Source organism: Python bivittatus, unplaced genomic scaffold (assembly GCF_059951505.1).
Source record: "Python bivittatus isolate LINGU-HERP-01145 unplaced genomic scaffold, Pbiv_v1 ctg000700_np1212, whole genome shotgun sequence".
NCBI lineage: Eukaryota > Metazoa > Chordata > Lepidosauria > Squamata > Pythonidae > Python > Python bivittatus.
Genome location: NW_028277098.1, coordinates 83,894,649 through 83,966,737, shown reverse-complemented (window position 1 = coordinate 83,966,737; position 72,089 = coordinate 83,894,649). Strand labels below are relative to the sequence as shown.

At 39.8% G+C, this 72,089-nt stretch overlaps 1 protein-coding gene across 1 annotated transcript; it reads right to left on the bottom strand.

The window, feature by feature from the left end:
- Positions 1-54,501: 54,501 nt before the first annotated feature.
- SLC2A10 (solute carrier family 2 member 10) lies at positions 54,502-71,880 on the bottom strand. Its single transcript, XM_007439893.3, has 5 exons — positions 70,272-71,880; positions 59,595-60,983; positions 56,693-56,815; positions 55,002-55,137; positions 54,502-54,865 (listed from the first exon to the last, which is right to left on the bottom strand). The coding sequence occupies exons 1-5, from the start codon at positions 70,273-70,275 to the stop codon at positions 54,766-54,768; spliced, it is 1,752 nt and encodes a 583-aa protein (XP_007439955.1). The 5' UTR covers positions 70,276-71,880; the 3' UTR covers positions 54,502-54,765.
- Between the last annotated feature and the right edge of the window lie 209 nt (positions 71,881-72,089).

The following is a 72,089-nucleotide window of genomic DNA, read 5'->3' as shown; positions in this document are numbered from 1 at the left end:
AATAGAAAAGAAAACAAAAGACCAGAACATCTCCTCACCAGCAGTCATCACCCAGATAAGCAGAGGTTACCACCAGGCACACAATCAAGCAGTGAACAATACCCTAATCAAGGAACTACCAGAGGAACAAAACCAAACCCCCACCCCCACCAGCACTGGCAGGGCATGCCACAGTATATAAACAGAGAGCAAACCCCATCCCATTCTAGCACTGAAGATGTTACCTGGCTGGGTAATGAAACGTTTGCAAGAAAAGAACCAAGCTCAGAGAACCCGAAGGACTCCACACATGAGAGTTTCTTCACCTCGACAAGTTTAATATGTGTGGACTTCAACTCCCAGAATTCCCTACCCAGCATGAATTCTGGGAGTTGAAGTCCACACATCTTAAACTTGTCAAGGTGAAGAAACACTGAGAAGAGCTCAAGATGACATGCATATACTGCTTATTCTTATATTGTGTACATCCTGTGTGGTGTTTTCAGTTACACTGACCTCCAGGAAGCAGTATGTGACCTGTGGTTTGCCTGTACTACACCACTGCTGTGCAAGCTGACCTGGCTTCCAGCTTCTTTATGGGTACAATTTAGGGTACAATTCTTTATCGATACAGCTTCTTTATGGGTAGAAATCAGGGTGCTGGTTATCACCTTTGAAGCCCTGTATGGCATGGGGCCAGGTTGCCTGAGGGGCTGCCTCTCTCTGAGGACATCTACTGCTCATAATTCAGCAGAAACCTGAATGAGAAACCACAGCTACTGCTTAGCCTAGGTTTTTGTCTCTATTTTTGGTGGCTAATTGGAGCCACAATTACAGAAACTTGGCACTTGGCAACTGGTTCTTACGATTCGTGCACCTCCGTGCACCCTCCCCAACCCACACCACACCCCTGCGCACCCTCTCTGACCTCCACTGCACCCTTGTGCGCCCCCTTGCACCCTCACATACCCTCACCAACCCATGCAGCACTTCTTGCGTACCTCCTCACCCCCTCACAACCCGTGCCACACCTCTGTGCACCCTCCCCAACCCTCGCGCACCCTCCCCAACCTTTGCCACATCATCACACCCCCTCCCCAAACCTTATTGTGCCTCCCCCACATTCCTGCACACCCCCTCGCTCCCTCCCCCACCGGGCAGCAGCCACTTACCTGTCTACTGGCCTCGGATTTGCAACTTCCTGCTGACTTCCCCACTGACTGGTTATGGGAAGCCGGCAGGAAATTGCCTTACTTAACAACCGCAGGGTTCAGTTAATGATGTCAGCTGGAACTGCAGGGATTGCCATCTCTGTGATGTGATCATGCTTTATGACCGCATTGCTTAGTGAGGGAAATTCCAGTCCCAATTGCCGTCATAAGTCGAGGACTACCTGCATTGACTTCATGTAAGTAAAACTGATTTGTTGTGTACTGTTAAAACAGCACTTTGATCATTATATGCTTTGGGAATCATCTGTGACTATTCCTGGGGGGAAAAACAGCACTTAAAATGGCAGATAAGAAGGAATAACTAAAGGGGTGTGAGCAGAGCTGGACTCCTGGTGACTTCAAGCACATACCGTGTGCAGTTTTCTCACATGTGTGCAGGAGAGATTTGCCATAGTCTTCTACTTCCCAGTCTAGCCTACAGCCCTGGTAGTCCCTGGGGGGACTTCTCATCCAAGTGCCAACCAGCACTTACCTAGCAGATTTTCTGAACCTAAACAAACTCAGCCAGTAGCTGCCACCTGCTGAGGGGGCTCAGGAAAACAATCGTACCTAAAAGGGTTTCTTTAAAAAAAGAATATTCGTTCCTACCTTCCTTTCTCTCAAAATAAGCAAAACCAAACCAAAAAAATCCTCCCACTCTTAATTATGCTAATTTCTAAGACTTGTTAGAATTCATTATGTTTCTGCATTTCCCAAAAGGGAAATGATACTATATGGAGACATAACTGCTAATTATATTGGGTTTTTAATTTTTAATTGCTTTGAGTGCGCTGGTATGAAGTGATATCTGTATCCTAGAAGTCAATAAATGATTATAAGCTCTAAGATTCTATTCATATTGAACAAACACTAACTGAACAAACACTAATTCTGTACATTGTACATATGAGACCATCACTAACACACAATGAAATCCCACTGGTACTTTGTTATTGTGCCGGTTCTTCTGTTTGCTTTAAGCAATATACAGTATCTCTGAATGTAAAGGAAAGACTTTTCCACCATTTGCTAAATTTAGAAGAGAAAAGAAGGCTGCATTGGCCAGTAGGGAATGTTGACTTTGACTAGTAACTGATATCCTTGAAGCACAGGTCAATAACCTGACCTTTTTGCCTACCATTAAAACAGCTGAGCTTTTTGTTATTCTTGAAGACAATCGAACCAACAGATGGTTGTTAAGAAGCTGTGCAATGGTCAACTGTTTTCAAAATCTTTATAACAGGCACCATGATGTTGGTAGATCAATCAGTTCTTCAGAAAAACTCAAGGCATCTTTTAAATGATTCTGAAAGGGCATGGTGTTAGTTCAAGGTACTGCCATTTATTGGGCAAATGGGCATATCTGTCCTACTTGTATATGCCTGCGAGTGGTTTGAAGATCCCTTAAGCAACCAGCTATGAAGCATTGCTACTGCTACCTCCACCCTCTTTCCTTACACACACACAGACACAAAGATAGAAGTGCAGACGATATTTACATTGCACAGTTGAGCAATTCTGCCCCATTAAGCATGAACTGCATACTGTGTAGACATCTATGAATGAGATTTTATTTTTGTTCTTATTAAATGTGGCAATGATTGACAATAAGAGACACACAGTCACACTATTATAACTATAATTAAAATTAAAGTTATAATTAAAACATGAAATTCATCAATTAAAATGTTATCAGACAATAACATTTCTATAAGAAAATAATAATGCCACTCATCAGATTAAAAACTACTGTAGTTGTATGCCAACAAAAGCTTATATGGATAAAATATTTTCACTAGACAACAACAACAACAACAACAACAACAACATAACAGAGGTAGAATTATTGTGCCTGGGAGTTCTACAGTCTATCACTGAGAAAGCCCTGAGAGGCTTTACGCAAAGAGATTCTATAATTAAAACACATAATCCCTGGCTGACTGAATCAGTCCTAAAAAGCACATCTTCAAGCCTTGCCAACTGTGGCATGAATATACCTTGCTAATCATTTTTAAAGGATATATCTCATGATGTCATCTATGTGAACTTACCATCTTTGGTTTTGGACGGGCTTGCACTGCCCCAAACAGACCCATTGTGTAATCTGGGGGTCCTCCTGGACTCACGACTACTGCTCAAAGAGCAGGTGGCAGTTGTGGCCAGGAGGGCCTTTGCCCACCTTTGGGTGGTGTACCAGTTATGCCCCTTCTTGGATCAGGAGGCTCTCCAGTCAGTCACTCATACCCTGGTCATCTCTCGCTTAGACTATTGCAATGCACTCTACATGGGGCTACCCTTGAAGAGTATCTGGAAGCTACAGCTGGTACAAAATGCAACTGGGTGGATGATATTAGGTGCCCCTAGGATGGCACATGTAACACCTTTGCTGTGGGAGCCGCATTGGGTGCCAGTTTGCTTCTGGGTCCAATTCAAGGTGTTGGTTATTACCTTTAAAGCCCTGCATGGCATGGGGCCAGGTTACCTGAGGGAACATCTTACCCCCATCACATCAACCCATCCCACCCGGTCAGGCAGAGAGGGCGTGTTGCGGATCCTATCAGCAAGGGAATGTCGGCTGGTGGGGTCGAGGAAGAGAGCCTTCTCTGCCATGGCCCCTGCCCTATGGAATACCCTCCCCCCAGAAGTGTGATGGGCCCCTACCCTCCCAGCTTTCTGAAAAGGTTTAAAGACCTCTGTCAGTGTGCATGGGGTGATATGGGCTCTACCTGTTCCTGGGAGTGGTTAGCCCCCAATGATGCTCCCTGGAATTACTTGCCAATTTTCCATCTTCTTGGAACTTATTTATTTTTAGAATGGTTTTTATGTTGTATTTTAATGAATTTTTATCTTGTAAACTGCCCAGAGCCATTTCACGAGATAGGCGGTGACAAATTTGATAAATAAATAAATAAAATGTTTCATCTTCAGCCCAAGTTTTTCAGCTGTTCCAGTTTTAAAGTAGCATTTTCCCCTTTTCCAGATTAAAGCCCTGTTGTGTGAATGGTGTACAATGAACACTGCTTCATTGACAATATTGGTGATGGTGCAGTCAGGGACTGGGATCTGCCTAGCTTCAGTTGGCCATTGGAGGCTGCTGTGGGCACGCACTCTGCCTATGCAGTGACTAACTGGCACTTCAGAACGCGCCATTCAGGTATATGTGGGCACCTTATATACACAGGTTAAGCACTCTTCTGGAAAAGCACTAGACCTGTTTTAAAACATGTGCTTTAACATTATACCTCTCTGGGGAAAAATGGACTGATACTTCTGTTGATTTATATCAGGAAAGGGAGTAAGGTCCTGTCAGCTGTCTGTTGTTGCTTCTGTTCCAGTTTAAGTGTGTTACAGTTTTCTACTGCTTCTTCCAAGAAGAGATTTTAAGTGGCCATACTTTCTAGAGGTTTTATTACTTTGGGAGGGAGTAGTACCAGTTTATCCTCTTCTGAGTGCTACTTTTGAGTGCTGCCAGTTGTAGCTATTCCCTTGCAACACTTAGCATATATAGGAGCTGGGGAGAAATGGACAATTGTTCTGTTCCTCCTCCTTTTTTTTTCTTTTTTAGATTTTTTTTATCTCGCCTTTATTATTTTTATAAATAACTCAAGGTGGTGAACATACCTAATACTCCTTCCTCCTCCTATTTTCCCCACCACAACAACCCTGTGAGGTGAGTTGGGCTGAGAGAGAGTGACTGGCCCAAAGTCACCCAGCCAGTTCCATGCCAGCTTTTTTAACCTTTCAACCCAAGTGACAGATCGCAGGTGCAGCTGAGGGGCATGGACTGAACTGATTGCTGCCAGCTGGCTTCCAACATTGATGTACCCTGGCATTACTTATCTATTGCTTCCTCTGCTTTATCCCACACCTGACTGATAAGTTATACACATGGCAGAGGGGCACTGCATACAGCAGAAGAAATCTCTTGGTATCTTTCTATTGTGAGTACAACTTGTCAGCTGGGCTCTTCCGTGCACGCGGGTTTTCGTGCACTGCTAGATCTTTCAGAAGAGAGCTAGATCTGTCTTAAGAAACTGCCTAACTGACATTTCACTGTTTCTGCACTGGTTATCACTCTTCAGGCAACTTAAAAACTTTGCTAAAGTTTCATCCAAGACTCCACCCAGTCACTCAAGCTGATGCCACGATAAAGACATCTGTAGGTGATAGTTTTTCTCACCAGCAGATGATGCTAGGTGGAGAGGGGAAGTTCAGATGGGGAATTTTGCAATTGCTGCCCTTAAATTATCCTCATTAAATTGCAAGGGCAATAGGAGTTGTTGGCCTCATCATTGAGGCAGAATAGAACTCAGCTGTTGCGACAGGACAAATTATGCTGACATCTGGGAATGCTGCATATTAACATAGCTGTGAGGAATAGTCCTAAGTCTGCTTACCTCTCATTTTTAAACGTTGGAGGTACACCAAGAATAGCTGCAGCCATCTGCCATTTCTAAGCTTGCCAGAGAGAGCTAACTGGTGAAGAGTTCCGGGTTGACCTAAATAGACACTGGGTCTATCACAGAATGACAATTCTTATCATTTTTAATGGTGCAGTTATAATGCTATGCCAGTCCAGATCAGTGGGGTATCGGCGGGCCATTAGATACTAAGGTCTGCATTGGCTGGCTTCCCAGCCTGTCATCCTGATGTATTGCAAGGTAACTAAACTAAGAGAATACCTGCCATTAGCCTCAGGGATCAGAAACACTGTTAAGTAAAAAAGAAGCTCAGAATGGTACAGGGAGACAGACTAGATATAGCTATTGTAGGGTTTTGTTTTTTGTTTTCCCTAACTAGAGAATATCCATATCCTCCATGGAACTTCACCAAAAGCCCTTTAAACTTATATGGACTAAGCCTTTGAATATTAGTTATCACCTTTAGCATTCACTGGAATTAAAAGTTGCTGCTCCACTGATGGCAGAGAATGAGAGACACAAAGCAGATACAGTGAATTGCCAACTATCATTTATATCAGCTTCTGTTAGCAGTTAAGAATACGCAACCTTTTTGGCTATATCCCCAGATTTTGCTAATGCAAGACAGGCCATCATTCTATTGAATTACTTATTTATAAAACATTTCTATTAATTAAAAAATTCAAAGTGACTTAACTAAAAAAAACGAGTTTTTTTTTTTAATGCACCCAACCTCAAAGTAGAAGCTGGTCTACCAAATCAAGGTTCAGCCTTTCCCAGCCTGGGTACTCTCCATACATATGAATTTCAAGTCACAGAATTTCCCAGCCAGCATGGCCATTGTTTCGTTTTCTGGGAGTTAAGTCCACACATTTGAAAAACTTCAGATTAGGGAAAGTTGAACTTGAAAATCCTGTAGCCTAGGTTCATTTTTAGATCCTTCTTAAGGCCAAGGCCCAATGCTGAATAATATGACATAGTTCAAGAGAGAGAAGAATGCCTTTGAACAAATATAAAACATACTCTTGTTTTTGTAAAGGCCATCTCAATACATATGCTGTAACATGGTGTCAGCCTTGTGAGGTTGTCTAGACAAGAAGCACACCCAGGAGTATTAGTTCTATCTTTATTATAAGGTTACATTAACAGAACCTTGCAAGTCTGAGAGTACATCTCTCGCCCCTCACCTTTACACTCCAAGAAACTAGGGAGGGTCCCTTCTGAGACATTTGCCATGTCCCGATTCCTGCTGAGGGCTCAGCTGCCTCTTATCTGACAATTGTCTAATTTGTGGCTCTTCCTCCTGTCTCCCAAGGTCATTCCCACATACCATTACACATGGCTAGGCTTTTAAATCAATAGTCACCAGTTGCCAGTAGCTGTATGAACATACCCTCCACTAGTGTGGGTAGAACTTAAGAGGTGGTTCCTGGCCTGATACAGTAAAGGAACAATTTCCATTCAATAGAAAGATAGTCTGCACTTGATGGATCACATCGCTGCCATAATTGTGTAGGATTCTCCCTCTTTCTCACTGCTGCGTGCCATCACCATCATTAAAATACACTTGGAAGAGCTGGGCTCTGATGGTTGTTCTGAGATGATGCTACTATAAATCATAGGACGCTTAAGAAGACTAAACTTCTCTTGCAGAAAATCAACGGCCAGTCAAAGCTTGCCTTTCTTGGTCAATTGGACACTGAGAAGTGTCTCATACCATTCCATCACTTCCACATCAAAACACAAATTGCTTCTTTCTCTTTAAAAAAAAGTTTCATACAGTTCATGAATGGGGCAGAAAATTCATCCTTTCTCCCAGGTCTTGGTTGTGGTATCCATAGCTGGCCAAGTTACCTTTGCAAAATAACTTAAAAAACATACAGCACATGTGTACACAGGTATCTCCCTATCCCTGATAATAACTATAATAATAGCATGGAGTTGTTAGATGAGATGTCTGGAACTGCAAGATAAAGCAGCACACAAATATTTGTATAAATAAAATTATTAAGAAAAAAACCTAAGAATTTGCTGCCCTTTCCAGACAGCCTAAATCTGCTGCAAGATGCAGCTGCTTCAGTCTGGCTAATGGGAAGGCTGGCCTTAGCTAACATCATCCTACAGTCCTGTTACGGGAACTTGATGGAATAGGAAATGGTGGTTGACACATGCCAAATGCAGTGCTGTTGCTGCTGCTGCTTCTACATGCTACCCTCTGTAGGAAACTTGGGGATGGGGGAAAGAAGGAAGAAGAAGCTATTGTGGGACTGCAGGTTGGAAAAGAAAGAAGTCTGCTTAGGGGCACCTACTGCCAAAGATCTGCCTCCGTGTTGCAGCCAGGGTGGCTACATAGTTGAACTATGTGGAGCTACTGAAGTGATGGACCAGGTTTAAATCATGAATTTTGGACCTTTCTGGTAGATGTATAGATGAGGATTGGAGTTGAACACATAAATAACTAGGGTAATGTTAAAGATGCCTTTTTCTAGTAGCCATTCAGGACAAGTTAACAATCATGGAATGACAACTCATAGATCTGAATACATCCAGTTGGGAGTAGGGCAGTCTGCTCTGTAAAGAAAGCCATACCAGTCTTTCTGCTTCTGTTACAATTTTTTCTTGCAATGTTTCTTCTCTAGTATTGTTTTCCACCTTCCCCAATCTTTGTAAGAGGAGGACAAGGAGGAAGAAAAAAGGGAGAAAAATAACATGATCTTTAGAAACAATAAATGGTAAATTGAACAAGTAAATATATGCAAATCAAAATACTTTTACTATGATTTATTCCATCACAGAATCTAGGTTTCTTAAACCTGAATTTTGAGAGCCCAGAGTACAATTTCCCTGTAAGTTCTATAAGAATTGTCAGAATTAAGTCCAGAGTAATATTTATTCATTTTTAATTAAAAATAATAGGGAGATTCTGAAAGGCTTATCTTGAAAATCTAAAGGTTCACCCCATTTAAAAAATCTGTATCTTTAAGATTCCTTTTATTAAGAATTCTTTCAAAAATATTCAATATATAAACAGCCTTGTTAATTAGATTACATGGTTAGAGCAAAATGGTGCTCCGTATTTTTATTGCAGGGTTATTGACCATGGAAATGCATATTCATCATTCCGGTCTGTAATCCCTACTAAATCCATTCCAATTCTGTCAATCAACAGAATAAAATTAGGATATTTACGAACACATCGGATGAAAGATTAAGGAAGAATTTAACAACTTTTCAGATCTGATGTGAACAAGATGGGAAGGAAGAAGAAAAATAATTCACTTGCAAAATGAGCTATTGTCAAGAAAAACATAGATATTGATTTACCCCTTACTTTCTGGTGAAGGTTCACTTATAAGTTAACTAACAATGGGCAGTCCAGCTCCAGATCTAACTATGAGAAAATAACATTGGGACTCTTTATTCTGACCATCACAGACTCATTTTGCTTGGCCCATCTATTTTTCTTAAACAGTAGTTTAAACTGCAAGTCCTTGCCACAGAAATTCAGTGACGCTCTCTGGAATGGTGCCTAAAAAGGTCAGTGGCATCATTTTTTTCCCCCATTTTCTATCACTAAATATGGCCTCCAACAGCTATTAATTGGCTAACTGAGATCTTATAGGAAGATACCTATCTCACTTTTTGGTCATTCAAACGATTTTGGTTATGCTCTGAATTTCAGTACCTGCCTAAAGAGAAATTGAGATTTTTGAAAATCACTGATAATTGTTGCTTGGACTTTACAGTGTTGTTACCACCCCTTCCTTTTTTGGGGGGAAGGGGTTTCACTATTTCTTTACATATAGCATACCAATAAAAATGTCATATCCGATATCTTAACCTTGTTTCAAAACAAGAAGCAAAAAAGTGTATTTAAATTAAGTGCAATGAAGGAAGAAATCAGGTTGAATTTTCTAACTTTCCAATGAAAAGGAGAAAATTGCCTTTCAAAAAGGTCTAATAACATACTAAGTTTACCTAATATAGCCAATTAGGAAAATATTATTCTGACTACCAGTTGTTTTAACTTGATCTTAAAGACAAATTAAATTTGATTTTGTATTCAATATTATTTCATTACATCAACTAAGTCATCCCTGATTGGTTGGTATCAGTCTTAATAGGAGAGAGATAGGAAGATGCTTCTGCCAAATTGGGCAATAGGTTTATTAAATTATAATTGTCTACAGTAGGGATGGGTGGAGAATTTGTTTAGTTAACACTTTAAAACCAGTACAGGAACCAAACCTTAGTTATTATCTAAAATTTGCAGTTCTGCAAATGTTGCAGTTTGATATACATATAATGACACAGGAGAAAAGTATGCACAAAAGTGCTATATTTATTGAAATAATGTACAAAAATGCATTACATTAAGGAAAATTGTTTGTAAAAACTGGATGCTTTAGTGCATTAGACAATAATGCAAATGAAAATGCATATGTCAGAGGAATGTGCATCAAAATAATATACATTTTATTGTGATTTTTTAAAAAAGGAATCACAAGTTCAATGCAATGAAATTGATATATTCAGAGAAGAGAGACTGAAATTGACAGATTCACGAATACCTAATATATAATGATTCATAATAACATTCCAAGATTGTATGTTTTCAGATCTACCAGAAGATGCAAAGGATTGAATTTGGAACCTTCCACTCCCAAAGTACCCACTTAGCTCCTCAGCTATGGATCTGCCCTATACACTTTTCCTTTCCTTTCCCTTTCCTTTCCTTTCCTTTCCTTTCCTTTCCTTTCCTTTCCTTTCCTTTCCTTTCCTTTCCTTTCCTTTCCTTTCCTTTCCTTTCCTTTCCTCTCCTCTCCTCTCCTCTCCTCTCCTCTCCTCTCCTCTCCTCTCCTCCCCTCCCCTCCCCTCCCCTCCCCTCCCCTCCCCTCCCCTCCCCTCCCCTGCTTTTCATTGGCATCTTTAAGAAAGCTAACATTTGTACATATGGTGTCAATTTTTATGAATTATTACTATTGACACAAAAATCATTGTGGATGAATAGTCTGTGCATCTTGAATGTAATAACACCAAATTCAGCAGCATGAATGTCATTAACCCTCATTCATAATGAATAATAGTGAGCAGACATTGTTCCAGCCTGTTGTCTGATCAGATAACAACAAAAGTCTTGGAATGAGACACTCATGGTTTCCTATTTGCAAAATAAATATTCTGGCTGTTCCTTACTGGTGAGATCTATTATCTTGCTGGCAATGTTCTGTTATCTTGTCACCAGCTCTGACCTCATGCAACTACCAGTTGACTCTGTGAAGCTTTATCAGATTCCTTAATTTTATTATGAAACATCATCTTTTCAAGTTTCAGTTACGCAGATTGTTGTGGTAATATAATTTAATCAAGGTTTGTATTGATTAATACACCCACCCACATATATTTTTCTAGTTGATGCTTAGAATTCAGAATTGTCATATTGCAATCCTTCCCCAGATAGATGGTCTCCAGAAATCCACAGTTTATTCAACCAATGATGCAACTCCTTGCATATTTGTGCTCTCCCCAAATATCTCTCCTTTATTTATTCAATACCTCTCTTGAAAACTCTGAATCATGGCATAAATGAACTGTAGTCAGAGAGCTTCATGGAAAGCAGATGTGAGTGGAAGGCGAGACTTCTTGCAAAACTTTACAAGACTTCAAAGCCTAGAAGAAGGAGCCGAACAAAATATTCATCTCTGCCAAATTTTCACTGGTCTTCATAAAAGACCATAACCAAGAAGGGGAAGGGGGAGAAAGGAGGAATCTTGGCTCCTTGTTTCAATTTTTCCTGGCCTAAGGCAAGATTTTTGAAAGGAATAAACTGGAAGCAAACATGGAAATGAAGAAGTTGAGTGACAAGGCAGAGACCAGCTGGGCTGGCAGTGAACAAAAGGAATGCTGTCCAGCTCCTGTTTAAGTGAATCTTCAGGTTGTCTGATTTTTAAAAGGCCTGTAACTTGTCTGCGTAGTTTTCATAAACAGCCCTGATGTGCTTTATTGTTTTTGGAACATTTTCACCTGCATGTCTAGATATATAGTATACTGACTCCTTTGCTTCAAAACACAAGATTAGTGCTTGTAAAGTGGCCTTGCCCAAGACTATACTTCTATTCACACAAAAACCTGTGCACTTGTTCATGTGAACAGTGTGAAACGAGAGAATGCTAATAACTTGGCCCAGCAAAACAATCATATGAATGCCAAAAAAGGCCCACATAATAGAAAATAGTATTTCAGAAATCAATCCCCAGCTTATTACCTTCCAGTCTAGAATATTATTTAATTTCTGTCATGAAAGGATTAAAATACTGTTTGCACTGATTTTTTTTTTTTTTTGTATGGAGATGGGATCTAGGTACAATGCAAAATATTGTTTTCATGCCTGCACAGACTGCTGCACAAATAATAAATCACACCAGGGAAAAACCATTCATGCACAACTCAGTGAATATTGAATGAGGATGAAATGGATACACAGGGGATTAGAATGGGATGTCATGACCAGCTGAAGAAGGCTGCACAAAGGATGTAGGATCAAGGAGAGCAATGCCTGTTTGCACCTTGCTGAAAGCAAAATGAACAGAGTTCCTCTTACCTTGATGCTGTGAATGTTATTATTACCTCTCTTTTCCTGTGCTTTTAAAGTATCCTTATTCTATCATCCATCCATCCATCCATCCATCCATCCGTCCGTCCGTCCGTCCGTCCGTCCGTCTGTCTGTCTGTCCGTCCGTCTGTCTGTCTGTCTGTCTATCTATCTATCTATCTATCTATCTCAACCCAGAGTTCTCACTCAAGGCACAAATGACCAGGCTCAAACTATAAAAAGTTGGGATATGCAATTCTGACAATTTTGGTTGCCTAAGTGGATGGTCTTGCTGGAAACAGGATAGGGAGAATATGATACTACTGGTTATTTTGGATCTTTTGATTGATTTTGATATCAGGACCACCTGGTGGATTTGGCTCTGGAAAAATACATTTTGCACCTTAGTAATTGGCCTCTGATATTCCATAGGTTTCCATTTTGTATCCTGTGCTCTTCAATGTTTCCATGAATCTGGGAAAGGGCTTCTGAAGCTTTGGTGTCCAACTATGCTGATTATGCTCAGCTCTACTGTATTGATCCTTGCTATATAATTGCTTTAGAATTGACAATCATATTATCAAAGTGGTGGATAGCTACTGCCTTTTAGGATCAACCATCAATAGTAAAGGAACAAGCAGTCAAGAAATACACTGCAGGCTAACGCTTAGTAGAGCAGCCATAAAGGCCTTGGAACAGATATTCAAATGCCATAATGTGTCATAAATTTGGAAGCAAAAGACTTTAAAGAAGCAGGATAGGAAGAGTATTGATGCCTTTGAACCTTGGTGTTGGAGAAGACTCCTGAGATTGCCATGGACAGCCAAGAAAACAAACCAACCCAAGTCAACCCAGAGTTCTCACTCAAGGCACAAATGACCAGGCTCAAACTATTGTACTGTGGACACATTATGTGAAGACCCAGCTCCCTGGAAAAGGCTCTAAGATGGGAAAGGTAGAAGGAAAGAGAAGAGCATGACCAGTAGCAAGGTAGATGGATTCAGTTACAATAGCGATAAGTGCACCATTGGGAGACTTGAAAGAACAGGTTAGGGATAGAGCGTCTAGGAGAAAATCTATCTATGTGGTTGCTAGGAGTTGAAAATGACTTGATGGAACATAATCAATCAATATGGATAGATTATGATAGTCCTGAATGGTACCTAGATTTGTTAATGGATTGGATGAGGATGAACAAGCTGAAATTAAATTCAGAAGATAGGGGTACTATTGATCCATGGAAAAACTACACTCAAGGGCTTGGGGTCCAGTCTGATTAAAGTTTTCTTCCCCCTGAAACAGTGAGTTCAACTTTGGGGAGTTCTGCTTGATCCTCAGCTGTCCCTGCATTTCCTTCTGGTAGCAGTAGACAGGGGTATGTTATACACTTATAAGTAGTGTGCTAATCATGATTATTCCTGAGAGGTTTGAATCTGGCAACAAATATTCATACTTTGATCACATTACATGCTCTACTTAGGGCTATCCTTGAAGGCTGTGCAGAAAATGGAATTAGTGCAAAATGTGGCAGCTTTGGCATCATATCATGCTGGTGTTGAAAGACCTGCACTGGTAATCAACTGGTAGTTGAAGGATATATTTCTTCTTATATTAAAATCTTCAGAATAACCTTTTAAAGTACCCACACTAGGTAGGTTCAATAGGTCCTTCTCAAATGGTAGCATGTACTCCCTCAGAATCTGCATTTAATCCTACTTTTTCCCTATATGTCATTCATTTGTATTCATGTATTCATATCTAGAATGTATTCATATCTAGAGTCAGAACCTGTCTTTCATTCATCTTTTTGTTTTTTCCTCCTTTTTCTACTCTGTTTGCTTTCACTTTCAATATTCACTAAAAAAATAAAATAACATAAAATAAAATAATAAAATATTTTTGTCCCCTCTCCTTTTTCTACTCTTTTTGGTTGGACTTTCAAATATTTATTAAAAATAGATAAATAAAATAAAATAAAGTAAAATAAAAAGAGCGACTGGCCCAAAGTCACCAAGGGAACTTCCATGGCTGAAAGTGAAGTAGAACCAGTGCCATTCCAAGACCTTAATTGCTACCACACTTTTAATTATAATTTAATTGTGCTGTTTTCAGTTGTTTTCGAGTATTTTTCGTGTATGTGCATTGTAAAGTGACTTGTTCAGTCTGCTTTGATGGAGATACAAATAACATAATAAGAATTCATGTGGAAAGGAGTCAGACTTCAGCAGGATCAGTCAATGCTTCTAAAAGGCTTCTATAAAGCTTGTTCCCTATAAAGAAATACTGGTAGGAAAATGATTTTATTTGTAAACATATATATTTTTTTTGCACAGAAAGAAATCTCTGTGGCAGAAATTAGAAGAAAGTTTGCTTACCCCTTGATTGTGTACTGTGGCGATCATTTCCACATGTGCATTTATACCTCTAAATTAGTCTATGGAATGTTTAGGCATTTATTATGTTTTTGCATTTCTTTTTATTTTATGGTAAGCAAATTTAGTTGTTTGTAGATTTATATGGTTGCTTAAGGGACTCTGGGCAGCCGACACAATAAAAATATCAATACAATAATAGGATAAATAAATGAAATAATAAAACAAAATATGCCCAGATTTGTTCCCTGTGGAATAAGGTGTGAGACTATTCAGATACATGCCTTTAAAATACATTAGATCAAAGAGAACAAGAAATACATGGTTTCAAGAGTTTTTGTGATGATAGCAAGTTGTTTGGGATGCATTATCATCCTATATACCAGTATGTGTGTATACATTCACTCAACACAAGCATGCAGAAACTGAAAGACAGTTCTGGATATGATGAAGACAGTTACATGAAAATAATGGAGTTTCTCCTCCATGCCTGATTTATCGCTCAGTCCTCATGAAGACTGAGATGGTTGGAACTTAGATGAATTATACTTCAAAAGTAAGTTCAGTTCTTCCTCTTTGATATGAAATCTGCCTAGCTCATGCTAGTACCCTAACCATAAATAGGCCTTAATGATATATTTGGCAGTCCTTTTTCTTAAATTTAGGGGTAGTTAAATTCAAGGAAAATTAAGTTGTCCCTGGCCTACTCTTTACAATCTCCCAAGACAATTAAAATCTTGTAAAATAGAGAAACCAGTCCCAGGAACATGGCATCGTTCTGTATTTTCCATTCTACTGAAGTATCAGTGTTCTGGCTCTTGGCTTATGTGATTAGGGAGGTCAAGGTGTTTTGGAGACATGTTCTCATGTCCTTGAAACAAGGCCCTCTTCACATTTTGAGAGCTACTGCCCAAAGCAATTCTAAGGGGAGGCCCATTGATAAATCATGGCCAACAGCTTCAGCCTTTGCAGAGAAATTAAGTGTCTGTTATACTAGGGGATTTTCCAGAACATGAGAGTTGCCCAGCCATATCAGTTATGTAAGATCTTCTAGAAGTCAAATGCTGGCAAGCAGATACAGTAAGCTTGGATCTACAGATGTAGAACAGTTGCTGCAGTAATTTCCTTGCAAGGAAAGGTGTCACAATTCATACACTTCCCTCTGTTTATCTGCCTGTCTTGACAAGGCCTAGCTCAAGTCATTTATGTGTCATCATCTCCCTAATCAAGGCTGAGACTATGATTCCTGAGGGATCTGTTGCTGCCCCTTGCTTCTCTGTGTTAGGTTTCAATTGCCTGCTGTACAGGATCTATTAGGGAAGTGGTGAAATGTAAATGGCTCTTGAGCTGAAGGCTGGAGGAACTGGAAATAGTTCAGAAATGGACATGTATCTGACCAGTCATTAAGTGACTTATATTTAGAGCTGCATTTCCTGGAAAGCACCCAAAAAGATATTAATTTTGAGAGCCATATATGTTTCTTCCAATTACTGTCTGTGTGACCTTCAATTTACCAAACAGGTGGGATGCAGAAATGATTCCATATATTTATGAGCTGGCTACATACCCACTCTCACCCTAGTTTTTTCTCAGAAGATTGCAAATAATTAGAAGCCCTAAATATTAGAAACAGATAAATGAAGGCTGGATGATGGTAAACAAGGTAAAACTTAATCAAGGTAACTGATTTTTGATTAGTGAAAGTCTGGTTTGCAGAAAGAAATTCAGCTTGTTCTGAAAGGGGTCCTGCTCCCCTTAAAATAGTGTTTCTCAACCTTGGCAGGTTTAAGCTGTGTGGACATGGCTGGCTGGGGAATTCTGGGAGTTGAAGTCCACACAGGTTAAACCTGCCGAGGTTTTGAAATACTGCTCTAAAAGATCAGGTTTAGATTCTAATGGTGCACCATGATAATTGGATTTTCACAAAGCAATTCAGGCAAGGGATACATTTGCATAACTACTATGTCAGCTATGCCTTTTCCAGAAAAGCTCAATCTGACAAGAATGATCCATGCCATATTTACTTCATCTTTAGGCTACCGTAATATGCTAAATGAGGGCACATTTGAAGAAAATCTTGAACGTTCAACTGGTGCAGAATTAGGAATCTAAGAATTAAAACCACATTCTATTAATATGGAAGACCTGTCCTGGTTTTCCATATAGGTAGAATGTGGTCATTTTAATCTTTAAAGATTTAAAATGCTTTGACTTCGGCTTCTGGCCTGGTATAGATAGGTGGCAATGGGAGGCATTGTTGCCCACATTTTCAGAATACTTTGCAGCACAGAGCCAAAAGTTTATTGGAAATATGTATTTGTAAAGTACGCACGTTCAGATAAGCTTGCTTGCTTATTGATTGATTGATTGATTGTCCATACTACTTCAATCATAAGACTCTTGGCAGTACACAAAGAAAGGCATAAAACATTCACATTACAAAAGAATAAGGATAAAAAATCAACTAACATATAGTTTATTTTATTTATTTATTTTATTTTATTTATTTTTCAAATTTGTATGCTGCCCATTTATAGTTAAAAAATGGAGCAGCGTACCAAAAAAAAAAAATCAGAAGATTGCATCATCATAACTAAATTTGGAAGACTAACTAAATGGAAGAGCTTCATTTTAATTTGCTTCCAGAAAGGCATCAGAATCAGGCAAGTAAAGCTTCCAGTGGAAGGCTGTTTCATAGTAGAGGGGCCAGGAAAGAGAAACATCTCCTTGCCTCGTCTCCCTTAACTTCACCCTTGTAAGGCATCCTAAACAATGTGTGTATATTAAATGGGTTGATTCTAGCTGGAGGAGGCAGTCCTGAAGGTACCTCAGTGCCTTCATAGGTCAAAGCCAGCATTTCACATTGCAGCCAGAAACCTACTGATAAGCAGTGGATGGTATAATGCACTCCTGGCACCTAGTGTCATTTAACAGGCAGGGCTCTGAATTTTGTGCCAACTACAGTTTGCCAGTGTTCTTTAAAGGTAGACACTGAGAGGTCTTTAAAGGAAGACCAAATAGCAGTAGTTCAATGGGTAGTATGAGAACACGAGTTACTGTTGTGAGATGCTCCCACTCCAAGGTGGGACCAGAACTGGTACACCATCTGTAACTGGGCAATGGCCTTCCTGGCCACACCCTTCATTAACCTATGTGGAGGACTCCCAAGTCATGGTCCTGCTCTCTCAGGAGCAGTGCTTTCAAAAGACACCACCAGAGCTGACAGAGAGCCTCAGTGGACAAACAGCAGCTTAGTCTTGCTTGCATTCCTGTCAGCTTTATCAGGCAGACCAGACAGGAAGCATGACCAGATGAATTAATTTTACTTTATTGTAAAGCTACATTAACAGAATATTGCAAGTCTGAAAGTACAATTGTCCTGCCATCTCCTTTATAGCCCGAGAAGCTAGGGAGGGTCCCTTCTGAGCCCCTTGCTCCGCCCACTATTCAGCTTCAGTCTATGGTGTCTCTTATCTGACTGTTCCCTCGGCAGCATCTCTTCACCTCACCTCCCAAGGTCTTTCCCACATACCATTACAGTTCCTATACTTTCCTATGTAGGCTTTTACAGCTTCCAGGCACTTCCAGTTTTTAAAACTGCATCTTGACATGAAGTGGGATGAAAAAGTATTATGAGTGAGATATGCAGAAGTGACAGAGATTGGAAACAGATTGTTTTGCACCTCCCTTGTAATAATTGGAGCTGGGCTCGGCTGTGTTTTTGTTTAGTAAGTATAGTAACTGCTAATTACCTGGTGTTACTTGGTTGGGTTACCTGTTAAATATACAAAGATTTCTATATAAATTTAGTTAATAAAATCAGACTATTCACAATATTTCTACCTTTCTAGATCTGTAAGTGAAAATGGTGCCAATAGAAGAAAATGGTGCATTATAAATATTTTACTTGTTTTTAATATGAATGATAGATGGATTGCCCTTTGCCAATACTTATTTCAAAATGATTTTTAAGGCTAATAAAATCATTGTAGTGCATACTTTTCAAGAGGAAATTGGTTAAATCACTTAAAGAACTAAACTAAGATCATGTTAGCTTTGCAACATGTTGTTTTTTTGTGATCTAACTAAATTACCATTTGAATGCTTTTTCTGATACTCCAATTTCTGATACTCCAATTCAATAATCGTAAATAGTTTGCGTGGTGAGCTTTTCAACAGTTAGTTTTGATTTTTCTTGCTTTTTAAAGTATCTATCACAGGATCAACAAATACAATACAAATCCCTTGTAATGAATTGTAATACTTTAGTAGCTCTGGTATCATCTTTAACATCAGTACAGGAGAATCCAAGAGAACCTCTCTACCCTCCTTTTTTCCCCTTTCTTTTTTGTTTTGTTTTGTTAAGCAAATGACAGATCTGAATCTTGTGTCATGCTGCTCACAGTTCTGTAAATGTTGCTTCATTATTCTAATATCTTAAGATTGAGATCCTGCTTGAAACACCAGACTGAAAAAAGGAAAGGGAACTTGAGCCATTGGGGATGAGGACAATTCAAAACTTCTGCATCGATTAGGATGATTTACTAGGTAGTTTCTTTTTTCCTGTCTTGGTTTTGAACCATTGCTTCAGCTGCCAGTTTTAAATACAGCTTCAGTCTCAATACGTGGCCACTGTCCCCTGCAAAGATCCAGGAAGTACTTGTGGAGGACGGAAGTGTTTGCAACTCAGGAGTGCTTTTAAGGGGCAGCTTTCTTCTAACTTAGATCTTAAATTAAAGCTAGTAGGGAGTGATTACAATTCTATCTAGTCAAAGTTTTTGTGCTTTCATTGCTTTTTAGTTCATGCCATCAACTGTCTCTGGCAAAAACTCATCTGCTATAACAGCAAGTTAACTTGGAACCTGACAAACATTTTAGTACTTTGCATTTTGAATCTATTTTTGCAGAAAATCAGTGCTTGCCTCTGGCTGTTTATCACTTAGCTGTGTTGGCAGACACTGGGCATTTCCCCAGAAGCCATCTGTCACCAAACACCACTGCTTGGCAAGGACACAATGCAGCCAAGGGTGGGAGAGAGGTGTCTTCACAAAACACAAACAGGAAGTCCAGGCCAGCTCACTGACAGATTTCTAATGCTGTCTGCAGGGCAGCCCTTCTGTTTACCCAGCTTCTGTTTAATTCTGCTACCAGGGCCTGATCACTCTATCATTATGGTGTAACTCTGTGGCCTTTCCCAGCTCTGTACTTTTTAAAGTTTAATCAAGAAATTGAGTAAACAGAAACTCAATGCTTTGCTCTGTCTCCCTCTCCTTCCCCCAGTCTCCCCTCCCCTCCCCTCCCCTCTCCACCCCACTCCCCACCGCAGCCCATCCACAACCTTGACAAGCTGAACGGACTGACTGCAGAAAGTTCTTGGCTTAGATAAATTGAGGGTTTAAAGAAACATTTAAATATTCTGCCAAAAGATGCTCTGATGTGATATTTTACGCTGCTAACCTGAGCATCATTCCACTTTCTTTTCTCAGTGACCGAGCTACTGGTATTTAGTCTCCAAAAGCAGGGTAACTGCCTTGATGCTTTCCAGAGGCAGGGACGCATGCGAAGGACTTTCATAGGGTCACGGTCCGCTTGTTCGCTAATACCCGTAGCACGGCAGCTTGCAATTGATTTCCTGCACTATGCCCTCTCCTGCAGTATCTCATATCATGCTGTCTTGGACCAGGAAAAAAAGAAGCGTGGGTGACCATAAAGAACAATATTAAATCTTGACTTTCTCTAGCCCCCTTTCAAATTCAGAGGGAACCATATCACTTTACAAAGCAAAGTGCAAATTATACACTATGAAGGTGCTTTAAAAGATCATATCCTTCTCTTTGATTAGTTCATCACTTGCTGATTGTGCAGATTAGAAGTGGGTAATTGTTTATACATAAGTGGTGAGAAGAGGAGATACATGTATAAATTGTTTATTTATTATAGCTTCTACTCAACAGATATCTTGCTGATACAGCATATTCCTCCCTGCAGAAGTCCCAATTCCATGGCATATCTAGATAGTTACAAGGATCTAAGATTGCAGGGTCTGAAAAACATTCAGTTGGAGACCTTGAGAAAGTTGTTGACAGGCAAAGCAGATAATACTGGAACAATTGGGCCTATGGCATCACTCACTATAAGGTAGCACCCTATATTCACAAGATGCCATGTTGCAAGAGCATACTCATTTTTCAAGAAGTGAAACTTCACTGCAAACAACTATGCCTTCTCTCTGCCCTTCTCAGTGAACCCTTACTTGTAATGGGTTTTAATGAGAAACCTTCTTCCATTCATTAGGTCTGCAAAGCACTTAATAACCAAATTATGCAGGATTCCCTGGTTAATGAGAAACAATGTGGGGTAATGGTTAATATGTTGGACTCAGATTGGAGAGATCCAGGTCCATCCTCAACATGGAACTTCATTGGGCGAGCCTGGGCTACTCATTTCTCTTAGCCCATCTCACCTCACAGGGTTTTTATGTGGAGATAAAATAGAGACCCCTGTGTAAGCCACCTTGGCTTTTGGAAAAAAGGTGAGATACTACTTAATTAATTAACTAAATTTAATTAAGCAAAATTAATTAATACTATATTTAAAATATGTTCTTCAGAGGATGCTTTACACTAACTAGATAAGACTTGTTCTATTGTATGTAGCCTTCTGGAAATAAGGCGGATGGACTGGATCAAGGAAATCACTGGAATATCCTTAGAAACACTATGGATAGTCACCAGAGACAAGTTGAGATGTTAGGCAGGGGGAGATGAAAAACAATGCTTCGGTTTAATGCATCTGGTAGTATTACTAATCAAATTGATTTAAACCTTATTTGTAGACATTTACATTGTGTGTGAATGCAAATATTTCAATACCTGAGCTTCCTGATGTAGTAGGAGAAAATGTTTCAATAAACTTGATATGTTTTGATATAATGTACTGTGTTCTCTAGAGTTCTGGAACCCACTGAAATTATGTTATTTTGTAGCACAGTCAAAACACAGAGAAAATCACCATATTTGCTGAAGGAATCACTGCGTAAATATTCTACTCCCCCCCCCCATCAACAGATGGGTGGAAATGGTGCATCATCAAAGCTGCTACTTTAGGGAAGAGGTATGTGTTGTACCTGGCGCTCTGGAGAGTGACCAGCAGAGACTGGTCCTTCATTGATCTAAAACGTTTGCAAGCAACTGAAGAGGGCTAGCCAATATCTTGTGGGTTTTTATGTGCAAAGAAGTCACTGTCCTCTTTTGTAACTGGGAATGCTTTGCACATGTACAGCAGATCTACTGCATGAAATGCCTGCCTGAATAAATGTTGTCACTGTAAGTGCTTTTATGCACATGCACATATGTAAGGTTTCTTAAAATAATATGGCCCTGTTCCCATCAATACAGGATGCATTCTTTTGAGGCATAATTTTAATGTGCTGCTCATCAATACCAGTGGAGGATTATTGCTCTATTCCATGGGGAACAATAAGCTGAGCTCTTGACTGGGGACTCTGAGTTAATGTATCCTAAACTTAAATATAATGATTGCATATACAGGTAGTCCTAGACCTATGACCATTTGTTCAGTGACTGTTCAAAGTTACAGCAGCACTGAGAAAATGGACTTACAACCAGTCCTTGAAGTTCCGGCTGTGGCAGTACTCCCATGGTCATGTGATCGCAATCCAACAACATCTTCAAAGGAATAAAATTCACAAGGGAAGAAGAAAACAACAACACACTACCCTTCCTGGATATCCTCATCAGCAGAGGAAATGATGGCAAATTAGAAACACAAGTCTATCAAAAAACAACCCACACTAACCAAGTGCTCCATTACCAAAGTAACAACCCAACCTCCCACAAGAGAACTGTGTTAGAACATTATTCAGATGAGCACAAACACACTGCAGCAACCCAGAACACCAGAAAAAGGAAACAGATCACCTGTACAACATTTTCCAACAAAATGGATGCCCATGCAACTTTATCAAAAAGTGCCTGACCACTCAACCCACTACAGCACAACCAACACAAGCGATGAAAAGGATCACTGCCATACATCAGAAACATCTCAGAAACAACCAACAGACTATTACAACCACATGGCATCACTGTAGCACACAAACCAACTAAAGACCTCCAAAACATTTTAAGTAAACCAAAAGACCCAGTAGCCCAAGAAGAAAAAACAGGAGTCATCTACAACATACAATGTAAGGACTGTAACAGCTATTATGTAGGACAGACAGGCAGAAGACTAGCAGAGCGCATCCATGAACACCAACTAGCAGTCAGAAGACATGATGAAAACTCCATAATCTCACAACTCATGAACAGACTCAACCATAGTTTCAGCTGGGAAACTGTGAGCATCCTAGACCAAGCTAAATTGAAAAATGCTAGGGAATTCCTGGAAGCTTGGCACTCAGACACACCAGCCATCAATAGACAAATAGAGATAAACCACATTTACACACCATTCGAAAGAGACAATAAGAAAGCTAAGAAGGAAACAAAAAGACCAGAACACATCCTCTCCAGCAGCCAACACTCAGATAAGTAGAGATGAACCCCAGACAAACAATCAAGCAGAAAACAATACCCTAATCAAGGAATTACCAAGGAGAAAACCACACCCTGACCAACACTGGCAGGGCAAGCTACTGTATATAAACAGGAAGAAAACCCCACACTCACTAGCACTGATGATGTTACCTAGTTGGGTAATAAAATGTCTGCAATCAAACAATCAAGCTTGGAGAGCACCAAGGACTCCACAGTTCAACCCTGAGCTACAGATAGTCTCTTCTATTGGTACTCCAGAGAACCTCAGGGTTCCTTTGAAAATACTTCACAGAGTATTTTGTGTTTTGGAATTACTATTAAATAGCACTGAAATTGAGGCCAAATTTTGGAAAGAGGTAGTTTGGATGTTTCCTGTATGGTCATTTAATTCTAATTGTATCAAAAGCACTTTTTTTCCTTAGAGACGCGGGGAAAATGCTGAAGCAAAAAATTTAATTTTTTTCTCTTTCAGCATATTTGCAAAAAGCCACAGATACAACATTTAAAGGCATCTCTTTTCTACTGGGTTATATCCCACAGTTTTGGTATTGAACAACAGTGCTCCCTTAAAACGTCTGATAAACTGATCCCATACTGAGATGGGATCAATAGATAGATTTCAGTTAGTTTGTTTTTTAAAAGAGCTTGACTCATGTAATCCTGTCTACACAGTACAAATGTAGAACTGATGAAAAACTGATTGTATTTTTATAATTCCATCAAGGGTCATTAGGAGGTGGGTTCAGTTTCTGATACTTTCTGATTTGCTGGCGAGAGCCAGAACATCATAGATAAAATGGCACCCTTGACTGTACAAAGCAACTTTCTTCCCAAATAGGGTGGGTTTCTCTTATCTTCAACACAGAGGCATCCACAGAATCAGAGGCTTTGTTCAAAATGAGAAAAAAGTATCATGCCATTATGAAAAAAGTGCTGCCCTTTTGTGCATGTGCATGTCATGTTATGACACATGTACAAAAGGGACAGAGTTTGTGCAAAGGCACAACACTGCCTTCATCATTTGCCCTCTCTTGACACCCCCCACCTCCCATGGTTCCTGGGACCCCCATATTCTATAAAACTGAGAGTAAAAGATTAGAAGGGGACGCGGTGGTGCGGAGGCTTAATGATGCTGAAAGTTGCCGGCCAGAAATGGTCAACACTTCAGCAGTTCGAGCCCAGCCTTCGCGTAGCAGAGTGAGCTCCTGCTTCCTCCCCCAGTTCCTGTCAACCCAACAGTTCGAAAACTCATGTGAGTAGATAAATGGGTACTCTCACACCAGTGGGAGGAAAAATGCTGGCGGCGCCTTGCAAAAGGAGCCGGGAGCAGTTGCCGGTAGCGCGGAAGCTGTGCTCGCCTGAAAAAGGCGCAAAGCAACAGAAACCCCGCCTCCTGCGCTTGCCAGCTGGGCTCTGCTCTAGGAAGGAGGCCCTGGCAAACCACTTCTGAAACACCTTGCCTTGAAAACTGCAAAGGACTCGTCCAAAAGCAGTCACTGCAGAGTCGGTAACGACTGAGTGCAGATTAAAAAAAAAAAAAAAAGTTTAGAAAGAGAGGAAGGAAAGAATAGGCCTGTCTGTGAACATCCAAACAGGAGGCCTAGATGGATTCCCATCAACTATTCTTTCTGAAACATTCTGTGAACATGTGCTAAAATCTAATTTCTCAGGCAAACAGGTAGTAAGTAACTATTTTAGCTGGCCTGTTTTATTTGGAATGTTATCTATAATAGTTACCTTCTCTTGTTTTGTCTATATTTCCCTTTTCCCAATAAACTTTTTTATATCTACAGATATTCTCTTCATTGATTTTAGAAAATAATGTCTCATAAAAACTTCTGAACAAACTAGATTTCATGGTTACGCAGCTACATCTTGTGTTTCATAATTGGCACATGCTTTTTGAGGGTAGGGGTGGGGAGGAAGATCAAAACTACCTTTACTGAGTTAGGAGTTTTTCTAGAGCTGGGTTGAAGAGAGAAGTCCTTGGTAGAAGGGCTAAGAACTCCCCAGCTGGACAGACTCGGGAGAGTCAAGGGGATTCAGCCTTGTAACATTCTGTCATGCTTCCCAAAGGGCTGAATCCAAAACCCAGGTAATTCTTTTGTCTCTGAGTTTTTCATCAAGTCTTCTCAGCTTCTGAAGAAGTGGATGCCTAGACTTCTTTTCCCTTCTTAAACTGAGAGAAAGTGGACACGTGCATAATCATAGATTGGTCTTTCCCAACCTGAGGAATATAAAATGTGTTCTAAGTCCTATTATGTCCAACCAGCAAGCTCATCATGCATGCTGGCAGAGATGATTGGAATCAGAATCCAAAACACCTGGAATATTTAATTAGGAAGGGCTGCCATAAATTATATCAGAGTTGAACTGGAGATAAAAATCTGGATTCCCAAAGGTGATTTTGGATCAGTAGCTGTCTTCCAGACTATCACAGGACTGGTGTGAAGGTAAGAGTATCTGCTCATAAAGCCCACTGATTAACATGGATTGTCCAGGACAAAGGTGTGCATTATTTTCTTTGAGCAAAGAGTTGCACTTGGTCTTTGCTTTCCATGCCAAAATGATACTCTGAAAAGATGCTGGGGGCAGATCAAAGAAATGATAACAATAGAGGGAAATATTAGCTCAGGGTTGAACTGTGGAGTCCTTGGGGTTCTCTGAGCTTGGTTCTTTTCTTGCAAATGTTTCATTACCCAGCTAGATAACATCTTCAGTGCTAGTAGACAATCATACCACAGATCAGAAGAACACGATATCAACACCAACTCAAAGCAGAGGACAGAGTAGCCCTCAATAGCCTAAGGAAGGACCAAACCATCATCATCCTCCCAGCAGACAAAGGCCGCACCACAGTTATTATGGATAATAGCACTGAAGATGTTACCTAGCTGGGTAATGAAACATTTGCACAAAAAGAACCAAGCTCAGAGGACCCCAAGGACTCCACAAAGAAATGATAAGTCCACAATGAAAACTAGGACAAAGTTAATGTGATTACTTCCTGTGAAGAGCTGCTGCTGCTGCTGCTGTTATTATTATTATTATTGGACTGCTAACCACCAAGGGCTTTCAGCAATTTACAATAAACCCAGTCAAAACCAAGAATTAAAATTATCAACTATTAAAGGCCTGTCCTATATGATATGCTTTCAGGACAGTGGTGATTGCAGAGAGGACAAGGTGGGGGTGATGAAGGTGATGAAAGCAGCTGGGGGGTCAGAATGAGCAAGAAGACATCAGCAGTGTTGTGATTCAGGCCCCACCCCTTTTTGGTGTGTACTGACTTTGCACACGTGTACAAAAGGGATGGGACTTGGATTGTAACATTACATCTGCCATCTTCCCCATTTTGACACCCCATCCCCTTGATAGGTGCTGCTGGGTAGGGATTAAACATGGAGCCTTCTGTATGCAAGGAAATGCTTTACTGCTTCACCACATCCTTCTCCTAACCTGGCTCTTTGTTTTGTACAGTCTTCTGAGATCTTGGAAGGATCTGGTTATTCTCAAAGCTTGAAACAGACAGTATTTAAAACAGGCATTGTTCCAGATGCATAAGCTTTCAAAAAAATATGATGACTGTGTTGGTTCCTGGGCGCATTTTTCTACTAGTAGCTTCTGCAGTGGCAAACTCCCCCTTTCAGGGTTTCTTCTAATCTAGTCACATATGAAGTTTCTCTTCTTTCACCCACTTGACAAACATGTATACTGTGGTTCTCTCTCACCACATAGTTAGGTGGCTTCTTTTTCCAACTCCCAGCTCCCCGAAAAGCATTATCCCCCAGCAGAGAAGATTAGGAAAGATAGGAAGTGCCTGTGCGAAAAGACACCCCAAGCCAAGATAAACACAGGTCAGACGATTAAGCTTCATCAGAACTTTAAAGCTGACCCAAGTTAAACAAATGAGCTGTCATGGGTGGGTTTTTTTTAAAGTGCAGTTAGAGCGTACAGGATTGGCGCGTTGTCAAGAAAACGGGTAAAAAGCCAATAGCTCCTGCAGTGCAAAAGTTTGAAAATTTTTGTTGTTTTAATGGTGCATTTCTCAAAGGCAATGTTCATATCTAACTTCAAATGCCATGATTTCTCCCCCTACCCCCATTTCCCCCCCAGTATTTTCAATTCACACTCCTTCAGTTCAAAGCCAGAGATTTTCAAGAGATTGCCCCACTTTGGATTTACCTGTGAAGTTTGAAAACAAAGCAGGGTCTTAAGGAGCACCCTGCTTGAGGTCAGATCAATGAATTCTTCAGTGTTTATTCATGCAGAAGAAATAGGAATGATCAGTTATGGGTCTAGATCTGAAATCTATGTGTAGTTCTTTGCAGAAAGGTCTCTCGCATGTGTGCATCATCTGAAGTCTGCTGGGCCTCTTAAACAATCCTTGGGCCCTGATTTGTAAAGGAGTACATCAGGAGCCTCTTAATGAAATATGTAACATCAACTAAATTCCCCAAATTTTACCCTAATTACTCATTTATTATTTTAATATATACCCCACTCCTTTTTGCCCATCGGACACTCATATTAAGCTTCCTCTGGAGCCATTTCAAAATAATAGTAAATGAGCCATCACAAAAAGTGAAAGGGCCTCTCACCCATGTAATCTAAGCACTTCCTTTACAACAAGAGGAAGTAGCCTCTTGGGGTCGGGGCAGAGGCTGTAATTAGCCACAGTGGGTGGAGCAACAATGCATAAGGGTGGAGCCAGGATTTTTACTGAGTTTCAAGAGGGAGGCTCATGTTAAAACTATTTACATAATTTAAAATTTGTTTTACTATCTAGGGTTACCATATGTTCCTACCACAAAATAGCAGGAAACCATGCACTGATGTTTGGCAATGATGATCAGAGATGCTTAAAGAGCATAGGAAAGGAATTTGAGGTTGACCACACTCAAGCTGCTCACCCTTCCTTTTCAGGGACTGTGACTCAAAATAATGCAAATGTAGAAACTGAAAGCCTCAGCAGTTGGCAACACCTAGCTGACCTTGGCTAATCTCCGAAGCTAACAAGGGTTGGCCCTAGCTGGTACAGGGATAGGGGACTAGTTGTAAATTCTTTGGCTGTTGATAGACGGAGAAGTTGAAAAAAAGTATCTTAGAAGAAGGAGACAGTGTCAAATCATTTCTGTACCACTGCCAAGAAAATTGCACAGATGCATTCACCAAACTGATGTTAATGTTAATGTATCTGTACTTGATACTTTCAGAAACTGATAAGTAATGAATCACCTGACCAGGTGATAATTTATTCCTATCTATATACAGTACTATGTTTTGGAAAACCAAATGTTTATACAGGTACAGATAGCATTTTACCACAGATTTGCCCATGACACCTTTACTCATTCTTACCAAGAGGCATGATCATACAGAAAATAATTTCTAACTGGCAGTAGTTAATACATCTGGATATATAGATCCTTATGATCATAATATCAAAAGATTTGGATAAACTTAACAATACCCATGTTTCTGAATGGGGACAAGACTGTAATAAGCTCACCATTTACCAGGATGATAAAAAATGACTGCATTTACATGGGGTAAAGATAAGGTTTTGCTCAAACAATTTATCTTTAAAATAGGAGAATAGAGAGAACTTTACCCAGGTGCCAGGTGAATTTCTTTTAGAGGGTATTCTACAAACTGGACACATCTCTGAAAAAGCTCTTTCTTTTGTGACCACATGCTTTGCCTCATTTAATGGCATAAGACCTGGATATCTACTTTTCTCCAACTGTGTCTTTCCATCCCATAAGAGTCAACAGAGTCTCATCTGTCAAGCAATGCCATCTGATGGAGCCAAGCAAGCATGCCTTCTCTGTCACAGTCCTTCACAGTGGAAATGCCCTAATGCTAATGGAATGCATTCTAGACATTAACATTGTGGGGTAATTGATTTTACTTCCCCGTCATCTTGAATGTTTTCTAGTTTTTATGTATAGGGCTTGTTTTTGTAGTTTGACTACTAAATGGGGGTATTTATTTTTTTAACTGTTTGTGGTTTTTACTTTCATTGTGAGCCTCCCAGAGTCACCCACTGGGGGAGATGGGCAGCATACAAATTTAATAAATAAATAGTTCCAAACAACATATTAATATCTTTGAACCTTAATATTCTTCCGAGACTCTGGTTCTTAAATAACATGTAACCAATAAGGAACTACCCATTGGCACAACCATCACATGAGCACTAGAGTTCCTTCAAATATATTCCAGCATAGGAAGGATGACAGCCAACCTTTTTTGAGCATCCTTTGAGGACTCTGATAATTTCCAAAAAGTACTGTACTTTTGCTGCATTAAAGGATTTTTTAAAAAATTTTATGAAGCATACTTAACATTTTTAAAAAACCTGCAATCTATCAATTTATGAAGAACTTTGGATAAATCATGGCTGGGCTATAGCAAAGAAGGTGATACTGTAGTCCTAAAAAGATTTTGTGTATCAGATTCTAAATGTCGGTTCAGTGAAATTCATCAACTTGCAATCTTTGAATGAGCTTTGTTTTGACAGAAAGGCACGATTAGACAGTATGTTTCTGCACAGTGTAAGTTTCTCAGTATTTAAAATCTGAATTGTAATGATTTGTATAAATACATAGTTCAGACTTTTATATTTAAAAAAAAGTAGCAAAGTTTAAACATTTTGGATTGCTTTTTGGTATATTTCTTGTTTTGTTCATTTCATGTTTTTCTTTTTCCTTTCCTTTTCTTCTGTCCCTCCTTTTTTGTTAGTTTTGCTTAGGTTTCTTCATTTTTATATTAAAAGACCCTTCATATTGTAACTGTAGTATAGAGCCATGCAACAAACGTATGTGAGAAATGAGTAACTGAACAAAATATTTCTCTTGCAAAAAGACCGTGCCAACTGATGCATAGTTACAGCATAAACTTAGCACCATTTTAACCGAGTTTTAGAAATATTTTCTGACACATCCTTCCTTCTCTGACGCTAAACTCTAATAGATCCTCTGAGACTCTCTGCAATTCTACATGCATAGTAATGTTGGGGACTGGGTAAAGACAGGAATTTGAGCTGAGAGTGTCATGAAGGGTTGGGGGCTCTTTATTACTCGGAATCACTCAAGAGCTCTTCTGTCAATGGGGCATTTTATGGCTTATGAATGCTCAGGGGAGATGTAAGCTACCATTACAATTCATTATCAGCCTGGCCCAGCCTGCTGGGTTTGAAAACACCTTATCATTGCATGATCACCCAGGTAATTTGCCATCTTTTCTGACTAACTCAAAACAGCAAAGTTTGGGATTAATGGAAAGCAACAGGTTCTGTAGTGACACATATGACTTCCTTGCTCAAAAGCTATAAGGGGGTTATAGATTGCACAGGTCAAATGTGATACAACTGGGGACTTTTAGAGCCTGATATTTTCAATTTATATAGCTCAGACATGCTATGCAGGGTTGAAAACTATTATATAACATAAGGATTTGTGTTCAGTGTAATCTTAAAAGTAATTCTCTGTAGCAACTGGACAGTTTCTTCATTGAGATACCTTAATTATCAGCACAAATCATTAGAAGTAAAAATGAGTGTTTCCCTCTCACTGTCTTTCATGATATGGTGTGTCAGCTTGACTTGTCTCTTTGGGCTGCTTCAGATGATACTTAGGCATGTGTTATCAATAGCTCCAGTCCTCTTCAGGTGTTTTAAAAGGTTGCAATTTATACCTGCAAGGGATGTATAAAGTGGGATGGAGAAAAAGCACATTACCATTTATTTATTTATTTACTTATATTTCAAATTTGGACACCATCCATCTCACGAGGAAGTGGCTCTGGGTGGTTTACACTAAAAACTACAAATAGATATTAATTAAAATACAATAAAAATAGTATAAAATACAATAAAACCAAATACATAAATAAATAATAATATCTTCCAAGGTGCTGGTGATAGAAAAGATATTAATGTATGGGAGCATCTTCAAGGTGCTAGCCACCCCCAAGGTTGGTTGCTCCTTTTCTTGCCCCAGGGAAGATGGCAGAGCCAGGTCTGGACTGCTTTCCAGAAGGTCAAGAGAGTAGGGGCCTGCCTCAGCTCTGGGGGGGGGGAGGGTATTCCATAGGGCGGGGGCCACAGCAGAGAAGGCTCTCCTTCTGGGCCCCTCCAGTCATCATTCTTTTGTTGAAAGGGTCTGCAGCATACTCTCTCTGCTTGACTAGGTGGGACGGGCTGATATAATGGGGGTGAGATGGTCCCTCATGTAACTATCCCCTGTGCTGCCTTCTGAGCATGGAATTGTTGTTGTTCAGTCGTTAAGTCGTGTCCGACTCTTCGTGACCCCATGAACCATATCGCGCCAGGCCTTCCTGTCCTTCACTGCCTCCCTGACTTTGCTCAGTTTCATGCTCAATGCTTCAGTGATGCTATCTAACCATCTCATCCTCTGCCGTCCTCTTCTCCTTTTGCCTTCAATCTTTCCCAGCATCAGGGTCTTTTCCAAAGACTCCTCTCTTCACATTAGGTGACCAAAGTATCTGAGCTTGAGCTTCATTATCAATCCTTCCAATGAGCAATCAGGGTTGATTTCCTTTAAGATTGACTGGTTTGACCTCCTAGCAGTCCAGGGGACTCTTAAGAGTCTTCTCCAGCACCACAGTTCTGGCATCAATTCTTCGGCGCTCAGCCTTCTTTATGGTCCAGCTCTCACAGCCATACATTACTACTGGAAAAACCATAGCTTTGACTATGCGGATCTTTGTCGGCAAGGTGACATCTCTGCTTTTTAATATGCTATCTAGGTTTGCCATAGCTTTCCTCCCAAGGAGCAAGCGTCTTAATTTCATGGCTGCAGTCTCCGTCTGTGGTGATCTTGGAGCCCAAATAAATGAAGTCTGTTACTGCTTCCATTTCTACCCCTTCTATTTGCCAGGAATTGATGGGTCCAGATGCCATGATCTTAGTTTTTTTAATGTTGAGTTTCAAGCCAGCTTTCGCACTCTCCTCTTTCACCCTCATCAAGAGGCCCTTTAGTTCTTCTTCACTTTCTGCCATTAGGGTGGTATCGTCTGCATATCTGAGGTTATTGATGATTCTCCCTGCAATCTTAATTCCGGCTTGTGATTCTTCCAACCTGGCATTTCTCATGATGTACTCTGCATATAGGTTAAATAAGCAGGGTGACAGTATACAGCCTTGTCGTACTCCTTTCCCTATTTTGAACCAATCGGTTGTTCTGTGACTGGTTCTAACTGTTGCTTCTTGGCCTGCATACAGATTTCTCAGGAGACAGGTAAGATGGTCTGGTACCCCCATCTCTTTAAGAATTTGCCATAGCTTGTTGTGATCCACACAATTCTGAGCATGGAAGGTGTCTCTCTAAAATGAAGGAAATCCCCTGAATCCATGGAGACTCTCCATGAAGTTCAGAACCTTGGAAAATCAGATTCTTAAACTCTACAGGATCCACAGATAGTATATGGCAGCCTTCCTTCTATCCAGCACTCTCCAGATATTTTTGTATCATATCCCAAAAGACCTGAAGGGTACCAGGTTGAAGAAGGCCAGAGGAGGTTCTTTCCTCAGATAAATAGGTGACATGGGAGAAGGGAACAACAATGTAATATACTTGTCTTTTAAGATGTACAATTCATACTCTTTTTGAATGCCTGAAAAGAATATCAAGTAACTCTAGGCATGAGGACAATGGAACTCATAGGGCTGGTGCACATTGTTCTCAACTACAATAATCTGAAGGAGCATGTCAGAGTTTTATGGGTAATAAATGTGATAGAAGCTGATGAAATGGTAGGAAAGCATCTCATCTGCCAGTCCTTTTTATATCCCCGTCCACAGTAGGCATGAGGATGCTCAGAAGGGACTGAAAAGGGATTATTAGACTAATGGATTGGAAGGCATTATTGCTACAAACAGTTTTCCTGATCTCAAACTGTTGAAGTGTAAAGTAGCATATCTGGAGCTGTATTTCACAACCCAAGGACCCAGTTGCCTTCTCATTGCTGAATTACCTATAGCCATGGGGCCATATGCAATCCCCCAAAACCATATTTGTAAGTCCTGGCTAGAACTTCTTCCAGCTACATCATCTGATTTCAATTTAATTGCATTTTGAGAATTGATCACTTCCAGTGAGGACATGTTGAGCTAGATGTCCCTGAAGGAGCAGGGATGACAATGCGGCAGATTTGGCGGCCAGAGGGTAGATCCTGGCTGGTGAAATCTCTCCAGAGAACGGAGAGAACGTGAGATTGCCCACATGTACTCTGGACAGCTGCTCCTTGCAAGTAGACCATAGGAACCAAGGTTTTTTGCAGTTGGCTGGTGAGCTGAGTGGCTAGGATTTCATGGGATTCCAACTAAGCTCACAGTCATAATCTAGTCTATATGGACAGAAAGTTCAGCTGAGCCTCATTTCTTAATCACTTTTGGAATTACTTTTTTTTACTGCTTTTCATATATATATTAAGAACCTTCAGAATAGCAAATTTTATGGCATTCACTGGGTGAGTTTCCTTCAATCCTTAACAAAAGAAGTTTTAAGTACAAGTTTAAGGACTTGGAAAAATTATTTTGGGGGGAATAAATGGCAAAAGGGTGATTAGAGTTTTGATTTTGGAAAGTTATAAACAGACTAAGGGTCCAGATGGATTTGAAATAAGTTTTTGAAATTAATTAAAAGAATCCTTCCTGTGGGAAATGGTTGTTGTTTTGAATTCTGGGGAAAAAAAATGATAGGATGGAACTTCGAAGGTTGGACAGCAGAGGGAACCAAAAGGAATTAAAGATTACAATTAAAGGAGAAGAACACTTAAATTTGACTTGCTAACATGGAATTGGGAAAAATACATTGGACATATTGAAGGATATTTGTGAACAGTGGACTCAGAAGTTAATTTTAAGAATGTCTGCTATCATAGATAGATTGTGTGTAAATGATGTGGAAGAGGAACAAGTTTTACTGGACAAGACTGAAATAGATTTGAATGTGGATTTAAAAATGACAGGCTACAACAATGATCTAGAAAAAGACGATATACTGGATATACAAATGAAACTGGCTGATGTTTAATAATTAAAAAGGATATACAAATGACAAACCAGAAGAGTGACTTGGATAATTTTCCTATACTGGATTTACAAAGAAGACCTGTTAAAGTTTTGAATGATTTGATGAGAAGGGGCAAAGGAAAAAGGAAAAGAAATCAAGTCCTAGGACATTATTGGAAGGGATTAAAGACCAAGATTGCTAAAAGTAAAAGGAAGGAATATAAAGTTGGTTTATTTGATCAAGGTTAAAATAGCTGTTGTTATTTCTGGTAACCCTTAATGGACTTTTGCTGACCAGGACCTAATGACAAGGTTTTAAGGATTTGTTTATAGATAGGAGATTAGATATGGGATGAAGAGATTGCTTGTTGTATTTTAAGAGAAGGTGATAAGTTGTTAAAATTGTTTATACTTGTGATGAAGGGGGAAGTTACTTCTTTATATATCTGTTTTCTCTTTCTTTGCTATATTCTTATTTTTTCTTTCTTTTCTATTTTTCTTTTTCTATTATTCTCTTTTCTGCACTTTTTATCTTCTCTTTTTATTCTTTTATTTTTTGTAGTTTGTATTAGTTTTTATCTGTATAATTGTAATCCTTAATAAAATTATTTAAAAAGAAAGAAAGGAAACACAAAAAAACTTTAATGTACATCTAAAATTCAGTAAACATAGTTTTCAGGTACATATGTTTGTTTGGACTATTGCTGCCTGCCTGAATAGGCTGAATGAGTATCTAAAGCAGGTTTCTCTAATCTGATCCTCTACAAATGTGGTGGGGTTACAGCTCCCAAATTTCAGCCAGAATTTAGGAAACCTGCACTATAGTACTGTGTTGGACCAATCAGAGAAAACTGGATTTAATGAACTGTGGGGTGATGTGTAAAATCTTCACATTTTTAACAAACTCATTGAAGATGATCACATTGTAAATGGACTTTCTACAATTACCCTAACTCAAGGATGGGCAAACTGGTGCTTCAGAGACCATGTCAGTGGATCTGCTGTAAACCGCCCAGAGTTGTTTCACTGAGAGAGGTGGTGACAAATTTGACAAACAAATTAAAAAAAAAGAAAGTATTGAGGAAGTTATAGTCTAAAATAGTGGGAGAGAACCAGGTTTTCTTCTTGCGGTCTAACCTATACAAAACATTTCTTAGTAAACCTCATAAGGTGTCAATTGTGAATAAAGCAATTTTGTAGTGAACTTGGCATAGAATTGTATAGGTCAGCCAAGATCTGATTTGAATTTTAGATTTGAAAACAGCAAGGTTCTAGTTCAGTTTGAGATTTAAAGGCCAAATGATTTAATTTAACCAGTTGAGATTCAAGATTTTATTTGATACAAGGGTGTGCAATGAGTTGTTTGTTCATTTTATTGTTAGTATTCCCTGGTGCATGTAATTGATGTAGTAGTATATTGTTTCATTGTTTCGGGTTTACTATTTTAATCTTGTTTACATACATAAGGTATGTAACTCAGGTGTAATCTGAGTCAGTATTGATTTGAGCAGCATATACACCTAGTAAAGAAAATGAAATAAATAAAATAAAAATACTTGAATATCGACTATAATAGGAAGAATCAACGGGTTCTTGATTCTTACAATGGGTTCATTTTTTTGAAAGAATGGGATGAAGATAGCAGAGATGGTAGATCCTGTAGAGAACATTAATCTTGCAAAGTTTCAGGCAGAATGTTTCACAGCTTTCTCTGCAAGAAATGTTTGAAATATTTCCTTGCACCTCTTTAAGGCAGAGACACCAGGGACGGGGAAAGAAAGCACAGTAGACTCCAATCTGTCAGGCAAAGAATCTATAGAGAAATTGTGCTGAACTAATACAGAAAGTGTCCTAGTCCAGTTTAAAAACTTTTTAGAACAGATAAAGAAACAATTGGCTTTTAATTCTTTTCCAGACTTGGCAGGTTTGTGTACAATTTTTTGACAAGATTAGCCTCTTTCGGGAATGATGTGCAGCTTGTGCAAGAAGTTTTTTTTTTAATCTGAGAAGTGTGTGTGTGTGTGTGTGTGCGTGTGTTATCATGCCTGCATATTAAATAAACTACAATGTAAAGTTTACAATGCAATTGTTTATTAGCAAGCATGCTGTTTCAGATGCACTGACGTGATGAAGAAGACACAATCATCAGGACAGACACAGACAAGCAGCAAAAAGAAAATAGAGAGCTATTTTTTGCAGGCGAGTGGGGAGAATGAAAGGGGAAAAGAGGAAATGAACAGAAGATTGAAAGAATTGAGGAGCTGTAGAGAGACTGGACACAGATACGAACAAGAGCCATGCCGTATGTCAGACAAATACACTGGGAATTAAAGAGGGATAAGAATAAATGGATATGGTTTCAGGAGAGACAAAAGATCACACAAAGAAGAGCAAAGCAGGTATAAGCAAGCAACATAACATATCTGAATCTCTCTCCTTCCAAGTTCATTTAGAAGTGGGGGACACAAATAGTAGAACCATATTCTTGAATTTGCAGAGGTGATAAAATGCACTAGCTGGCCACTCATGTCAATATCAAAAAGCCCATCACACAGCTGAATCAACCCCAAAGTTTGGTTCACATGTAGATGGAAAGCTGTAATGTTTGAGACTATGCAGAGCCAAGAAGCACCAGAAACTCCACCAAACCTTTGAAGCACTTTTAAATTTCTCTGATTCAAAGACACCTGATTCAATTCCATGCCTCGGATCTGTTTGAAGAGTTGATTGAAAAGGGTGATTTGTTTGAATCTCATTTGGAAATGCCCTTTTAAAGCTTTGCACAATCCTCATATGGCACTCAAATTATAATTTCATATTCCATAGACTCAGCTGTATTGGGTCTTTCATTTGCAACACATGCCAGAAATCTGGAGTTTTCCTCAAAGCTCAATTGAAATCAGAAGCTATAGTAAACCCTGTGAAGTAAGTGGGGAAAAAATCCTATATTTTCAAAGTTTATCTTCTCTTTGTAATTTTTTCCTTTGTGCCAAATATTTCTCACTTTTTTTTCCTATTTGTCTAAATTATTCCCAGGCCAAAAAGAATCAAATTTTATGTTCGAGTTCAGTTTTTGTCTCTCATTTTGGAAGCTAGCCAGAAGATCCCAAGGATCAGGAAACCTTCTTGTGGAATAGTCTTAATATTATTATTTTCCATCCAGATTCAGTCAGAAGGAACCACATTAGAAATAATAACATTTGATCTGGAAAATAAAATATGCCAGGCTGAAAAGCTACAGAAACTATTCCTGACCCACTGGTGGGGACAAGTATTTCAAACTTTAGAAAGAAGAATGGAAAAATATATGAAAATCTAAGTAGCATTGATGGAAGAAATTATTTACTTTTTCCATTATCTTTGTCAGTTTTATATGGCTATTCACTTGACAAGAGATCTGTGCCTTTTTCACAATTGCACAAAGAAACACAAAGAGGTGCTATAGAAAAGCAGCTTTTTTTAATCCAGAGAATCAAAGAGAGCAAAATAATGTGGCCTTTGAAGGCTGGAGACAGAAAAATGCGGAGGTCCATAGGTGCCCCTTCTTAGTGGCGGCCCTTATGAAACACCCCAAAGATGCAGGAACTCCCCACCTTGTTTGTTTCTCACAAAGCATTTAAAACTATCTTATTCTGACTAGCTTTTGGCATGGATGGTGGACCTTTGGGGCCTTGACAGTTTGATTTCTCTGGCTTTTAGTTATGTTCATTATTTTTATTACACAGGTAGTCCCCAGTTAAAGAACGAGTTCCATTCTCAAGGTCTGTCCTTAAGTTGAATTTGTATGTAAGCCAGAACAATATTATTGTATAATACTGAATAAGTAGTATTGTGTAATGAACTTAAACCATTGTGTATTTAATTCGAACCATTGTGTATTTAACTCCAATTTTGCTACAATAGGCTCTGTTCTTAACTATGGCTCATCCTTAAACCAGGCGTTTTTAACCCAGAGTAATAGTTTTAGTTTATTGAATAATACTGTAAACCATCCTGAGATTTTTGATGTAAGGCAGTATATAAATATATGTATATATAAATAAATACTCTTTACTATTCAGATAGAGCCCTACTAAAATGGAGCAAAGGTCCAGCATCCTGTTGCCTACAGGGGACAATCAGCTACTAGTGAAAAGTCAAGAAGAACCAAGCTGTAAAGGGGATGGCTGTTCCATGGTGCAGTTGTCCATGGGTTGGAATTTGGACACAAATATGAATATGGGGCTTCTTTATAACCATTGTTACTAAAAGCAATGGACAGACCCTTCTCAAATGAAGCAGGATCCTCCTATGAAGTTCTTAGGAGAGTTTTAGCAAAGGTGTTAAATCTGCCTCAGGGCTCAGTTCTGTCTGAATGCAGTTTCAATCTTCAATCTCTTGAGGCTGAACTCTATTGACATTTTAAAGTATTTATCTGTCATGAGCCAATGCCTTCATCAGATGCACAAAGCAGAATTATAGTAGTAGAAGTTCAGATTATCTATGTCCTTGATTACAGATGATACAAAAGGGGTACCTATTCTTTTTAAAGGAACAGGCCTGTCAACCTCACTCTAGCAACTGAAATCAAGGTTTCCATTGTCAGTACTTGAGGACACAAGAAAATGATAAAAAGTAACATGAGAATCAGTGCAAATTATTTAATCTCTGTGTTGAAATAGTGATGGCACAGGACCTCATTAAGACTAATTTTTTCTTAGTGCTCTGAAATGTACTAATAGAGTCACTCGGGGGATATTTTATGCATAAATGTTCCCTGACAACCAGGTGGAGCCAAGGAAGTGTACTTTTTGATATGATCATCTTGTGCTGCTGTCTTGTATTGTGATATCTTGTTATTGTGAAAACTGTGTTGTTCTCTAGCCTACCTTGTTTGGCTGCAGTTCTGTCCATTTGAAAAACTGTTTTTTTGAGCCATGTAAAACTTGCAAATTTCTTAAATCTCTGGATGCAGTCTGCTTATTCAGACACTCTGCTGGTGCCCCAGATATTTTTTGCAAAGGGAAATGTTTATTTATTTATTTATTTAAACCTTCACAAATTCTCCATCAAAACAAATTCACAAATAGTTGTAAAAGAAACACAAAGAGGCATATAGGGTTTTTTTGTTTGTTTTTGAGATAGGTTTTTTTAAAATTCTTTTAAGACAGAGGAATATGCCTACATATCGTTATTTTATATTAGCTCCACCTCTTTCTCTCTCATTGTCCTCAGGGACACTCAACTTCATATCTTCTCTCCCAGAGACTTAGTAATGTGTGAATTCCTGGAGTTGTTGGGCCTTGCCCAGCTTTTCATCTCCCGCCAAGTGAGCCTTGCCTGAACTTCAGTGTGGCCTTTGCATTTTTCTGCATCTGGGCCACATCTTCAGCTTGTGACTTCCACTTTTTAGTCTCTATGTCTCCCCTAATTTCCCCATGTCTCCCATCTTTATTCTTTCCTGCGTAAGATATGCCATCCTTATTTCCTCAATTTCCTGGTTCCACCTTTAGCCTTGTCATATGTTAGTACTTAAATCCAAACTACCGCTTGATCTGGACTCTTGCCAAGGACGCTTTTCCTTCAATGGCCTCTTCTGAGACCACTTCCTGGATCACTCACAAGCCAGTTCTATCATCATCCAAATAGCAGCTGTCTTTAGTAAATCCAAATTAAAAAGCATAGAATGTGATCCTCATCATCTGCTTCTTTTGTTACACAATTTGTTGCACTGGGGCATCAATTGGTGCATCTCTCTTATTATTCCTGAAGGGGTGAGATACATCCACCACTACAATCTTCACTAGTCATTTTATATAAGTAGTGTGAATATTTGCTTATTCTTCTTATTGAGAATGAGTGTGATGAGCTCCTTTTCAAGAGGGAAATGCTGAAACAGGTGACACAAACTGAAATGGTATAATCCACGAGGGGCTTTCATGCTGAAATTTGATGATTTTATCCAACCGGTACTAAGAATTATGCATTCAGCAATGGCTACATTCGCTTGCCTGTTGGAAGGTGGCAAGGGAAAAGTTTTAGATTTTCAGCTACATAGGCATAATAGTAAACAGCCTAGAGAATATCATAAATATCTGAACAACAAACCTTGCATTTGAGAAAGCCCACAATAATTGATGTTATTGTATTTTATTTTTTTATTTGTCTTGGTGTCTAAAGATGCTAGGGCTCCTCCTAATGGTACTAAAGAAGATTCACAAGCTGTAAAATGTGCAGTGGAATGTAAATAGACAACCAAAAAGGAATTCTCCATTATGTATGTTTTCATTTTCATTTATATAGCCTGTGATAAAATTTTCTTTCATGTTTTTCCTTTCATGTACATCTGTACCTGGCACAGTTTTTTGTTGAAAGTGCATCAGCTTAAGGCAGCTGGGCTGTCTCAGCTACCTCAATACCTCCATACCCATCTTTCAGTCTCCTAGGCCAACATTAAATTTCTTAGGAGATGATTAATCCCCTGTAAATCATCTGCTTAAATGAAAAATCAAATGATTACTGTAAAGAAGTTCTATGATCAGATCTCAGGCGTGAGCCAATGAAATAGTCTTTCAATGATTTTTCAGCAATGCTTGCAAAAATCTTGGCATATAATTTATATTAATTCCCTTTGCCCTTCTTCGTTTTTGCATTTCAGTTCCCTAGTCTTTGAGTGATGTCATTAGGTTGTCAAATGTGATTGGCTATGCAGTAGAATTATATCAATCATTCATTTCAGTGCTTGATTAATTCTTTGCTAAAATCTTCCATGCCTGTGATTAATCTTGGAGGCATTGACTTTCTACTCGATTGACGTTCGTGGTCCTTAGAAACATACATCTTTACAACACTAGAGCTGGCCATGTGTGGCTACATTTTCATATGCTGCATCACAGCTTACTTAAACTTTCCAGATACAGGCATTATTTATTAAAGAGTGAAACTCTTAAGTGCCAAGAACACTCAGCTGCTAAAACCCTCAATGAGAAGACTTGAGGAAGGGGTAGGTTTAAAGTGGAAACCCCATTTTACCCTTTAAACTCTCCCCAAAGCTTCTAAATTGGGCTATTTTTTCCAAGTTTTCTGGAGTAAGAGATAAAATGGGTGTCTTATGCACTCGTGATCCTCTCTCACTAAATCTGAGGCAAAAATTTGGCACTGAACATTTGGGTAATATCACCACATCATCAGTCAAGTTCCCTACAGTCCCTCATAGTGCACTGTCAGAACATCCTAAAGGTTTCTGTAATATTGCAAAAGGTTTCTCAAGTGCTCTCCCATTTCATTTTTTGTCAAACAGCTGCTGGTTGAGAAGTGGAGCATCACATGTTGCAGATGAAGTCTGTACCATTGCTCCTGAGTTGAGATCCCTGTACATGAGATGATAGGAGCATTTGCAGGATATTAATTCAGGGGCAGCTCTGGCAAAACTTTGCTTTCCATCAAATACCCTAATTAGGGTTCCACATCACTGCAGATGAATGAGCTCCCTCCCTCCATATATGAATGGAGAGAGGGGGCCAATATGTGAGCATAAAACAACCAGGAGAGAGCAGTTAACAAGGCCTTGCTCTCCCTCCCTCCTGTGAGAGGTGTATAAAAAGGGATTCCCCAATAGTTAATTTAAGATTTAATTTTAAAAAGCTTGTTAGACTAAATAACATCTCCGGTGAATGACTATTTAGCAGGGATGGTTAGCCTACAATACAATCTCATGTAGCCATTAACACTACGATCTGGGAGTCTTTTGCATCTCTACATCTGGATGCGCACCAAGATTATTTCAACAGTTTTAGAATTGTTGTATAACTGGAATTATACACCTCACTGTAATGCACATAATGGAGCTGCCCAAGGTTTGGTCTTCATGGGCTGATGTGTGTTATATCCTGTCCCCATAATGTGCAAAATAGCATAGGTGGAGGCAGTGAGAGAAAATCTGGAGGGGAAGGGAATTCTGTTTGAAGTTAGGGGTGGGAAGAGGGCTAATGCTTCATATATTGTTCCCTGGTGAGATTTTGGATTTGACATCAAACCCTGATTGCTATAGCCTTCTGATATGGACAGATGTTGAACTGTAGCTCAAAGGATGTCCAAAATCCTTCCTTGGGAAGTATTTGGCTGAGAAATCAAAGAAAACATTGTAGAGAAAAAAAAAAAGGAAATTAAAAAGTCAACTGAAGAAGATTTATCTGTAACAGAAAATCTTTATCCAGCTCATCCCCCAAAATCCCACCCCAGTTGTACAAAGGTTTCTATCTTATTAGGGAGAAATAGAAACATCTATGCGTGTTTTAATTGCTCATACATTTCGGGTATGAGGAAAGGTGTCAGGTAAAAGATAATTCATCAGCCATCTGGGTTGCATAGGCTACAGCTACATGTCACCTTTCCTGGAAGGAAGAGTACCTGTTTTCACCCAAAGGCTCCTCTATATGTTCTCCTAAAAGGGAGCCACATTTCTGAAACCATTTGGGCAAACACCCTGCCAGAAGACATTCTTCCTCCATTATCTCTGCATGGAGACCTAGCAAATGACATGTGTTAGTAAACTCCCGGTAGGACAAAGGTACAATCCTGTGCATAACTTCACAGGAGAGGGGCAGAAGGAGAGAAGCACACATGAAGTGCAACAGTATCTCCCTCCTCACTGTAGTTATACTCATTTGGGGAAGACTCAATGCATATAGTAGGGTGTGGGATTTGACTGAAATTTAATGGTTTAGAATTTATAAATTAGCATATGATATCACAGCTTACTAATAGCTATTTTGTGTATCATTTCAGTATTTTATTTCTTGGAGTATCTCTGATTCTTTTTGTTAAGATTTCCCTAAAGAAGAATTAAATGTTCTTTCTGCTCTCGAATGAGCTTTGTCTCATGACTTTTCCTCAGTATGGACATTAATTATTTCAAATATTGAAACAAGAAGCAACAAAGCCCATCAGGCCTGTAGTAAGCTTCTCACATCCAGTACAGATAGTCCTTGTTTAGTGACCACAATTGGGACCTGCAACTCAGTTGTTAAGTGAAGTGGTTGCTAAATAAAACTGCAATTGTTCTTATGATCTTACTTCAGCTTTCCTTTACTTCATATTCCTGCAAAGGTCATAAATGTGATAATTGGTTGTAAAGTTACTTTTTCATCACTGTCATAACTGTGATGGAAAAATAATAAAATAAAGCTGGACACTCTCCCCCCCACCTCTCCTGCAGCAAACTCTTTACTCCCCCTTGCCTCTCTTTCTGCCCCCTCCCCCTTGCCTCTCCTGCAATCTCTTTTCTCCACTTCCTTCTGCCATTCTTTGCTCATGCAAAACAGGATCAGCTCCAGGCTATTGCATGACCCAAGAGTGACCATGTTCCATTGCCAAAAATAGCCCTCTTAATACTATCATACTGAATCAATTGGAGGGCCATCACCTCTCTGCTTAAGGGTTTGCAGTGGTTCTTATCTCACAATAGAAAAACCATTTATCCCCCATTTAACACCTACCCAAACCTATCCTTCAGTCAGATCCCTCAGATTTCCCGCCTCTCAACCTCAAAAGTGTATAAATTCTATGCTTTTCTATTGTTCAGCATCCCTCTTTCTTGAAAGCAGGCACCCAATGGTCATTGCAATAAACATGGTTCTTCTCCTCAGTGTTGTCCTCCTGTCTTTGGCAAAAATTCCATGACATAACTATGAATGGTCATTAAACAAGGCAGTCACTAAATGAGGACTACCTGTAGTTTGTTTGCTCTGCAGCAAGAGTGGAGAGTAAGTGTAGCTCAGGGTTGAGATAGTGAGATCTTAGCATTCACTGAGCTTGGTTCTCTTCTTGCAAACATTTCATTACCAAACTAGATAATATTATCAGTGCTTTGACAGCAGGGAGTAGGGTTTGCTGGCTGGACCAGCTGTCACACATAAAAAGCCAGCAAACCCAATTACCTAGTGTCAAAGCACTAACAATGTTCCTTAGTTTGGTAATGAAATGTTTGCAAGAAGAAAACCAAGCTCAGTGAACACCAAGATCCCAATGTGTCTTCTCTGTGGTTATTCTAGGTCCTCAGCAATCTTTCTGAGCAGGAGCTGAGAGAAGATGGTATTATGAGACTTTCAACATGACACATGGGTAAACTGGCTGCTTACTCAGAATATGTAGATACTGTATCTAATTTCACATTAAAAATGAACAGAATGCTAGGATCTGCCCAGTTAGATCAGACCAAGGGCACCTCCACTTAGTTTCCTTACCATTATCAATCCTTTCATTGATAGGAAAGGATCTAATAAGTTCTCAATAGATTCAGGGATTCTTTTAAAACAAATACTATAACTGAGAGTATTTCATACTTGATATGTAATGGCACTTTTTAAATGTGTTTTGTAATTGATATGCAATTGCAATTGTCATTTAGCAGTTAATTTATATTTGATTAGTATCTTAGGACTGAATTATGAGGCATCCACTCAATATCACGTTCCAGTTTGATGAAGAACTGTTGATGAGGATTTTAGTACAATTTTGAGTCAGTTATTTAATTCTCATACTTGCTATTGTAATCACCTTTGTAAACTGATCAAAGCACCCACATTGTATTTCTACTTTTTTTTTTTAATCCATTCAATCACGTCCGATTCTCAGAGACTGCCTGGATGAGCCCCTGCAATTTTCTTGGCAAGGTTGTCTAGAAGTGGTTTGCCATTGCCTCCTTCCTAGGGCTGAGAGAGAGTGACTGGCCCACAGTCACCCAGCTAGCTTTGTGCCTAGGTAGCACTAGAACTCACAGTCTCCCGGTTTCTAGCCTGATGCTTTAACCACTACACCAAACTGGCTCTCTGTATTTCTACATATGTACATATTAAACTGGCTTTAGTCCCAAATAGCCATTAAAAGTACTGGTGAGGGGGCCACTATAGCTGGAAGTGTGAAATGAGCCCTTGAATGGAGCTAGCTACATCACACACCAACATCACTCACTCTGGAGCCAGCAGGGTTGGCCCAAGGCCATAGAAATCGATTCCTGACCACAATAATGGCAAAATAATAAAACATGTTGTAACATCATGACACAAGCTTCACCCTCTGGTACTTGCATCATGACGTAACACATAAGTATGTAAAGGGTGGAGCTTGTGTTGTGATCCATGCTTCATCAGTTGCTCCTCTTGCCCCCCCCCCCGCAGATGGCAACACTCAAGGCATCTTACTGCTGGAGGCAGAGGACAAGGTGGTGACCCCCCCCCCGCTGTTCCAGATATACAAACTAGATTGGCAGTTGAATCTTAGTGTAACATTGATAATGGGACCAGGTTACCTAAGGGACCGCCTCTCCCCTACGACTTCAACCTGTCCCACCTGATCACACAGAGAGGGCATGCTTCGGACCCCATCAGTAAAAGAACTTTGATTAGTGGGATCCAGAAGGCGGGCCTTCTCTGCAGTAGCCCCCGCTCTTTGGAACATTCTGTCCCCGGAGGTGCGATTGGCCCTCTCACTCCTGGCCTTCCGAAGGGCCTTGAAGACCTGGTTCTGCCACTTGGCCCAGGATGGGGAGGGAATACTTCAAGCAGAGGATGGCTAGCCCCATAGTGGCCGGCTGTCCGCAGCCCGATTTTCCATCTTCTTGGATTTTCCTTTTTTAGTACTGTTTTTAAATTTTAGATGTATTCTGTATTTTATGTATATTTATGGTTTTAATGTTTTTGTAAGTCACCCAGAGTTCCCCATTGGGGGGAGATGGGCAGGGGAGAAATTCGATTACATAAATAAATAAATAAATAAATAAATAAATAAATAAATAAATAAGAAACAGACTACTCTAATTCAGGAAGACCAGGGCTGGCTAACTGGTTGACGCAGTTTTGTCTTCTGAAAGGGGAGGGAATGGCTAGACTCTGCAGAGAAATAGTTAAGGATGACCACTTCTGCCCCAGACTTTCTGCGGCCTGAAGTAAATGGCACCCTCTGCCTTATGGTAGGGTGGCTCTCAGATTATAACATTTAATGGGGCAGCAGGAAATCTTTATTAAGTACAAGGAAAATAATCACATGAACTGTGTTCAATCCATTTTAATTCACCTCAGCTTGGCCCTGGTTTGGCCTTCTTCTCTCTCCTGGCCGTTGGCTATAATTTGGGGCTAGAGCAGGGACATCTTGCAGAGGGAGGATCAAAAAGTCAAGATGGTAGCTGCAACCACATAATTGAAGCCCTGCCCCTTTAAACATCTGTGTGATGTTAATGAATGTAAAAAGGGGCGGGGCCTTGAACATGTAGTCGCAGCCACCATCTTGACTTTTTTTGATTCTGCCAAATACCCCTGGGCAGAGAAAGTTGTGTGCCCTTGCCTTGAAGCTTAACTGGGTTTATATGACAATAACCCTGCTACAGTTCCTATATGGTGTCAAGAAAAGCCGCCACATCTTTCATCAGATGGCAATATTCTTCCAAATGGGATCTACCCCACTTTTTTATAACCCAACAGGTTTGCTCAGCTTCAGCCTTCTCCAATTTAATGCCCTCCAGATGTGTGGGGATTACAACTCCCCAAATTCACAAACAGCCAGCTTTGGAGTTGCAGTCCCATTATATCTGAAGGACCCCAGACTATAAAAGTCTGCTCTTCACTAAGCAACCAGTTCAGGGTTTGGATATATCAGCAGAAAGAATGTTGCTTCGTTCCCTTTCTTAAGCAAACAGATGTCTGGTGAGAATTGATATTTTCTCGCATAACATTTTCCGGCTTTCCTGCCCCAAAGGGGTCTCTCTGGACCCCATTTTGAAAACTACTTTTGGAGCGGAAACTGAAGGGAAACTGAACTAAAATTATTACTTACCTCTGCCTATTATTAAATTACCACTTTGCTTATTACTGCCTGTTACAAAATTGTTGGCTGAGACCCAAATAACTGCGTAATGAGTCCAAGGGACTTTGGGTTCTTGCTTTTCTCAAGGATCCTCTTGAAATATATCAGGGGGAAAAATGAGTTTGTCATATACTATGAAGGTCACCCTTTAAAAAAGAAGTGTAAAAAATCTTACTGGCTTCTGCCCAACCTTTGATAAATGTTTAATAGTTTGAGTTGTTCCCTTTTATCCTCTCTGCTTTGGATTGATGTACAGTTGTCTCACTAGTGGACTGCCTGATAATATGAGAAAGTTCAAATACAATATAGAATCTAGCCAAGCAGAAAAAATAATTATTAATATCCATTTAAGATATAAGGTTATGAGATCACTGTGTCTATATTCCTACATATGGTAGCTTATTTATGGTTAACAACCATGCTTTAACTCTGTTTTTTTTTTTTTCCATGACACCCAGAACTGTAAGCTAACCACACAGGCTGGATTTGTACAAAACTCTAGGCTAAAATGTAGATTAGCTAACTTATGGCTCAGTGGTTAGCTACTTCATGGAAATGTTGAACTGGGAGGCATCTAGGCCGTTAGTCAATCCCCATTTTTCAGCGCAGGAATCCAAATTAAGGCAACTCCAATGGAGGGTTTGTCTAGACTCTGCCTGGACACATTCAGTGAGGATACTCTTCTAGGTAACTGATAAATGTTCTTATGATAAGGTTGACCTGCAAAGTAAAACTTTGCATTGGAGGGCTGAGAATTGCAGCTTCAGGAGTGCCAGACTGGGGAATGACTGTGTTACATCAGACAACATGACGGGAGGGGAAGTCTAGGGCAGTCTTCTCTCCCTTGCTTCAAAATTGACATCCTTCCAAGCTTCTGAGACTGGATGCTCCTTGCTTCTGGCTTCTGAATTTCTAATCTATTCACCAGTTTCTCACACTTGTTCCTGTCTTCTATTTTTTTTTCTTCATTAGCAACCTTGAGACTTTCTGTTGAAAAAGAAGGGCAATGACTATCATAACTGACTAACATTATGCAGATGCTGCTTTTCACAAGTGCATTCAGAGATACACACAAACAAGCCTCTTGAAGTATCAGTTATAGCTTCATACCATGACTCCTGATCTGAATTTGGAAAGGCCTCTTGGCAGCTTTTTGGAAAAATCAGCACTTAATGAAATGCTCTTTTGGGCCTTGTTATTAAAGACACAGGACGTTGTGCCAGGGCAAAAACACACTCCCTGTCAGAATATATTTGTGTTTTGCTTCTTTCTGAACAGACAAAAGCAAGTCAGCCTTCTAAAAGTGGTTTGCGAGGGATGTGATTCTTTAATTGCCAAGAGCCATCTAGTGGAAGCTTTTAAATCAGTGTTTCTCAACCTTGGCAGCTGGAAGATGTGTGGACTTCAACTCCCAGAATTCCCCAACCAGCCATGCTGGCTGGGGAATTCTGGAAGTTGAAGTCCACACATCTTCCAGTTGCCGAGTTGAGAAACACTGATTTAAATGATGCACCTTGCTTGTTTCAATAAACAACCTGCTTGAATGCTGTCCTTACACAGAGCCAGAGTTACACTTTGGTTAAAGCATGCTGTAGTCACTGTTGCTGATGCTATCAGTTCTGACTACTGGCGACCCAGAGTTTTTGCAACTCAGATCTGGTACTCCTAGTAAGTTGTAATCACACTTTTAAGACTTGCTTCTTGCCACTCTGTCCATGATGCTTAGGGCAACATAGTCATAAGATAGTGCTTTCACTGCCTACTCCCTATCAGGGTTGCTTCTTCTACAGGGAATGTAGGGAAATGGGGGGGAGGAGGATGCAGAATGTCATTCAATCAGGAGTTAGGAAAAGTCTCCCAGATTGTGAAGGAAAGAGGAACAGTAACAGATGCAGTTGTGAGTCCTTTGCCGAGATGCAGATCTTGCAAATCTTTGATGCCTGCCACTACAGATTGATCGATTGATTGTATACTGTTGAATCATTTTTGACTCCTAGCAATCACATAGGTTTTTTCCATGATGATCTGTCCCCAACCTGGTCCTTCATGTCTTCCAATGGTACACCCACTGCCACTGTAGCTGAGTCCCTCCCCCTTGCTGCTGGTCATCTTCTTCTCTTTCCTTCCACCTTTCCCAGCATTAATGCCTTCTCCAGAGAGCTGGATCTTCGCATCATATGTCCAAAGTAGGATCATTTGAGTCTGGTCATTTGTGCCTAAAGTGAGAACTCTGGGTTGATTTGTTCTGCCAAAGGACAAGGGAAATTAAATGTGTAGTTTTAAAACATGCAGGCCTGGTTCACACAACATGCTCCAGCATAATATGATCTAAGTAGTTTGAGATTAGTGTGATGTGTGGAATTGTTTACTTATTTATTTATAGTGCTTATAAGCCACTCCAGTCAGCCAACTCTTAGCATGTATACTATTCCCAATATGTAATTAGGATTAAAACAAACAATACAAATCAAGCTAAAAACAATATCATATATTATAATTGTATATAACCATGGATCATGACCAAAACAACAATAATAAAATCAATCCATTGTTGCAAGGGATAGTTATAACAACCCAACCACCCTGGCTTGGGGAAAACAACTGAGTTTTCTAAATAAAAGGAGGGAAGGTGACAATCTAACACCAGGACATACTCTTCCAGAGGAAGGGGCAGCAACTAAGAAAGCATGTTTCTGTGGCCCCTGAAGGTGGCAATATCTAACTGAGGGTATTTTATTGGGCTGACAGATATTACTTGTAGTAGACAACCTCATAGATATCAAGGTCCTGAACTATGAAGGGTTTTAAAGGTGACAACAATAGAGACAGTTTGGTCTAGTGGTTAAGGCATCAGGCTAAAAACCAGGAAATGGTGAGTTCTAGTCCCACCTTAGGCACAAAGTCAGCTGGGTGACCTCAGGCCAGTCACTCTCTCTCAGCCCCAGGAAGGAGGCAGTGGCAAACCACTTCTGAAAAACCTTGCCAAGAAAACTTCAGGGACTTATCCAGGAGTCAAAAACTGACTCAAAGGCGGTGGGGGGAGGGGGGGGGAGTGACAAGCACCTTGAACTACACTTAGAAGCCAACTTGCAACCAGTGTCGGTCCTGAAGCAGAGGTGTTATGTGAGTGCCTTGAAGTGTGATGGTGATGGTGATGGTGATGATGATGATGATGATGATGATGATGATAACTGCAATTCAAGCTGCTGCATTCTAAACTACTCAGCTGTAGTTTTCAAATACTTTTCAAATTGAGGGCAGTGGGCCAAAGTGGGGATTGGTCTCAGATAGCCCCTTTCCTGAGAATGGCTGGCTTCCTATCTCCTGTCATATCTCCCACTGCCCATCACCAACCTAATTACTGAAGCCTGCTCTGAAATTCCCCCCCCCCATCTCCCCCTTGGTCCCATTGCTTCCCCTATTCTGGGGAGGTACCTGCTACTAACCATCCCACCTTCTCTCCTCCAACCTCCAAATAGCCTCCATCATCTCCACTCTACTCCACCAAACCATTCTTCAGGCTGCAGTTGACCATATCAATGTCAATTCTGCACCCACTGTCCCATTTGCTTCCAATCAATACATTACAACTTACCCACCCATTCCTCCCAGCTCCTGTCTCGCCAGGGATGATCAAGGGTCTTAAACTCTAATCTTCCATTCACTTCCTTCCTGATTTCATTTGCCTCTGAGATCTAGCAGGAGAAATTTGATTCACTCCCTTCATACCCTTCTCCACACCCCCTTCCCAAACTCTTTTCAAATGTCCTCTTCACTCTGTCACATCCTGCTTCACCATTTCTGTAACCTTCTGGGCAACCCAAGGACAATCTCAGCCCTTCAGTGGAAGAGCTCTTGGGGTGGAACACTTGGGGAAACCCACAGTTAGTTTTCATCCAAGCTGAGATTAGTACCCAGGGAAGCAGGGCACTCCAGTGCAAAATACCATCGTGTGATCAAAAACCAATTGTAGTGATGTAATCAATAAATGGTGATTAAGTAAGGCATGGCTTTGTGCAATGTGGAAATCTTTTCTTCATGTTAAATACGCTGTAGAATTCCACATTGTGCCTGCTGAATTCACAATATAATAAGGATATTCTATCCCTCTTTTCCCTAATAAACTCAAGGCAACCTGTGTATGAATCCTATGAATTGTTGATCATCCATGTTCATTGCCGGCGGGTAATTTCAGCCTGGTCCCTACTGTTCTAATCTACCACTCTGCTAACTATACCATCCAATAAACCACATCACTTACCAGTAAATTCATTAGCAGAAGAAAGAAAGTCCAAAGCTATCTTGGTTTCCCAACTATATAGAATATACTTAATCACCTGAAAGGCAAATGTAAAGTATGTACTGTTCTTTTGATTTCACTCTCTGGCTGCTTACTAGAAGCAGAACATTGATCTGAAGAGTGGATTTGAAGCCTTTCTCTTGAACTAGTCCCACATGCGTAAGTCTATTTTACCAGCATCTTGCTTCAGCAGCGATGATAAATAGTGGTATACTGTATGTACCAAACTAGGTACAAGGTGTATTTTTTCGTTAGGGAAATTTCAGATTAATGGCTTAGGGAGCAGTAGATGTATTCCTCCTTGAAGGTAATGCTTGAGATGTACAGAAATTTATCTGGAATGTGAATGCCTTTGGGTAATATCCACTGATATTTACTCCACTAATAAAAAGCATTTCAAGAGAACCAAGGAGGAAGCACTGTTTGGCAATTTCTCTGTCTCTCTGCAGCCCAGTGTTGCATCCACTAACGCTACTAAAGAGGGTCTCCTGATTTTCTTCGATCCTTAATTGCATGGGCATCTTGCATGAGATTAGGGGCTATAGAGCTTCAGACGTTTCCTTCCAGTTCATAGAGGATGGATGGAAGAGGGGGGCACCTAGAGTCACTATTTGTGAGGTGAGGGGCCATATAAATTGACCTAAATAAATACATATTTATCAGTGTCTAAAGCAGCATACGAAATACTGCTTCCCTTTATCTTAACTCTACTTCTGTTCTTGTGAATAAAGTATTATGGAAACACAATATATTTCAGAGAGCACTCATTTAAAAAGAATCCAAATTCAAATAGTGTTTCTCTTAGGACTTTTCACTACTTGGGAAATAAGAACTGCATAAGATTCTGGTTCTCCTTTGCATCTGAGATATTTAAACATGTGGTCTTTCAGATGTTCCCAGAAGCCCAGCCAGCATGGTCAGGAGTGAGGGGTGCTCAGAGTTGCTCAGGACATCCAGAAAGCTTAGGTTCCCTAACCTGCATGAAATTTTTAAAAAATACATAGTGAAATACATAAACATACATTAAGTATGTCCTATGTCTTAAATGTGGGATATGAAAGGGTGGAAGATTAGTATTCCATGTGTCACAAGTAAAAAAAAGCGACCTTGTAAAGCCACCATCCCCATTCAATTTCAGCAGAATCACCCAATAGAGGCTTTGACTATAGAAAGCAGCATTTTCTTCTCAAATTATCCCTTTTGTCACTTTTACTCAGAAATATAGTAAAACTTGGAGCAAGGGGTTCCCATTACAACACATTTCCCTTAGTAACCAAAGCTAAGCTTTGTGGCAGAGATTATAGGATAGGAAGTGGAATGACAGGAGGCACCTGAACCTTTATCTGAGAAATCTGCACACAGCAGGCCTGAAAAATTAGTTCTAAAACACAGTTCCCAACCAAGGCTGATATTCTTCCCCTGGGAAATCTTCCAGTTCCTTTTGCTTTTTTATTCAAGTACTGGATATGAGATAGCTACCACTTCCTCTCAGACTCCATTTTTTGTGTATTCCCAATTCGCACATAGTTATTTTTTGAAGTTCATGACAAATGAGTGCTTCTGTTACCATCTGTAACAAAAAAGGTATTTCACCTCCCACATATACTTAAGTCACAAAAGAATGTCCTGGTTTGTTAAAGCTTGAAGTTTAGCTGCATGACAATTACTTCTTTCTGATATTGTCATCAGTTACGTTGCCCATATGGTAAAGACTATTTAGTTGATTGCGATTTTAGTAGGGAATGTGTTTGAACCAAATTTTCTTTTTAAAAGTGGCTCAGATTGGTCCTTTTGAGGGATGGATGAAGTGACAACAGCTTCAACTTCTCCACTGATTGTTGTTCCTTCTCTTGGGTTGTATCATCCAGACCATCATGGCTTCTCTAGTCTCTGTTGTAGCTAGATAGCCCATTTTTTAAATGAAAGTGTAACTTTTCTCTCCCACTCCAAAGCAAAGAACACTTGTGCACTTGCTTCTTCCAAAAGTAATTTTGGGCTGTAACCAGTAACAGAAGAGCGGGTTTCTTAATCTGTCCTGATTTCTTTGTAAGATATGCCAAGAGGCATAAAATTTAAACACTGAGATAGGCTGTTCCCATTCCTTTTCTTTATCCACAGAGCAGGAAAGTTTCTAGAAGGGGAAGCTACTTAACTGCTTGGGGATGAGGGCCAACACAACTTACTTTCACTACTTCCCATAGATACAGTAAGTGTAGCCACAGTGTTTCTGTACAATTTAGTTAGGTAGGAGGGCATGATTCCTTAAAGGTGCAAATAAATCCCCATCAACCCGCTTCAGTTTAATTACAAATAAAAGTTTACTGGAGATAGAAAGCAGTGAAGTACAAATTATAAAACAAACACAGACTCCTATATGAGGACTGCCAGATTTATATGCTAAAATAAATTACTCTACTCCAACAGTTTTAGAGGGTTCCTGAATCAGTAGCATCTCACACACTGGTGTTACCTGGTGCAGTGAGTTGACCAGGATTCCAGGAATAGACAGAACAGCAAGAGACAAGAAGAGGACTTTGCTAGGTACTGTCGCCATGTTGCATGGCTGTTGTAAACCACAGTTTGATCTGCACCGTTTCATACTGATTGCACTACAGGACTATCCTAAGCCACTCCTTTACAGACAAAGTAGGACAGTGAAATACACTTGCTTTGGAATATGCATTGGCAGGATTATTAATAAAATGTTTTGCACTACTCAGAAATGAATTAAAAAATACATGAACTCCTTTATCTTTAGGTGGTGGTGATAGTTGGTTTTGAGATGGAGTGTAGAGCAAAATTAAGTTAGTGCTTACTTTTATTTCTATGGAAATTGAAGATATAATCACAGTATTGATCAGATGTGGCCTATGCAAACAATGAAATGATTCTTTCTATAATTTTTTTTAATGTGTGTGGTTTTCCTGACATTCTGCTGCCTGATTTCTAAAAAGTCAGCATTTCACTACTGCCAAGCATAATCAGTTTGCAAGGGGTTGTCTAGCGAGGGAGGGTGCTACTTGCCCAAAGACTGAAAGAGATATTGGAAGATAGATTAGGAGGAGGATTTCTCCAACAAATAGTGTTGGAGATACAAATGCATCTCCTTTAGCATAAACAAAACATCCATCAAAATTTAAAAAGTTTGGTATTTCATATCAAACTATCCAATCAAACAGAGCCTATCTGTGGCTGTAATTTATACTTTATTTATCAAATACTTCTAAAATACATGAAAATATCAGATATGGTTCCTCCAGAGGCCAGGATACTAGATTCTATGCATAACAAAATATGCATATTTATGAAAAAGAAGAATTATACTGCCACCCACATAAATTGAGGATTTTCATGAAATGGTCCAGAATTTCTTCCATTGGACAAACCATCATAAAATTTCTGGCATGATATAAATAAGTATTGTGACATGTCTTGAATGATGGCTCCTCTTTCAGGGAGTATTGGAATGGTCTACTCTTTGATACTGAGCACGGGTGTAGATTTCTCTTCTGTTCCATAATTTGTGCCAGCATGTATCCCTTTGTAGAAACCTGCCAAAACAAGGAGATCAATATGGATTTTACCATGCACCCCCCCCCCTCATTCTCTATGATATGGACAAAATAATTGTGCATTGGTCAGTGTTAGCAGCGACAGCTGTTGTGGCCAAAGCACACTAGGACATACCGCTTCTTGGAGAACTGATAGTCTATCTCTTCCAGGGACTGTCCTTTGGTTTCTGGTACAAATAAATAAATAAATAGTACAGCTGCCATTCCCACCAGTCCATAGAAAAGGAAGGTCCATGATAAGCCTATGACATCTGCATGGAGAAATATCATCAAATTAACATATGATATAATGCCATGTTTGCTGGGATAGGATAAAGGCTGCCACGAAATCAGGAACTTACCAAACTGCAAAATTCCCTTTTAGAAGTAAACTTTGCACTTTATTAGACTCAATGTGCTTAGCCGTGAACTTTACTGCATTGGCAAGATCAGAAGTTTCATGCAGGTATGATCACAACAAGGGATGTGTTTTGTGCCAGTCTGAAGCCATTTTAACTGAACTGAATTAAAATGGCCATTTTATAGCATTTGGATTGCAAAAACTCTCAGGGTTGAGGCAATAACAATAATAAAAGGTTTATAAAACATGAACAGCAGGGTTTTGCAGTATTTCTCCACCTTTAATACCTTTGGGATGGACAATCGCCATAAATAATTTTCAGATGGGTTTCACTATTAACAGCAGGACCAGATGGCTTTTTGTTACCACACACATACTAATACATATCTGAGCAACCAGTGAGCGCTGACATCATATTTCTGGAATTAAAATATTTGGCAATGCTTGAAATGTTTTGACAATATTTGAAAATATTGCTCCAAACACAAAAATAATTCTAAAAACCTCTAAAAGAAACAAGGTCTAAACTAGTTAAATTAACTGGATAGGTTTGAAGAAATGCAACCCATCCCATAATACCGGACTATCTCACTTTTTCACTTCACCCTAGCTTCAGAATTGTCCTTCCTATTATAATAGGGAACAAATGGCTTTTTAAATTTCAGACCTGCATTTGCACCTATCTGGGACAACCACTGTTTCTTAGCTCCAGATTACTAGTTGTAATTTATTGGTTTAATATCTACTAGCATTCAGTCTGCAGTCCCACACTTGAGAATGACACTAAATGGCAAACTGCAATATCCGGTGTAATTCTGGACTTTTCACCTTCTTCTCCTTAGTATTATCTCATTTGATGCAGAGTTATGGAATGTATGTAAATGTTTGTCTGCTCTTTTGTTAGGAAAACACTGTATCTCCTAAGAAAGACATTATTCAGCTATGGAGCTTGGAATGTTTTTCTTCTAATAAGACCATCACAACTACCTTTTTTTAAAAAAATGTTACTTTTGGCTATCCTTCCTCCATGAAAATCATGAGAAGCTCCACTGCCTCTGTCTTAGAATAGACTGAGACTGCCTTGAACTGAGTTTTATGGGTTGGCAGAGATTTGAATCTGGCCTTCTTGAGTCTAAATTTAACATTCTAGGGACTATATAACATTGTCATGTCTGACCATGACTCCCAGACTCCCATGGATATTGCCATGATATGATAAGCAGAAGACAAGATTCTCAGCCAAAGGCAGTGACCCTTTGTAGGGTCTAGATCAATGTTTCTCAACCTTGGGAACTTTAAGATGTGGGGACTTAATGTGTCTGGCTGGGGAATTCTGGGAGTTGAAGTCCACATGTCTTAAAGTTCCCAAGGTTGAGAAACACTGGTCTAGATGTACCCTATTATCAGCATTGCTATGATGCAAACAGCAGCCGAGAATGTCAACAACAGGCCAATTCTGTACATACCAATGAGGTCAAGGAACGTGAGACTGATCAGTAAATTGGCAGCCCAGTTGAAACTATTGCAGAATGCAAAAGCTCTTCCCCGTATGCTAGCTGGATAGATCTCACTGAGGACAAGCCATGTCACTGTGGCAGGAGAAAGGAATGTTGAGTGAAATTAGGCATGAGGAGGAAACAAATCTTAAGCAACATTTTGTACAATCATATGAGGAACTGGAATGGGAAAGATTTTGTAGACAGAAAGCGTGAACTATTGGGTTAGAAGAGGCAAATGTTCAGAAGCTTCAAGCTAAACACAATGAATCCTTAATAACTAGCTAAAGCTTGGAGACAGGATTATTATTATGACTACTACCACTACTACTGTTACTCAAACAAACTCAGAAGAAATATTTAAACACGAACTACATATTTGCACATATATGTTACTTTCTTACAAGAAATGTTAAAAAGATAGGTAATACAGTGTTCTGATAAATGTTGTGTAAATATAAAACAAAAGTCTGTGTATAGGGATTGCGAGTGGGTATGACATTTTCACTGGATTGTGAAGTAACTGGAATAAAAAATAAAAAATAACAGAAAAAGCAAGCTCCTTCATCACTTGTTACAACAGGTTGCAGCACCTAGCTGAATTTGGCTAATCCTGAAGAAACTGAGCAGGGTAGGACCTGGTGAGTACTTTGATGTGAGATCATAAGTAAATTTAATCTCTGGAGTAGACTGGGAAGTAATAAAAAATACCAGAAGGCAATGGAAAATCATTTCCATCTCACTGGGAAGGAAACAATATGGATGTGTCCATGTAGTCCCCAGAAGTCAAGCTCAAGTCAGGGGATATTTTATTTTTTCTCTTCATCTTGGAAATCCAAATTAGTATTTGCATTATTAGTAAATACAATAGTGTCCCATAGCATTTTAATAAGTGGGACCCTGATGGCTAGAAATTCTGGGAGTTACAGTTCTAATCCATCTAGAGGACACCAGGAAGAATGTTGGGCCAATGAATGCATTATGGACAGAGCACTTATGGACCAAAGGCTTTACCAAGTACATGAATATTCCTGCCTCCTTCCAAAGGAAATTAACAAGGAAAAGATCATCAAATTCTCCAAGATGAATGGTTGGATTTATGAATAATGTAGAATAATCTAGGAGTCAATATAAGATTCTATTAATTAAAGTTTATGTCAATTCCTTTGTGGGATTTCTTGGCCCAAATAATGAAGAAGAAGCCCTACTTGTGTTTCCACCAATGAGATCAGCTCACAGGCAATGCTTTGGAGCAGGACACAGTGCTCAGTTACAACACTCCAATTATGGAACAATCTCCAGAAAGATGTTCAGCTCGTCCTTATGCAATCTTTCTGAAAATAATTGTGGACATGCCTATTCAACCAACAATTTATGAGATAACAATTACTCTAGGAACAGACTTGCTTTAAGACTGGGTGTGTGTTTTTCTTTTTTTAAAACTAAATTTGTTTTAATTTTGTATTTATTGGTTTTTAAGCATTGCTGGTTTTATTGTGATGGCTTTATTTGAGACTGTTCTTTAATTTTCTCTTGTAAACGGCTCTGTTTGCTTTTGAAAGGAAGAATAGTAATGTGCAGAAATCAATTAAACTGTCAGTCAATAAAAACCAGCCAGTCTGATCTTCAGCTTTTCTTAAAATAATACGTTTCTTTTAATCAAATGTAAATCTCACCTGATTAAGTAATCTTTTCTACAGCTTCTAACTGGCCAACACGGGTACCTCTTTCATTTAGGCAACTTCTAAGTGTTTGAAGCACATATACAAAACATGCTGGGGTCACTATTTGTAGTACTAAAGCTTCAACTGATAATATCAAAGTTTTATTTGCAAACTGTGGCACTGTAAGTTGGCAGATGTATGTTTTCCATGGTTGTGTTTGCTTAACTGAGTATGTAAATAAAATTCTAATACAGTGCCTACTTCCTAAAACAGCAAATAGGTAAAAGAACGCTTTCAGAAATGGGGGGGGGGGCAGTGATTCCAACCATTGAATGAAATAAGATTGGGTCCTTAGCTTAGTTGCAGACCATAGGAGAAAGCTTGTTCCCCAGGTCCTCCAGTTTAGAGTGAAACAGTGCAATGGTCTAAGACATAAGTGTATAACCCATGGACCACATGTGTCCCCTCCCCCACAACTTCTTCTAGTCCCCAGAATACCTCCAGAATGGGAATTGGACAACATTATCTGCTTGATTTTCTACAGAGTATGGGATTTTAATATAACCCCGCTCCTCATAACTTCTCATGTTATGTGCCATAAACCTTGTGGCCTTTGGAAACCAAGGGGTTTCATTTTTGTTTTGTTTCTAAATGAAGCTCCTGACCACAAGATTATTACACACATTGGCCTAAAACCAGCTTTGAAGAGAACACAGAACAGCTCTGGAAGGCCAGAAAATTATCCACTCAAAAGCCTATTCATGTTTAGCCAGAAATAAGTCCCACCGAATTTAATTAAGGAGGCAAATGACTGAAAATTAAGAGTTCTTTTCCTAGCTTTTTTTTTAAATTTACACCCTTTCCCCACATTCCTTACTCTCTTTATCATGGAGTATTCCAGTGAAGAATAGGAACTGCTGAAACCACAGATGCATTTACTCTGGTTTGCATGTATAGATTCATGAATCAAAGGTTTTACTGCACTCATTCCATTATGGCACACACAACTATGTTCTAATTTTAATACTGTAAGGAGTAATTGTAGGCCATGTCAGAGCCAGACTGATTGGAGCAGCACAGAAGCCCAACGAACAAACAACAACAACAATAAACTACTTAGTAAGGCTCAAAACACATTCATGCACAGCCAGGTCCATTTATGAAAGAGAGCTATCGGGCAGGAAATATAAAAACAGAAAGATACTTACTTGGTCCAAATCCAATTGAGAATGCACTCACAAAGGTCATCAAGCTTAGCAGTGTAATCCAATTTAGAAGCATATGTCCCCTGGAAGAAGCCCCACTGATTGAAGAATTGGTATCCTGTTCCTTTTCTTCCACTGACTGGGTGAGAAATTGGGTTTGCTCAGTTTCTAATGATACAGTTGCCCTTTTTTCTCCACTTCTATTACTGGTAAATGTTTCAGCATTGACTGCTGGTCCCACGATAGCAAAAGTTGATTCAACTTGTATTTCACTAGTATCTGATGTCAGTAAAAAATAGGAAGCAGTTGGTTGGGGAGACACTGAATTTATGTGGAGATGAGCTGAACTGAAGGAAGTATTGCTTGAATCTGTGAGTGTTTCGCAGTCTTTAGCCATCTCTAATGGAACAGAGCAGCTGGTCAAGCCAATAATTATCACTGAAAAAGCCATCACCAGACATCCAGCCATCAACAACACCCTTCGGCCAACCTTATCTGCAAAAGCCATGGCAAAGAGAGTTGCAATAACCTTCATCACCCCTAGACCAACAGAGGCTAGGACAGCAGAGGAATCAGTCTGAAATCCCACAGAACGGAAGATAGTAGACGCATAACAGAGGGCATTGGGCTGTCCAGTGAACTGTTGAAAGAGGACCAATCCTAGGCCAACCAAAGTCCTGCTTCTCATATTGTCCCTTGATCTGAAAAGATCCACAAGAGAATAATGCTTCTCCACAGGGCATGGCAGCATTACGTCTTCACCATCTTCATTCTTATGAGGCTGAATGAGGTTATTATGAGTCACACTGTAGTGTACATTGAAAGTCCTAGAGTTCTTGGGGAGGAACAGGATGCTGAGAAACTGGATGACTGCCAGGCCAATAGCCAGGCCAAACATGTATCGCCATCCCTCAGGTGTGTCAGTAAAGATATAATTCAGTGCATATGAAAGTAAGATGCCCATGGTGATGCCAGCTTCATAGAGGGATACCAACAGCCCTCGCTGATGGGCAGCCACCATTTCAGAGACATATATGCAGCATGCCATAGATGATAAAGAGATGGCAAAACCTACAGTCAGGCGCCCACCTACCAGCCAAATAAGTGACCTAGCAAGTGTCAGGATGAGACTGCCACACAGCAAAACTGCATTGCTGACCAATATTGCTTTCCGTCTTCCCTGCCGGTCGATAAAAACTCCTCCAACCAAGGAAGCCAAGAGAGCTCCAATGAGTAAGGAACTCACAAGGACTTCTTGCTCAATACAGCGAAGATGGAAATCCACCTGCAGCTGCAACAGTGCCCCTGAGATGATTCCGAGTTCGTACCCAAATATTAGTCCCCCAAGGAGCGAGATCACTGATGTCAACAGGAGGATGAACAATGGCTGTCCTGCAGATTGAGAATAATAACATTGAGACCTCACCGAGCATCTTGTTTAAGTTGGTATAATTTACAAGCAATAACTTCAGTGTTTTAAGAGAAAGAAACATTAAGGTGTGTATGCCAAACAAAAGTGGAATTCTGAAAAAAAAATTGTTCGCAGGATTATAGAGATCCAAAGCCAGTTATTTAGCCTGTGCCTAAACAGATTCAGTTGATCTCAAGTCTCAAGCACGGAATGTGTGCCTTGCCACTTCTGCAAACAAGATGCTATCTCCCTTAATTAATTTTTCAATTGTTTCATTGTAGTTAGTCAATTTAAGTTCTCTGCAATTTTTTTTACCCCTGGAAAAATAATTTTCTGCCATTAAGCTTAGAATCATGTTATAAGCTACCCCATTATCAACATTTGAAAGCAAAAATTGTTATTATTGTTTTATATATAAAGTCTGGGATTAATAGACTCCAATACATCTCATATATTTTTATTTTATTTATTAAATAAATTATGTATTAAAGCAATTTATATGGCCACCCAATTCACTTATGGTGACTTCGGGCGGCTTGCAGAAATAAAACCCCAAATACAAACCCATTATACCCCACCCCCCAGCGACAGCAATACATTCACACAAACCACTTGATGGGGTCTATATCAACCTGGGATCCCCAGGCCCACTGGCAAAACCATCTTATATGGCTACTTCCAATCTCATTATTTTCAATGGAACTCAGTCATGACCAACTATAGCTGGGTTAGGACACTGAATGGGAGTAACCAGGAAATGTGAGTACCTTTTCATGTTTTGCACATAAAAAATTAATAGATGGCATTAATAATTAAACATCAGAATCTAGGATGTTTTATTAGTCTGTCATTAATTTGGACAGGGACTTGCTTGTTGAAAGTAGGTACAGGTGGTAGAAAACTGATACTAGGTAAAATTTAAGGGCATCAATGTACAGTTACTGACAGATCTGCAATGTAATTCAGTTCATGCTTACTCAGAAGTAAATTGCATTACATTCAATGAGATTCTGTCCTAGGTCTGTATCAAATTATGTGAATTTACTGATTAGCCTTAGTCAAGTTACATTCCCTAGTCAGTTGCATACATGAAATACTGACATTGGGTTGTTGTAAGACTTAACTGAAATAACAGTTACATAAACAGTAAGTATTGCTATCTGAATGTTCTGGAGTAACTCTAAAGCTCTGGAGCAGTCTTCCCCAGCCTGGCATTCTCCAGACATGTAGGGACTGCATCTCCAAGAGATTCTCCCAGAATTTCTAGCCAACAAATAGCCATGATGGTTGAGTGTCCCAGAAGATAAAGTCCCAATACATCTGGAGGGAGCCAGGTTGGGGAAGGCTGTGTGTCAGTGATAAATGTTAGATAAAAACAAAGCCAGTGCATTGAACAAATTGGTGAAAATAATGAAAAAGAAAGTGCTATTTGTTAGGGATCTCTTGTACAGAAATTCTTCTTTCTTTATATGGAACAAATAACTCTATTTGGTGTCTCTTGTGTAAAAGTACTTACATATTCATAAAAATGCCTATCACACAGTGGCCACTTTAATTCTTCGCTGTATGAAGGCTCACAGCACCAATTAATATAATTTCTTTTTTCCCTTCTTGAAAGTTTGTGATGCATAGAGACATCCTTAGATCTGAATGGGGAGCTATGTTGCACGTCAGCATTGAATTGGCCCTTGGAGACAATGCCACACAGGGAGCCATTAAAAGGGACTTCCATGTGCACTCTGACATATTCAAACTGTGAGCGCAGCTCCCTGCTTAAGACTCATATGGTTCTAGGCTATTTTTTCTGAATATTTTTTCTGGGGAACAATGACAAACAATAGACCAGCCAGTCAATTCCCCAGAAGGGTGTTTCAGAGCACTGCTTCTCTGAACTGCAAACAGTTTGCCAGTGAGGATAATTTTATGTATGTCATTGTTGGTTTTTATTACAATTATAAGCTTCAGTATACAGAAAGACAACATCTGTGCTACTTCCATCTACCAGTTAGGAATTTGCAAGTAAACAAAGGACTGGTGTTTTGTTCTGATGCTCAATACCTTTGAAAATAGCCCTTTGGGCACTTTGCCATGCTGGCTATCCTCTGTTAAGCAGGAAGAATAATTTCAAGAATTATGTCTAACCTTTTCCCAGTAAAGGAGAGCTTATTTCAATACAGGATTCACAGAAAAGATACATAAAAACATAAGAACAGCCCTGATGAATCAGACCAAGGCACCTCTTAATCCAGCTTTTTATCTCTTACCAGCCAACCAAATGCCTCTGGGTGCTCACAGGCAGAATATACCTCTCTCCCGCTGTTGTTCTATTGCAACTGGTATTTGGAGGTGTCCTGCCCTCAACTCTAGATGTTATATTGAATGTTTAAAACTGATAGTGCTGAAGTAGATGGTGAATCTGGGAAAGAGTTTGGAGAAAGTCAAAAATATATTATGGGAGTCAATACCAGGCATATGGGACAGTATATGTGGTATGTTTTGAGGGAGCAAGAAACTTATAGACAGCTGAGGAATAGCAGATATGTTGTCTTAGTCTCAGAGTTAGCAGCTAGTCATGATATAGAAATTCATAATAAGATAGGAGTGCCCCATGTCAATATTATGATAGCAAATAGTAATAAGGAAGAACAAACCAGGTTATTTTCCATAATATCTCTGTGTCAAATATAAGACATGCTCCAGCTTTGAAAGCAAGCATCTACTTTGGCATATAGTGCTACATGTTGTATATTGAGGCCCAATTTTCATATGGGAGCAATTTCACCCTAAAAGAAAAAAGTTGTTGTATAGTAGCACCCATCTCAGATAAGCAGAAATCTTAACTGCCCCTTAACATTATGTTTCCTTTCATATTGTGATTTTTAAGAGCCAACCTGTCCATCCTATCTGCTAACAGTGATCTGAATGTCAGCCCTTCTGTAGTCAAAAATGGCAGACTTTGATGAAATACAAGATAATCTTCAGGAAAAGGAAGTGGTGTTAGGAGAACCTACGCAACAGCCCCAATAAGACTGAGCATTCTCAAGAGTCACAAAATTCTGACTCAGTGTTGGAAAACATGGAAAACCTGTTAGGGCAGAAAACTACTGTACTGTACTGTAACCGGATTTGGTACATTCCCCATCGCAACATTTTGTAACAGCCCATCAGTTACTGGAAAAGTGTCAGTTATTTTCAGATTATTAAAAATCTGAGTTTAATACTAATAAAATAAATAATAAAACTGAGTTCCAAAGCTTTCAGTAGGCTTACATTTGAACCTGAAATTGTACGTAGCTTATGACAGTATGCAGCATGTCTTACACCAAAGTAACCATAGCAACATCTTAAGGAAAGACAAGGCTATATTACTTGGGTGCACGACTTAGCTTTGAAGCATTAAAATGGTTTCCTTCTGTACAACAACTACAAATATCTATTTATTATCTATTTATACTATGGCCTCCCTCTAAAAGTGGAAGGCAGCAATTATCTCACCATAACTATGGTGACCGTATTTTCTTGGAAAAAACAAAGGACAAACCTGAAAAAAAGGCAAATCTGAAAGAGGTTCCTAAAGATAAAAAAATTTAATTCTATATGTTTATAACTTTGCTTTACAAGAGAAAATTCAAGAGCAAAACCAAGAAAAACTACAAAAATGCATATTAAAAATATCTAAAATCAAACAGTATACATACGTTTATTTTAAAAAGACGATTCAAATTCCATATTTTTCACCTCAATGGGAAAGACTGTGCATTAAGTGGTACCATTTGTACAATAAAAGTTAAATGACCAAAATAAAGGACAAAAATGAGTTTTGGAAAATGAATAAATCTAAAGGACAGTTTTCTGAAATAAAGGACTCTCCTTTATCATAAAGGACATATGGTCACTGTAACCATAAACTCATTTTATCTTCACAACCATCTTGTAAAATAGGCTGGGCAGAGAGACAAGAACCGTCTCCTAGCAAACTTCAGGCTGAGTGGGGGTATTTGTAGCTCTGTGATGGATGTACCCTTAGTGTTGTGCACAAGCTGAATTTCAAATTCCACAGCAGCAAAGATTGTAAAACTGCCTCTGGAGGCCATCTGCCAGGAGACTAGTGAGGTTCCTTCCTGCAGTTGGTCAGCCACTGTGAGATCTGACTGCTGGGCTAGGTGGGCCAGGACTCTGATCCAGCAGGGCGCTGCTCACATTATGCAACAGCATAACGTAACACATCAGCTCCTATTAGTATGCTAACAGCCACTGACATATCAGTGTGATACTAATGGATGTCACAGTACCAGAGGACTCTGTTTAGTGAATCAAAGTTTCTGTTGTTGACGCTTTAGAGAGAAGATTTATAAAACATGATTTTTCATTCATAAAATATTTAAGATCAGATTCAAACTACATATTGATTGTCCTGCAAGCAATAAACAGAAACATGCAATGACTAACTTCTGACATTCACTATATTAGGATCTAGAGCAATTAACCTGATCTAGACCCACCCTTACAGTCCAACTATATGTGTATTTATTTTCCAGCATATCCCACAGATATTAACAGAGAACCAGGAAGCTAGACAGCAATCTTGTTTTTTCAATTCAAGATGCTAGGGTTTTTTTTCAATTGTTCAAAAGGATAAATATCCTATAAACATGAACTACAGCATGGATGTGTTTTGCCAGCTGGAAATCACATCAAAGAATTGCAACCAGATGCTCTCCAGTCTGCCAACATGTTGATCTAAATTTCTTATACACTTCAGCTAGCACACCCAATGGTTATTATTTTATCAGTCTTTTACACATTTGGCACCATTGATTAATTCATCATACTATGTTTTACTGATGCTGCTTGAATTTTTTAAAGCATCATATACAAAATATATAAATTTATACCCAATCTGCAACAATGAAATGATATGTGCTTTTTTGTCTATCTTCATTTTCTTTTCTGACAAACGGGTAAGGAAGAAGGCATTTTAGTACTTATAGATTTTTGGGGAATTGTTCTGACTTTTTTGTTGATTAAAATACCTTAAAACTGCATTCATTATGCTGCATTTACTGCATCACCTCTATTGGCTATTCCCCTTCTGACATTATGTTGAAATATCCTACCATCTGTACAGCAGCCCAAGCTGCTTTCAATTTTACTATGCATTATTCAAATAGAAACCTTATAATTAGAAACAATTATTTTTGTCAGGATCAGTAAAAGGGATTTGCAGATTCATTTCTTTCTACCCTGGAAGCTCCATTAGGCACATATGGTGCTTGTGTGAATGGAGAAGTTGATTCAATTAGATTTTACTGCAGCTTCTGTTTCCCTTACAGTTGCTAACAGCCTATGAGCTTTCATTAAAATGCAGCTTGTTTCTCATTCAGATAATGTATTAAGCGGAAAGTGGGGGAAAAGATATTAGACTAAACAGATGACAAATCATTCCTTGTTAGGGAGGCAATTCTCATGAAATCTATAGGGACAGTTTACTTTATGCCATTGAATAACTACTGAAAGACCCCAATACCCATAGTTGCAGCTGGTCACACCAACCAGGTTTTGTAGCACTTGCAGGGCAGTTCTGTACATGCCTACCCTGAAATACATTTACTGGGATTTACTCCCAGCTAAGTGTCTATAGAATTGCTGACTGAAATTATTGGTAAGCACGGAAGAAGGCATGGCAGGAAGGGAATAGGAGGGAAAGCTTCAAGAGAGTGAGGACCTTAGAGGGACATCACAGGGAATGGTAGAAAAAAAAATCAAGTTGGCCCTGACTGTGCAAGCAAAGCCTTGTCCTTTTTTATATGTGTGGCGCATTTAAAAAGAGGTGGAGATTCAACCATCTTGATTTTCTTTTATTTCCCTTGCAGATACCCCTGGGGTTTCTGTTCCCCAAAGTCCTCTGTTCACATAACATCAGACAAGCGTATGGAGGGGAGAGAATTCAGCCCTTTGGCCAGATTTGGTTCCATCCTTCTGGCCCGGGGAACATTCACCCAATTGCCAGGAAGATAATGACATCATAAATACGCCTTTGGAGGAAGAAGGATCTGAGGGTGGTGAGCCACAACTGAGACAGCTGGGAAACTGGAGAACTCAGATGAGGATACCAGCAACCAGGTAGATTGTATATGAGGTGATGGTCCAATTGGTCACTGGGCTTTCTAGGAGTTCCTGCCTTAGCCTAATTGTTAAGTTTGCCCCCCCCCCAACAACCCCAAACTTAATTCTCAGCCACTACTAAAATTAATGCCTAATTCTTCTTTGCTGTTAAAAAAAACCCCTTATTTTTAGACTTTATCTCCTCACATCGCTAGTATAATTTCAGTGACTAACTTTGCCTCTCCCCTCCCCAAATATTCTTCTGTAGACAACATGTAGGGCAGAGAAAATAAACGAGCAGGAACCTTTCATTGTTCCATTAACTCTTCTACACAAAAGATTTCTTGGTCTGAAGATCGGAGCATTCACTACTACAAAAATTGCTTCCAGCCTTAGAGTGAGACAACTACACTGTAACTCAGGAAGAACTAGGCCTATATTTAAATACATTAAGTTCTAAACTCAGTGTGCAACAAGTAGACTGACCAGAAAACTAAAGATAAGAAATCTGAGCTGTGTTTGCTGTTTCCTTCCCTTTTGTCAATGGCTTCTTGTTGCTGAATCTGGTTACTTTTTAATTGTTTAGTTGCGTTATGTTTTATGATTAAAGGTTTATTATGGGTCTTTGATTTATATCCACCTTTATTTTGTGCAATTCAAGGTGGCATACATAATGCTCCCTCTTCCTATTTTCCCCACAACAATAACCTTTTGTGGTGAGTTGGGCTGACAGAGAGTGACTTGCCCAAGTCACCTACCCAGCTTTTATGCCTAAGGAAAGACCAGAATTCACATTCTTATGGTTTCTAAGCCAGCACCTTAAGCACTATTCCAAACTGACTCTCAGTTTATGATTATTATCTAGTTTATTATGTCAGTTTATTGTTATGACCTACCCAGAGTTGATGGCTGGGGCTGTATACAAGACTTGTAAAATAAATAACTGTTTGAATGAAGGATTGAAGCACTTAATGGAGTGGGTATCCCTGGAGCTGGGAATAAGGGCTCAGAGACTGAGTGGTACAACTTTTAATAAACATAAAAAACAAGGTTTTTAGCCACAGATTAGGCAAATCAGTATGGCATAAATGATAAAGTTTTGGCGTACACAGATGTAAATACTGTACAAATTTTAACACAGAGATTGCTGAAAGCAGAAATAAAGAAACAGGATAGTTTGAAGGCATGCTTCAAAAATGATTCAGAAAAAAATGTTTCAGACCTGTTGCAAGCACAGTGCCTCTCTACTATTCATTAAGGCAGCTGTTCTCCCCCCTCCCCCCCCTTCTCTATATATATTGAAAAACATTTAGATTTTATATACTTTATGGCTGAGTTTATAGCCCAATCTGTCATGAAGGCTGAGGGTGACTGCATAACAAGAAGTACTTTCTTCTCCTTTATCCGAGGAGCAGACATCATAAGCCGCAATGTGGTTTGCTTGGGTATGGCTGGCTGGGGAATTCTGGGAGTTGAAGTCCACCCATCTTAAAGTGGCCAAGGTTGAGAAACACTAGGTTAAAGTTAGCACATTGAGGTTTGGAAACTATGATTTGCAGCTTACATGTGAACTGGACCACTCTGTCTTGTTCAACTAACCATGGGTTGATGTAATGTGTGAACTTTACCTTCAAAGGTCAACCCTTAAAATTCTCAACACACTTGAAAATCGTGTCAACAGCTGCAAACCTGTACTACTCTGAAGTGTGGAGTCCCTGGAGTTCTCTGAGCTTGGCTGTTTTCTTGCAAACATTTCATTACCCAGCTAGGTAACATCTTCAGTGCTAGCAACCCCATTCCATTCTAGCACTGAAGATGTTACCTAGCTGGGTAATGAAACGTTTGCAAGAAAACAGCCAAGCTCAGAGAACTCCAGGGACTCCACAGTTCAACCCTGAGCTACACATATTCTCTTCTATTGTTACTTTGAGGTACTTTTAATTTCTCTCCCCCCCCCCCCCGCCCCTGCGGTCCCATTATGAAAAGGGTAGGAAGTCAAGTGGATTTTTAACTGAAATAAAGAATGCTACTTTTGAAAACATACAGAGGAGCAAATTAATATTCAAACTTAGCTATCATAAATGGGTGTACTAAATCTCTTTCTGACATTACCACCTACTTTATAACCAAACAAGCACATTTGTGTGCTACAGAGGTTAACTAAACCAGTGGCCTCATTTTGTTTGGCAATAACTGGCAAGGTGTTTCATTTTGTAAAAGATGTATGATTAAGTAAGGTCCTGCCTTCCATCTAAACAAATCCCATTAAATAGAGCAGGTCTTATTCTTGAGCAAACATATAACATTTATTAATCAGTGTCAACAAAAGGCCATCTGAATATCAGAGAGACTATATTCACATGACCTGCCTATTTACAGTTAAATTATTCCATGAAACCAATTTTCTGGGATTGTATGGTGCACTGAATTCTAAACTAATCCCACGGGATCAGTTCACAGAAGACGCTGAGCTAAAATGTAGTTGGCAAGTTTATGGTTTGCTGATTATGCCAAGAGAGCTACAAACAGATCTTAGATGGTGGTCTTATGAGCTACCACTTATGTTCACACTGGTCTGTGGCATTGCGCCCCAGTCCTTCCAACTCTGCACTGTGTCAGTGTAAAAGAATGCAGCTAGATTAGGAAAGTGAGCGCCATCAGCCACTCTTAGCGCTGGAATTCCTAGCTTCCACTGAACCCAGCCTCCCCCAATCTGGTGACTTGACTTCAACTCCCACAATCCCCAGTCACTTATAATCCACTGCTTCCAAGGGCATCAGGCAGAGGATGGCTGAATTAGTGCTTCTGCTCCTAGACCTAATACTGTAGTCCAAGATGAAGAACAACCACTTTTTTTTTTTAGATCAGTTTAAAAGCGTTTTGCAAAGTACGATATAGATAGCATACATATGTACGATATTAACCCATTACTCTGGCAGAGGGACACAACAACTGAGAACACAGGACAGAGATTTGGGAGCAGAGAAGCAAACTGCAAAGGCGGTAGGAGAATAAATACGCTGTTTTAAAGGAGACAAGTTGAAAAAGTGAACTCTGCATTCTCTTCTTCCATCCGTACAATCAGAGGACAAACCGAATCCATCCAGAGACAAGCCCGCCCCTCCCCGTCCCCTGCTGTCCTCCTCGCCGGACGAGGAACTCACCCATGCTGAGGGAAGTGGCGCAGACAGCTCCCCCCGAAAGTTTGCTTCCCAACACGAGAACGGGCGAAAAGAGAAAGCCCGGCCCGGGAGCCTCCGGGGGCCGAAAGCTCAGTCAGCGGTTCAGCGCTTCCCAGCCGCCGACCGTAGCGCAGTGAAAGGGAGGCGCGTCCTGCATTCCGACGCTAGGGGGCTCGCAGCTGGGACGCCCCCGGGGAAAAGCGGCCGGTTTTCCAGGATCGCATCCCGGATGCCCGGGCCGCCGCAGAAGGGACAGCGGCAGGAGCAGAAATATTGCTTCTCTGTAAAACCCGGGGGCCCGGAGACCCGCGGAGCGTCGAAAACTGAAGTTTCCCTGCAGAGCGCAGAAGTTTGGGGTTTGGGTTTTTCTCTCTCGTCGTTGGCCGACGGCACTGAAGAGCGCCACGTTGCTCCGGACCTGCCTACTACGACGGGGAGGGGACCCCCTCGCAGAAACAGGAGCATTGGCCAGCAGCGCTGGGGAAGGAGGCGCACGGCCCAGCTGGTTCTTCCAGGGCATGGCTGGGGAGATCCGGGAGCGCGGGGGAGCTAGCGAAATGGCCCTCTCGGCTAGGTTTGCTAGGTCCCCTTCCATTCCAGAGACGTTGCGTTGGTAAAGGCGGCCGGTACCGCTCTCCGAAGCCAGGTGCCGGTTGTCAGGAGGAGCCAACAATTGGGGAAAGTGCCTTGAGAACCCGGGCAGCTGCCTTCCAATCCGTGCCTGATTTACGTTTCATTCTAAAGCCATACTTTCCTTAACCATGATTTTTGGAACAAGCCATAATGGTCTGATTCATGCGTAATAGGCATTGCTTATAAACCACAATGGCTTGGTTCATTCAGCACATTAAAGTAATAGGAAATGAAGTACATGATGACTTAATGCAGGGGAAGGTAACCCGGGTCCACAGGCAGTTCCACAGCATCCAGATGTGGCTTTCTAAGAGCATCACGATTGCTCTTCTGAATTTTGGCAGCAAAAAGGCTGATTTGGAGCTGTGATTTACGCCGGATTTAGGAGTTTGGGGTCAGTTTTAAGGGTGGGAATTTATGAAGCAAAACGCTCCCATTCCTCTTAAACTCCTCCCTGTAATGGTTCCCACTCAAGTAAACAATAATCCAACGTTTGGTCAGGTGACCTTAGAGGGCCTTTTGCAGCTAGCTGGCTGGTCAGAATTGAGTTCTGACTTAGTGATACATGTGAACCCAGCCACTAAATCAGTTCAACATAACAATACTCTGCTGGTGTTATTTCCTAGTTCTGCCCAAAATTGCCTGGGATGAATCTAAGACCTTCTACACTTGGTTGTTAGATTTATATTCTGCTTTTTCACGATAGAGTGTGCTTATTTTTATTCCCATAACAATAATCCTGGGAGGTAAGTTGGGTGAAGAATGAGAACCTGGCCCCAAGTTATCCAGAGGGGTTTCATGGCTGAGGTGCTTTATCACTGGCTGCACACTGAAATTGCTGCTATCTGTATTTATGGCCTGATTTTATAGAAAAATACACTGTATGACCAAAGTATAAATTGGGACTACTCCTAGATTGGGGAGGGGGGACTTATGTAAAGTGGATCAGGTATACAAAAGATGATTCTCCTATCTGGCTAGAGCCTAAAACATGCAAAGTAACAGAGTGAAGAAATCCTTTATTGTAGAAATAAGCAGGCACTCAAGTAAGCAAACTCTACAAGGAAGGAAGTACTCAGAAAAGTACCCATTTTTCACCAACATAATTCCATTTACTGATAATAAACAAACAAATCACAGCATCTAACTTTGTACTGGTGTTAGCAC

Bases quoted from the DNA above. Each gene is read 5' to 3' on its own strand.
- SLC2A10 (XM_007439893.3), bottom strand. The intron at 56,816-59,594 runs GTAAGTATCTTT...CTCCTGCCACAG, and splicing joins CTCAATTGGATTTGGACCAA to TGACATGGCTTGTCCTCAGT. The intron at 55,138-56,692 runs GTATGTACAGAA...TTCTCCATGCAG, and splicing joins CACGTTCCTTGACCTCATTG to ATGTCATAGGCTTATCATGG.